Genomic DNA, 72,089 nt, shown 5'->3' with positions numbered 1-72,089 from the left:
ACACGCAGACTCAGCTATTGTGTTTGTTATTGTTATTAATATGATTATTGTTGTAGTTATTAAGGATGAGCGAGTACACCAATATCTGTATTTGTATCTGTATCTGTATCTGTTCAACCAACTAAATTATCGGTATCTGTATCTGTACTCGGAATGGGCGTGACATAACCCGGAAGTGGGCGTGGTTTAACCGGAAGTGGGTGTGGTTTACATCAATATATTATTTTTAGTCTGAAATTGATATGGAATGATCAGAAGTTGATATGTGTATTGTTTATTTGAAAACTATTTACAGAGCAGCCTCAGAATTGAGATTAAATATTTTTTATCACAATAGTAAAGAAACTATTACAGAACAGGTTCTTCAATAAAATCAGAACATTAATATTTAAGTGCATGGATTAATACATCTGAACTCATGCAGTAGGAACTAGGAAATATGAAATGCTAGAACCAGACACAACTTTATGTATATATTTTTTATTTTAATTTGATTTAATTGATTTTTTTCTTAACGTTGTTGGCATTTTGCCCCACACAAAGTTAAACAAAACAATGTTGATTAAGGTTTGTGTGTCTGAGAGAGATAGAGAGGGTGAGAGGGAGAGAGATGGAGTTAAAAAAAAATAAAAAACCCGACCGGAGCGGAGGTAGTGAGTGACTGATGCAGCACGTCAGCTGTCTTGTCAAATGCACCATGTAAGTTACGAAAAAAGTAACTTTAAATATTCAACCGAAAAAGAGGTGAGCTGAAGAAAACCTAGGGAAAACTGAAGAAACGTGAGCAACAGAGAAGCAATTACAGTGAGATCCGTTACTGTCTGGGTTTTTGCGTGGATGAGCCGGACGGACTGCAGTCCCGGCCGGCTAGAGTTTTGTGTGTAGGGAGGGGCGGGCGCTCTATGTGACTGGCCAATCACAGAGCGTGAAGACAGTCAGTTACCCAATGAGGATTTTCCTTCAGCACGATTACAGATATTTATGAGGTTTACTCGTTTCATGCTCGTATTCGTCAAAAATGCTTTATCCGTACCGGATACTCGTCTGAAACAAGTATCCGGCTCATCCCTAAAATAAACAATACACATATCAACTTCTGATCATTCCATATCAATTTCAGACTTAAAATAATATACTGATGTAAACCACACCCACTTCCGGTCATACCACGCCCACTTTCGGGTTATGCCACGCCCATTCCAAGTACAGATACAGATACAGATAATTTAGTTGGTTGAACAGATACAGATACAGATAGTGGTGTACTCGCTCATCCCCAGTAAGTAGAAATGTGCCCTGTGTAGTAAAAATCTGCTGTTCGTAGAGCATGTAGCTGTGTGTAGCTAGCCAGTAAACAACCAACTAAAACAAGCACAAGAATCTTCACCAAAGTTTTGCTTTTCTTAAATGGAGATCTCTATAAATGTTTCATCACCGTAATACATAATACAGTAACAGAAAAAAAAAACATTACTGACTAAGGGGCTCGACACACGGAAGGCGACAAATGACTGCAATCAGTGAAATTCGTCTCTGTGGCTTTTATTACCTGACACACGGGAGGCGACCCGCGGCAGCAGCCAGCGGCAAAGCTGTCTACGTGTTTTGTTCCATGGCGAAATCGAAACTTCCGTTATTTTGCTTGGCTGTGTCAGGTTGGAGGGAATTAAGGTTATTTAAGCGGTTCAAAGTTAATAAAGCGATAGATATGATGTTTCACAAGGTGCTGTTAAAGTTATGTGAAATCTTACTTGTGGTTTTACTATACAAAACTTAATAATAATCAACTTCTCCTCCATGTTTGCTCGGAGGTGTACGGAGCATCCTGTCCACTCATTGGTCAGTGAATGAAGCCTCCGTTGATTGGTCCTCGTCCAAGCGACAGCGATGAAAAGTTGAAAATATTTCAACTTTCAGGGATTGTGTTGCTGGGTCGTCTGTGCACGACACGTGCACAAGCGCAAAACTTCACACGCACATTTTTCGCTTTTCGCTTAGTAGGAGGGAGACCCACGATTATCTCTTTGTCGCGCATGCCTCATTGAAAATGAATGGAGGAGAGGCGATGTCGCCTCCCGTGTGTCAAGCCCATAATGCACACATCTTAGCATCCTGCTTAGCAATTAGCCTAGTTAAGCACGTGTACACTCATGCTACTTGCATTTGATCAAATAAGTGACTTGCAAAGACAAATGTTCTCCAAGGTACGATCGTAAAAAGAAAAAAATCTGCGTGTTCATGAACCATTTATTGTCTCGTTTCTGCCTAAATGTAAGATGTAAACACTGGGAGCAGACAAAATGGAAACTCCGTCTGAGATAGGTCTGAGTTGAGAACGCTCACTCTGTTACATTTCGCACAGACAATGTTACAAAGATTGTAACAGCGATGTCTCACTTTGATCCATTTTGAAAACCAAAACTTTTTCACCATTTATCATTAATTCACTTGTACAATTGACTCATTTATTTATCAAACTTTTTCTTATCATGTACTTAATAATTGGCCTAAAGATGTCAGAGAGCGTTTGTCAGAATTATCTCCAAGAAAATGTCATTCATCTTCTGTTGGAGACAAATTTAACATACATTATTTCTATTACAAACTTCAATTGAAGTAGTTGCAATTTTGCACAAATAATGTTTAAAACTTAAGCTTTCATGATAGGAGATATGTGATGTTAGCAACCTATATATATATATATATATGTATATAATTAGGGCGTGAGCGCAAATCGATGTCGGTTTCTATCGTTATTGGTAATTAAGAGTTAGACAATACTGGATATTGGTAAAAAAGCCAATATCGAGCATCCCTAAATTAGATAACACTAAAGAGGCATTAATACCAACAGTCGTGACTTAGCCAAACGTAAATTACAATGTCAGCTCAATCCACAGTGCTTGGCAGATTATATTTAGAGACAGTCAGCTGGATAAATGAATGGGCCACCCTCGGATGTGTTGTTTTGTGAAGCTGCCACATGCTCTGTTAGTCCCCACTGTTCAAATGTGTACATTAAAGATGGAACAAAAAGCGACAGCAAGGCCCAGCCTGTGGCATGAAATCAAGAACATCATCCTCGTGCCATGCTTCAGTTTACGTTGTTTAAGTCAGTAGTTTATGTGCCAATTTGATGTCATGCTTTGAGTGACTCGGACACAGAGCACTTATGTAAAACTAGAATATAGGACCTCATGCTGAGCGAATTTGTGAGGTCCCACTCAAGTCGTGCAATTGTGAGAGACACGAATGACTGAGTCACAGAATGCAACGCTTAGATGTGTCACTCAAAGCTAATTAGCATTGTTAAATAAAAATATTTTGTACATCTGCATTGTAGGTAACATTTATAAATCAAAGCCAGAACACTGCATTTCTAGATCTTTTCTTTCACCAAAATCTTGATTTTTTTTCTCCTTAATTTTGAAGACAGTCATATTTGAAAACGTTCTTGAGCTTGGCACTAGATTTCAGCCGTTTCTGTTTATGTCATTGTCTTTTGACTATCTTTCACCCTCTAATGAAAGCAGGAGGGCCTTGGGTAATTAGGGCTGTAAGGACCCCACTTGTAATTCGCATGTAAATTATGTCTTACCTCAGCAGAAAATTTATTACAGAAGACAATGTCAACTTTTACATGAGCATGGCCATTTGCATTTTTCAATTCCATTACAAGGGTGTGTGGTGCAATCATAAGCCATAATGCAGACCCCTTACTATCCCTCCAGTCTGCTGCAGCCAGCCTACCCATCACCACTGGGTAGAAGATAATCTGATGGGTTCCTCTTCAGTGGTCACTCAGCAGTTGCAGAGATACAGGAAGGAAAGAGGTAGAGGAAAGGGAAAAGAGAAGGGCATGCAGGGAGGTGAAGAGAGTTTGTTCTATTTGAAGCATAAAGTGGTCCACCCACTTGTTTGTGTGTGTGTGTGTGTGTGTGTGTGTGTGTGTGTGTGTGTGTGTGTGTGTGTGTGTGTGTGTGTGTGTGTGTGTGTGTGTGTGTGTGTGTGTGTGTGTGTGTGTGTGTGTGTGTGTGTGTGTGTGTGCGTGTGTGCTGCAAAGCCGCACCACTCTCCCGAGCGACAGAAACCTTGTTGTGATTTATGCAGCCTGAGATATGAGTGCTGGTTACGCAGTAGCAAGACATCGATCTGACAAAGCAAACCAAACAATAAAGAGGCGAGGAAGATCATGTGCCCAGTGGAGTGGAGAAATGGAGAGTGTACCTATAAGAGCTAATTATCTGAGCACATAATTCTTCAGGTTAAGACAGGAGAGCTGAAACTCAGCCAAGCCAGAGCTGTCTGAGAAAAGGCCCGGCTGCACAAAAGGAACAAGGTCCCAGATTCTGGTCAAGAAGAATTCAAAATATAAATGTTTATACGAGAGAATGAAAAAAAAGTGTGCAGCTAACTGTTGACTATGTCGTGTTAGATGGATTGTGGAGTAAAACAGGAACATGCTGGAAGCCGGGGAGACTGTTCAGTGGTTGGCAGTGGTACACAAGCTGATGGCCCCAAAACGCCACACCTGGTGTAGCTTCTCTGGAGAGAAAAACTAAAGAAGCACAGCAAATAAATAGGTGATCAAACACAGATTTACTGATATTTCTTTTTGTTAATATTTATATGTCAAATGTTAATTCACCTTTCTCTCTCTCTCTCTCTCTCTCTCTCTCTCTCTCTCTCTCTCTCTCTCTCTCTCTCTCTCTCTCTCTCTCTCTCTCTCTCTCTCTCTCTCTCTCTGTGTGTGTGTGTGTGTGTGTGTGTGTGTGTGTGTGTGTGTGTGTGTGTGTGTGTGTGTGTGCTTAGGACAACACGATTCACGTTTAGATCAAAAAATCAAATAATTGCATTTTCTGCATTGCTAGTATCAAACTAATACACTCTAAGAAAGAAAACTTTGAATTTACTTAAAAGTGTGGATCACTCATTTAATGAATACATTTGATGCTGATACATGAAAGCCTTGTAAGTCATACTCTGGGGTTTCAGGAACTAGACGTGCTCTGCAACGTTGATGTTATATCTCCACAAATAACACAAGCCTGGAAGAGTTCCGCTGTGTGGTGGATCTGCTAACGCTAACGGTTAGCTTCTAATAGCTAAGACGTTCTCTGCTGTTTCTGGAACACTAAAAAAACAAAAGCCTTCCCGGTTGCAAGTCAAGATAGGCGAGTCCATAAATGTTCGGTGACAGTGTGACATTTTCAAATTTTAGCATTTCATTGTCTATTTTCTATCAGAAGCTAAGGCAGGACATAGGTGTAGGAGACTATTTTATGTTAAACTCAGAGTGACCATTTATAATCAGAAATAATAATTAAACAGTTTTTTCAGTGAACCACACCTTTAACCAAGTAATGTCAACCGATTCCTCTAAACCTACTTGCCTAAGGGCGACGGTGGCACAGGAATTAAGAGCTCGCCCCATAATCAGAAGGTTGCAGGTTCGAGCCCCGCTCAGTTTGTCGCTGTCGTTGTGTCCTTGGACAAGACACTTAACCTACGTTGCCTGCTGGTGGTGGTCGGAGGGATCGGTGGCGCCAGTGCTCGGCAGCCTCGCCTCTGTCAGTGCGTCCCAGGGCAGCTGTGGCTACATCGTAGCTCATCCCCACCAGTGTGTGAATGTGTGTGTGAATGGGTGAATGACTGATTGTGTTGTAAAGCACAAGGGTTCCAGGACTCTAGAAGGCGCTATATCAAATACAGGCCATGTAAATGTGAAGAATAATATACACTGTTATAAGCTGATTTGTTAAATGTAAATGTAGGTTACTCTTTAGTGGAACCAGCAGCTGATGTAACTTGATTAGGTAAATTTAACATTTCATTTCTTTGAGTGTGGCCCTTATGGTTTCATCAGTAACACATTACAATCACAGGGCAAGTTAACAATTCACAGTTCGAATGGACTCTTCCAGGCTCGTGTCACTTGTCTATAGGCTGAGAATAACAATAATGATATTTACAATTATTATTTCCTATCTTGAAAACCCATTCTCTGCTTCTGTAAGCAGGAGTCCTTTAATTAGACACAAGCACACACATACACAAAGAGTGGAGGCAGTGGGCGCTTGTTGCCATTAATAACACCATATAAAAGCAAAGCTCCAACGCGTCTGACACTTTAAGTAGTTTGGGAAACAAGATGTAATGTGCGCCTGGTGCCAGGAGCAGACCGGGCCGTGGGCTTGTGGGAAAAAGGGGAGTGCGGTCTGTGAGTCAGTGCGAACAAAGTGTTTTGAATATGTAACTCATGGAGATATTATCATGTGAGTTATACCAATTCTAATAATGAGAGGGAAGATGTGGACCCAACAAGACAGAACCAGAAGACAGAAAGAGTGACAGAAGAACCAATCGAAGCTTCAATTGACTCATTATTTCAATACATTTGGTCCGGTCTCTAGTATAGATGAAAGGCTTGTGAGTCATTTCTGGTTTCTGGAAGTAGAAGTTAATCGGAGGGGTGGTGTGTGTGTGTGTGTGTGTGTGTGTGTGTGGGGGGGGGGGGGGGGGGGTTTGCAGAGTGACATGTTTTGGAGTCTTACTGGTGATTATTCATGATATTTGGAAGTCTTGCCTCTAACTGGCTAACAGCAATCCAACTCTTCCGCTGCCTTGGTTTGCTCTGCAAAGTTGAGGTTTTATCTCCACAAATAACACAAGCCTGAAGATGTTTTGCCATGCTGTGGAGTTGCTAATGCTAACAGTTAGCTTCTATTAACCACTGGGGTGATGGTGGCACAGGAGTGATCGCCCCGTAATCCGAAGGTTGCAGGTTCGAGTCCCGCTCAGTTTGTCGCTATCACTGTGTCCTTGGGCAAGACACTTAACCCCTCTTGCCTGCTGCTGGTGGTAAGAGGGACCGGTGGCGCCAGTGTTCGGCAGCCTCGCCTCTGTCAGTGCGCCCCAGGGTAGTACAGCGTAGCTCATCCCCACCAGGGTGTGAATGTGTGTGAATGGGTGAATGACTGATTGTCTTGTAAAGAGCCTTGGGGGGTTCCAGGACTCTAGAAGGTGCTATATCAAATACAGGCCATTTACCATCTACTAGCTGAGACGTGCTAATCTCTCTCCTGGTGGCAAAAATTAAAACAGCTCTGGTCACAAGCAGTGTGGGTAAGACCTTCCATCCATCCATCTTCTGAACCCGCTTGTCCACGTACGGTCGCGGGGGAGCTGGTGCCTATCTTCAGCGGTCAACGGGCAATCAGGCGGGATACACCCTGGACAGAGTGTCAGTCCATCGCAGGGCAACACAGAGACACACAGGACAAACAATCATGCACACACACACACTCACACCTAAGGACAATTTAGACAGACCAATCAACCTAACAGTCATGTTTTTGGATGGTGGGAGGAAGCCGGAGAACCCGAAGAGAACCCACGCATGCACAGGGAGAACATGCAGACTCCATGCAGAAAGAGCCCAGGCCAGAAAGCGAACCCAGGACCTTCTTGCTCCAAGGCAACAGCTCCAACCACTGCGTCACTGTGCAGCCTGTGGGTGAGTCCATGAATGCTAATTTACTGTGGGATAGTGAATCTGTCTTGAGTCGAAAAAAGGTAGAATACCTTCGCCATTTCAGTGGCAAGGTCCTTCCTCAAGTGAAGGAGTTTGAGTATCTTGGAGTCTTGTTCACGAGTGAGAGAAAAGATGGAGCGTGAGATTGAATGGCGGATTGGTGCTGCCTCTGCAATGATGCAGGCGTTGTACCGGTCTGTCATGGTGAAGAGAGAGCTGATACAGAAGGTGAAGCTCTTGATTTACCGGGGGATCTGCGCTCCTACCCTCACCTATGATCACGAGCTTTTGGTAGTGATCGAAAGAACAAGATCACGGATACAAGCGGCTAAAATGAGTTTTCTCTACAGATTCAAGGTCCAAGATAATTTGTTGTCATTGCACAGGTGTACAATGAAACTGACTTTGTGCTCACTAAAGACAACTCACATAAAAGGTAAAACATGAGTAAAATAAAATAATTATGCTTAAAATCGAAGTCACGCACACACTCTTTTTCCATCTCTCTCTTGCACACACACGCAAACACACCTTTCAGACACACAGCCAGTTTAAGGTGCAACAATATAAAAGTATAATGTAAACATGGTAATAAGACAAGTCTACACTACAAACTGAAATATAAAGTGAACACCTGAAAACAGTCACATAATGAGGTATCAGGGGTAACTAGCTTAATGTAAAGGTGCTGTAGGGCACTGACTGTCCAGCAGAATCACTGTTAGTGTGACCTCCTAGCAGAAACATTCAGTTCAGTGATGGATCTTGCATAAAAGCTGTTAACAGCCCGGTGGTGCAGATTTTGTTGCCCTGCATAGTTTACCAGAAGAGATGGTTAGGAGGGTGGGTCGAGTCCTTTAGGATTCTTGTGGTTTTCAAAGGCTGTGAGTGGTGAAGGTGTGAGGGTGTCTGAACTCTCCTTTAGAGATAAGATGAGAAGCTCAGGCATCCAGGAGGGGCTCAGAGTAGACCTGCTGCTCCTCCACATCGAGAGGAGCCAGTTGAGGTGGCTCGGACATCTGATCAGGGTGCCTCTTGGATGCCTCGCTGGTGAGATTTTCCAGGCAAGTCCAACCAGGAGGAGACCCAAAGGAAGACCCGAGACACGCTGGAGGGACTGTTTCTCGGCTGGCCAGGGAACACTTTGGGATTCTCCTGGAGGAACTGGACCAAGTGGCTATAGGCAGAGGGACGTCTGGGCCTCTTTGCTTTGGCTGCTGCCCCCACGACACAACCCCGGATAAGCGGAAGAGGATGGATGTAGCAAATTGTTCCTTCGTTTATTTTCTTTCGGCAGCTGATTTAGGAACTAAGGGTAGAAGACTGTTATCACATTAAGCCTGCATGTTAAACTGAGAGTGGTCGATCGTATTTAATAAATAACAAGTAAAACACGGTTTCTCGGTGAACTTGGTCTTTAAAGCTAAGGCATGTTCCTTGAGTAAGAAAGAAATTAGTACATAATCACATTTTCATTGTGTTATGTAGCAGCATTTAGTGTTTGGGGGGATTAGAGAATACAGCAGAAGATGAGGTTCCATTTAGTGGTACCCTTGGCACCCATCTAACCTTGGCATGCAGCTGGGCATGCTCTGCTGGCTCTGAACATGCTGAGGTTTGAATCCAGAAATGCCTTTTTGCAGCACAGGCCAGCATGCGAATGGTGGGAGGCCCCATTATCATCCCCAACTGTATCGCATCAGGACCCAACTGACAGATCGGATCTCCAGTAATCGTGCAGATCGATTCACCATTAACATCTAATCTAAGCTAGCATCATCAACTGTAAGAGAATAGAATTAAAATTCCATAACTAAGTGGATTTTTTAAATTTATTTTGAGATTATATTTGTATCAATTTGTAGAGTCGGTTCACTCGAGGTGAAATTGTGCCATTGTGTTCTTGTTTGTGTGTTTGTATGTTTAACACAAACCATAAATTCTAATTCTGGCAACACAGAATGGACGCGTTAACCAGGCATGGCAGTCTGGGATGGGGTCCAGCTGGAAGCACGAGTGGGTCGCTGCTTTACTGCAACTAGAACAAAGGTTCTACTGCCTAAGTGTTCTCTCGTTATCAAGAGGTTAAAGAAAAGGAGCAAAATCGAAAATTGAACAGTAAATCTTTAAACGTATGGTTTCTACCCCCACAGTGGTCATGATTATCTAATGATTTGTAGACTGGCTTTAAAACTTTTTATCTCACCTGTGCCAACAGTCAGCGATAAGATGCAGTGGGGGTCATATGTAATATGCTCATTGGAATGTAAGAGACTATAGAATTTCTAAACCTCCACTATTCATCTTCTCCTCCCTTCCAACGTCTCCATCAGCCCGGCTGGCTGGTTGTTTTGTCGGACGTGTGTCTAAGCTGTGTTGTCTGCAGGAGTGAGTGTCGAGGTGAAGGCTGGCTGAGTTCAGTAAAAGTGCATCAGATGTATGTTTGTGTATCTCTGTGTGCGGTGGGTCCCCGGGTGACCATTTCTCCATGGCAGACCCCCACCTTCCCCACGACCCTGTCTGGTCATGCGTAAAGGACTGCAAAATTATACAAGTCTAAAGCACGTCTTCTGTGTGTACAAACACCTCCTTGAATTTAAACGTGAATGGGATTTGGATGATAGTTTTCCTTAAATCCTATTCCTTATTCTGTTTGCAGCATGTTGCAGAAGTACAACACTAAGCTCTGGTCCTCCTGCACTCATCGGCCTTTACTGTGTACACTTTCATCAGAATGTCATTTTCCCCCTCTGCCCGAGAGCCCCAGCTGAAACTCTACTCCTCACCGTCCCGTTCTAGCATGCTTATGATGGATGGCCGCTCCTCAGCTCCTCTCAGCTTGTCCATCAAGCCCTGCGATTAAAACCCTCGGAATGACCAACATTTTTCCACCCCACCCCCGCCGTGCAACCCCTCGTTCCCCATGCCACTCTTCCACTCTCAGGCCACCACCACTGCAACCCTTTGCCCCCTCACCTTTTTCTTTCCCAGCCTCCCTTCCTCCAAACACACCTCTCCCACTCCAAGTTGCCCCCAGAACCCCGCGATCCATCTTGTGGAGAAAAAAAACATCATTTATTCTGTACTTCCCAGATAATTTACTTTTCTCTCTCTCTCTCTTTCGCCCCTCTTTTCTTTTTCTCCTTCTTTCTACAGGAATTCTCCATTTCCCTATAAAATGAAAATTCATCTGGAATTACATCTTATGTCATCATTATGTTTATTAAGCGTGGATGATGTATATGAGGAGCTGCGGCGTGCCGCTGAGTGCTTAATGATGCATAAGATTAAGCCGAGCCTCTCAGCTGTGGTGAGACTCCCCTCTGCTTCCCAGGCTGCAGACACACGCTGAGGGAACAGGCTCCAAACGGCCATCAGGTGAACAGGGGAAGAGGGAAAGCCTCTTTGTGTGTCAGCAGAGGAGGAGGAAAGCGGCGGAGTTGGTGAGGAAGAGTTGCTGATAGGGGAGGATCAGAAAGTTGGCAGCAGCTTCAGAGAAACAGAACAAAGTGATGCTTGTTACACTTCATTTGGCACATTCAAAGTCAATATCTGACTTTATGTCTGCACTTTGTTGCAACTAAAATCCTTCTTCTCCAATCATCACGACCTTGTTCTCCTGCCTTGGTGAAAATCTCTCTATTCATCTGATCTCGTCATTCTTTTACTTGTAGTTTTCAGAAAACAGCAGAGGCACCAGCCGTCTTTGACAAAAACATTATCCTTGTGGCGCTAAACAATCCAATAAACCTCTCCACAGGGAGGAACTTAACCTCTCCTCTCCTCTGACGCTTGCTTCCCGACCACGTGACGGCTGCCACAGTAAATTCCAATCATTAGTCTTCTCACTCCGCCATCACACAGGGAAGGGGGGGTTAAAAAAAAACTCTGTTAGTAATGGAGACCTCGTCAGAGACCTTCCTCTGAGAGCCCTGCCTTCCCAATTCCCACAGGAAAAATCCCCTGCAAAAAACTAATTCTACTTTTAATAATCTGTCATCAGGACCAGAGGCAGTCATAAATTATGTGGGGAGCATGTGCGGGAGAGGGCCACGAGAGGGAACTCAGGGGGAAAAAAATCAAAGCCTGAGTTTGACAAACTTTGCGGAAGATAAATAATAACTTACAAACAGGATTAGTTGTAAAGCCGCGGTTGAATGCCCCGCCAAGCTGTTTCCCAAGCAGTGTATGCAGGATGAAGAATTTACAGATACACCTATCGTTCGCTCAAACACCCAACAACAACAACACACAAATACACACCCATCCACGTTTTATATGCTCTCCCTCCCACAGCCGATCTCTGAAGTCCTGGAAGTGCTGATAGACTCCCTTTGCTTTTCTCTCACAGCAAACGATGTTTGTGTTTCGTAGTTTAACCCCGGCGGTTCCCAGGGACAGGTGCAGAGGGAGTGATTCTGGTGAGATTAAGAGACGGTAAGGTGTTAAAGAGCACGGTGTCAGGGGAAATGGTGTCTTCCTCCTCCTGCAAAGTAAATAAACATAAATAAACAGCCCCCCCCCCCCCCCCCCGCACCCCACCCACCCACCCATATTAGGCTGTTTTGAGACTGCATCACATGAAAACCCCTCACTGTGTGATTTTTTTTTTGGGGGGGGGTTAAGCTGTGAGGCACAAAGTTGTTCCCTTACTGTTTATGTTTATGTTTATTCATTTAGCAGACGCTTTTATCCAAAGCGACTTACAATTTATAAACTATAGGGCATGTTGTGATCTGTGGGGGAAACCGGAGTGCGCGGAGGAAACCCACGCATGCATGGGGAGAACACGCAACTCCACGCAGAAAGGCCGCAGCCGACTTTCGAACCTGCGACCTTCGTGCTGCGAGGCAACAGTGCTAACCGCTGCGCCACCATGCAACATGTCAACATTTGTTGGAACGATTGACATGCATTAAATCCCTCCCCCACCAACGAAGCCGTCGCCGTTAAGAGATGCAGACCAGTCAGGTGATGAGTCTCACCACAGCATAGCGCTAGAAGAGGGACTGGTAGGAATAACCCAGGCATGTTCCAACAGGTCTGACTTGAATCTTTATTGATTTAATCATCAACAGCAATATGCTTTCTTGCCCCTTACACAGCACGAGGTCACCTGATCAGCTTCAAACAGATCACTTCTAACGGCAAGACACGTTAGACACAAATAATACTGTATTTGCATCTGGTAAGTACACTGTAAAAATATGTTTACTTAACCAAGTTATGTCAAATGGTTCCACATCACTTAGTTGATTAAAAGGGACATTTTATGACTTCTATGGTCTATACCAGTAATCTCCAACTTCCTTCCTCGAGGCCCGGTATCCAGCATGTTGTAGTTTTTCCCTAATCCAACTCACTTGATCCACCTGTTCAGCAGCTCATCAAGCTCTGCAGAAGCCTGTTAATCACTTGCTGATTAAAATCAGATGTGTTGAAGCAGAGAAAACAATGAAACCTACTGGATATCGGCCCAGGGGAAGAGAGCTGCGGATCACTGGATCACAAAACATGTTCATGAAGTTCTTTACACTAAATCCTTCTCACATAAAGAACTATGTCAGTAGTTTTGTTCTTGACAGTGTCAGTACCTTCCAGAATAGGGTTGTCACGGTGTGAAAATTTAACCTCATGGTTATTGTGACCAAAATTATCATGGTTTTCGGTATTATTGAGGTATTGTTTTAAACGTGCTACATTTTCAGACAACTAAATAAACCCTGTATGTCAGGAAAATATTGTCCTCGGTTTGTGTCTAAATTTTGCCTAAAATGTGTTATTTTGTAATTGTGTTGTTTATTTGTTTACATTTTTTTCTCTTTAGCCTTTAAAATATCAATATTTGCCCATAACTTCTTATTTTTTGTCTGTTTGATGTCATCATTTTAAAAATATCAGATCAGATGATACTCAGTACTCAAGTAGACTTCTAATCAGATACTTTTTTTTTTACTCTTACTTGAGTAATAAACCCTATATCAGGAAGATATTGTCCTCGGTTTGTGTCCTTCCGGTGAGCTTTGCAGATCTGGGAAAATGTCTTAAATTCATAATTATTCTCGGAGAGAGATCAACTCTTATCTGCCCCTGGGAGCCCCGTAATGCATAGCGTCATTTCAACATGGGGGTGTCCACGACACGGTTTATATGCAGGTAGCGGCGCTGCGGCTGCTTTATATAGCGACTCGTTGCATTCTCCCTCAACCCAAATCCTCAGATCACGCATTTTAGCTAAAACGCTAACGCTAACTTGCCTTGCATTGACTGTAGAGTTGTGGGTGATGGCCACGCAGATGTGTCATGAGATTTGAAGCATTGCTGCCTTTCACAGACACTTTTTCTGCACGTCCTGCAAACAGGATAGCCGTCTTCTATCAACTGTCCCTCGGCATTCTTCAAATATCCAAAAAATGCCCGTACTTCCCACTTTGTCTTCTTTGAGGGATAACAAATGTTCTGAGCGCTGCTGTCTCCTCCTTTGGCCATTATTTCAGCTTTAGCTTCAAGAAAGTTTTGGTTGTAAACATCAAAGTGCGCATGTGCCGCCCGCAACTTCAGCAGAGGATACGGTGGCTGGTAAGGGTCACCGCGCCTACACCGCAGCCACGGTAATCCACCGAGATAATATAGTTTTTCAAAAACAAGACGGTTATTATTATTGTGAACTTTTTTACCGGGGTTTACCGCTACACTGGTTACCGTGACAACCCTATTCCAGAATGAGCCGTTTCAGGGCTCTGTCACTTCAAGAAAACACGCAGGAGTTGGCCACGCCCATCCACCCACTATTCAGGCTGCTATAACATGAGAAGCTCCAACATCTGGGAGGGGTTTGTAGTAGAGCCACTGCACCTCCAGCACCAGTTCTTTCTTGAACAGAGGTGGTTCTACTCCAATTTTCCCATTTGTGACATCACAAACAGGAACTTTTCATTTTTGTTTTAGGCACTTAATTTCTAAAACTAAACACTGACAGAAAACAGATGGATGGACATTTTTCTTGTTTGGAGTGTTTATAGAGTCAGTAAAGACCCCCATGATTTAAGCTTCTGGTTTTAGTCGAACCAGATGGCATTAAATAAATTCAACATTTCAATCAATCAATCAATCAATTAATCAGTCAATCAATCGATCCATTTAAAGTTTATTTATATAGCACCAAATCACGACAAGAGTCGTCTCAAGGCACTTCACATAGTAAAAAATCCAATTCAGGTCAGTTCATTAAGCCAATAAGAAAAAATGTTTCCTATATAAGGAACCCAGCAAATTGCATCAAGTCACTGACTAGTGTCAGTGACTTACAGCAATCCTCATACTAAGCAAGCATTTAGCGTCAGTGGAGAGGAAAACTCCCGTTTAACAGGAAGAAACCTCCAGAGGATCCTGGCTCAGTATAAGCAGCCATCCACCACGACTCACTGGAGAAGACAGAGCAGACACACGCATACACCAACACCATCACTAGCCCACCCACACACACACAAACACACATCCACTTACACAACATATATACCAAGTAATGTCTCTATGGTGACATTGTAATTTCTTAATAAATATTCTATTTGGTGACAGATAAACTTTATTGTATTTATCCTAGTGAATCTATAATTAAATGGGTAAACTAGCAGTAGCACATTCAATGTCAAAGAAAGTAAAAGTGTTATCAGGAGAGAGAGAATGTTTAAATGGTTAGCAACAGTGTTCAAGACGATGGCCCCCGCCATGAGGCTACCACAGCTCAGCAGATCATTGTAGCTTCTTCTGGGGGGAAAAACACTTAGAGAAAAAATAAACTTAACAGCTGAAATAGCAGGAAATAATAAAGTTAAAGAGCAAATTGTAGAAGAAAGTAGTCGAGTGTGGAAAGTGGTCAGTATGCCCTCAAGCAGTCTAAGCCTATAGCAGCATAACTACAGAGATAACTCTGGATAACCTAGCCTTTTAGATGGAGGCATGTTGGATGCAGGGCGAGGGAGAGTCGTCTTTACTGACCGTACACTCCACCTCCCTCTACTCCCCCACTTGTCCAGATCTAGGCTAACATCAGATTTTACCCATAGATCCTATCAAATAGAAATTTTTTAAGCCTAGTCTTAAAAGTAAACAAGGAGTCTGCCTCACGGACTAAAGCTGGGAGCTGGTTCCACAAGAGAGGAGCCTGATAGCTAAAAGATCTTCCTCACATCCTAATTTTAGATATTCTGGGAACCACCAGTAAACCTGCAGTCTGAGAGTGAAGTGCTCGGTTAGGAACATATGGAACAATCAGATCACTGATGTATGATGGAGCTTGATTATTAAGGGCTTTATATGTGAGAAGGAGGATCTTAAAATCTATTCTGAATTTAACAGGTAGCCAATGTACGGAAGCTAAGACAGGAGAGATATGATCTATCTTTCTAATTCTCGTCAGAACTCTAGCTGCAGCATTTTGGACAAGCTGAAGACTTTTAACTACATTCTGTGGACTTCCTGAGAGTAATGAATTACAGTAATCCAGTCTTGATGTAATAAATGCATGAACTAGTTTTTCAGCATCAGTCCTGCTTTATTTGTATAGCACGTTTCATACAAAAGAAAATGCAGTTCAAAGTGTTTAACAGATTAAAATGACCCAATATAACCCATATTCCCATCCCTTCCCCACAAATATAAAAACAATTGTGACATTTCATTTCGTACAGTACAACAAGCATGTTCAGGGCTGTGTTGCAACAGAATTAATGAATTTTATAAAAAACTTTCATCAAGTTGAATTTCCAATCTTGAAAGTTGAAACATCGTCGTTAACTTCAAACACCAACATTTCTGACACATGAATTAAAAGTGGTCAAAAGGGAAGCTTTTTTACTTTTTGCCTTAAAAATCAGTCAGCCACACGACACTGGCTTTATTTCAGACAACAGAAAAGATTTATTCTCACTGTCAGATACAGTACTGAGAACTTACATAAAAAAGCAGCTAAAGTGTGTTTGCTAGAAAAATAACAGCTAAACGACATGTATACAGTGCAGTGGAAGTCCCGCAAAGTCAAGTGCTCAATTTTTCCTCCGTTCTCCAGCGATACCAGAGAAGCTCAATCATACCAGGAGAGTAATACGAGTCAAGGACAGCTCACTCATTCTCAATTGCAGCTCAGTCTAACTGGGACCATGGGTATAAGAAAAACTGGGTTCTCAATTCAAATGGGAGAGCGAGTGGACCAGCCGGACTCTCGAGCACGTCTCAGGGCTGATAGATTACCTACTGCGGTAAGGACAAAGGGAATGAAGATGACTCCTCTGCCAAAGCTGGCTACAGATGAGACATGCACGGCTGAATGACCATGGTACACATCACCCATTTATCTATGTGTTCAAGATTTGCTCTGCCTTTGACAAAGGAGTCAGCACAGCACACTATTGACATATAGTCTCACCTTTATATCCTGGAATATGTTGTTACAACTTTCATCTGGAGTTAGATTTTGAACATGTTGCAGCATCAATCAACTGGATTGACCACTTAATGCTCCCTACATGCTGCCTTTTACTAAGCAAAACGTGCAAAAATGACATAAATCTAACTTTGTTTCAGTCAGGTATCTCTCAAAGGTAGAATCAGATGAAAAACATTTTTTGCTGTAACTTTATTAGTGCTAACAACATAAAACAGAAGCCTGTATAGAACATTGTCTTAAAAATATTCCCTTAGAGGTGTTTTATTTGACATTTAGAGATTTATGCCATGCATCAAAGCCTATTCTTCTTCTTCTGCACCGAGTACATGATATGCCATTGTCAGAGATTAACCTAGATGTTTTTGAGGCCAGGTTCACTTGTATCTGAGCCACAGTCGTATTTTACAATGCAGCTGAGGTGGCAGCAGCAGTAACTCACTCTTTTCCGTTCTCCTCTACCTCTGCATATTCCACTAAGCCCCTGCTGCTCCGCACTTAGAAGGTCACCTCTTTCATCAGCTATTGTACTTGCATTCCAAATCGCATGTACATGAAAAATCTGCCTCAGAGTTCTGGCGGCGGCGGATTAGATAGAATTTGCCGCGTGAACCTTATGCATGCTAACCTTTGCAGATGGCCCCACTATTGTGGAGAAATGGATTGCCTAATAAACCATATCATCCAACATATTTGCCGCTCGGCTGACCAAATAGGAGCCGTGTTTTTTTGAGTAAATTCCCTTTGTCAAATTTGTCAGTGCTCATGCTGCTGTTGTGGCTTTGAGTTAGAGGGAAAAGGAGGTGGGATCCTCATCGTATCAGGTTAAAATACCAACCAATCTGAGATCTTTCTGAAATTAGAAAGTTTTCGCACTTTTACAATCAGCTCAGCTCATTTGTCATTTCTTACCTTTCACCTGTTTATTTTTGCTCTCCATCCTAGACTTGCAGCTTTGCAGGTCAAGCAGTAACACTTTACAATAAAAGTCCCTTTATTTGCATTACTTAGTGCATTATTAAGCTTTAATAAACAAAATATCTCTTGATTGAGTGCCCTTGAGGTTAGGACAAAAGTCCAAGATGTGTGTGTCTGCTTAGTAATGCATTACATAATATGGTTAAGCAGTTGTTACTTTATTTAATAGTTTATTAATACTTAGTAATGCACTAAGTAATGTTAACAAAGAAACCCTTATTGTAAAGTGTTGCTGGTCAAGCTTGATTTAAAATTCACATTATGGACAAGCATAATTAACAGTGCATTGTTGGTATGCTTTTTCACTAAATATATGTTATGAGGATACGATGAATTTAAATGTAACACAAATGACAAATTAACGCCTAATTCTTAAACGATTTGCTTTCTGGCCAAACGTCTCTTTAATCTGCCGGAGTACACGGTGGTACAGAAACAATGCTACCTCTAAACCTTGTAAGGTTTTCTCCAGGAATCTAATTTCACAGTGGAGCCCTAATTCATCGCTCCCAGAAAAACCTCTTTCATCAAACTTTGCATATGAGCAGCCAAGTGATGCACAGGCTCTTAACGGCATGCTTTGCCTCCTTTGGTGAGTTGGCCAACCAATCCATCTTCGTGACTGTGCTCAGAGCCGAAGAGTGGGCAACCGATGCTCCCGTCACCGGGCTCCTGCGGGAGATGGATAGGGGCTCCATTGGCCACCTCCAGTCCGGTACCAGCCCAGTGGCACAATCTGGACCTCTGTGCTGAGTGCCACGTGGTGGGCCTGGTGGGGCTCTATGAGGGGGCTATGAAAGGCAGGATGGAGGATGCTGTGTCTCAGTCACTCATGTAGAATCCAGATCCTCTACTCCACAGGAGATGGAGCTGGACCTCCTGTTTGTGTTCCGCAGAACAGAGCGAGGGTGTCCAACTCATTGCCTGCTTGTGCTGTTGCTAATGCAGGCGTTACATCTCTGACAAAATGTCACACAGTAATGTGATCATCAGCAAAAGAGAAAGAAAACTTTCTGACACTTGTTTAGCATATTAAAGGCATAAATTGCAATCTGCTGAATAAATGTGCGACCTCCGTCTTACGATATGTCCTTCATTGACTGTTAGTCACTGAACTGTCTGACGGAACAACAAAATGCAATAAATGATAGCCCTGATTCTTCTTAATCTAATACATCTTTTAATGGTACATCCACCACTAAAAGAGCTTGTCCTTCAGCCGAAGGAGGAGTTTTGTTTCATCCCTTCATATCGTTCATCATGACTGGTTTTAAAACTGAAGTGAAAGCTTCTTTTATTAATCACAAAGAACTCAAGTCAAGGCTTTGCACTCCGTCGCTTGCATCCAATTTACAGCGGCGATAATTCATGCTATGCTAAACATTTCTTGTAAAATGTCACTTTGTGTTTGTAATTAATTTCAGCATTAATAAGCAAAAATTCTCTGAGTTATGGCATCAAACCCTTTAAAAGCTTAGTGACTAAATAATGCACCGGGGCGCCGACTGGAAAGATAGAGATGATAAAGGGAATGTGACTTTGGTGAGATATGCAGACTCTCTAAATGTGTTGGGTTGTTTAGAAACAAGCTATTTATGTTTCTCTCTATGAAAATGTTTATAACACCATATGAAATCCAGGTGTTTGCCTCTCAAAGCCAACATCGACACCATCATTTACTCATTCTGTTCCCAACCTCACTCGTGTCTGGGGTGGCCTGCTTCATGGGATTGTGAGCCATGCTTCCTATTTGGGAGCTGTGTGTTAGGTTACCTCCTATGTAGAGTATCACGTATCGCTCATCTAATGCAAGCTATGGGCCCTTGATCAAAAGGAGACTAAAGAGTGGGGGATCAGACAAAGTGTTTCTGTGCCTGCAGAGCTCAGACTAAAGGGTGAATACACCTGTCCAACACTACACAGGTGCATGCGTCCCTGCTGATAAATCAGGTCTGTCCCATTATTCTGTAATGTACTTCCTTATACTTTAAACACAAAGGTGTACTGATGTTTGGGTCAGGAAAGGAAGTGAAAAAGGCAGTAATGTGATTCTTTTTTTATTATGAAGTGCTTTTTTGCTATAACTTGACTATCAGCTCTCCTTCAATGTGCATCGATAGCAACATCCATAACCTGTCCTCTGATATTTCATTCCCATATGGGTGCTGTGAACCTAAGATGTAATCGATACACAGACACACAGGCCTCCTGTGTTATTACAAGAGGGACAATGTCTGCTCAGCTTCCCGTGCCGTTACACAGTTCAGGCTTCCAATTAACCTGAGCGGATCCCCATGCCAATCACACAGGACTTCTATCGACAAGCTGCATGAAAAGAATAATGTTGTTAGGATGATGTAGCTCATGGTAGGCGGGCTGCCCCCACCGCCACTACCTTACAAAACCCTCCTGCACTGACAGGGACGAGGGTTGCAGTCATTTATCACCTCCCCTCTGGTCACCAGTGGGCCAAGTGGGGCAGCACGCTCCTCACACCTTCGCTTCAGTAAACCACAATCTGAGTAGGTGTGATTTGGGTGGTAAAGCACGTGTCATGGATTTTATCAATATGTTTATCAATAACCCATTTCCCTGTAGTCGGAGAGAAAAAGGAGACAATGAACAACAAGTCAAACAGTTATAACTGTGGCATAATGCACAAGGCAAAATGCCCCGAACATCCAGTCACAGAGTTTATTTATACCAAGAGATAAGAAGTAAATGGGAGTGAGAGAAAGAGAGATTGTGTGTGTGTGTGTGTGTGTGTGTGTGTGTGTGTGTGCGCGCGCGTGCGTGCGTGTGTGTGTGCGCGTGCGTGCGTGCGTGCATGCGTGTGTGTGTGTGTGTGTGTGTGTGTGTGTGTCTGAATGAGTGAGCATGCAAATAGGCATAAAGCAATACATTTACATTCAGTTGATTGAGTCAATGGTCAAGAATTAATAAACATAAAATTTCCACAACAGCACGGAAAAGTGTCTGATTTTTACAAAGTGAGAAACACACTGATATTTTTAATTCAGTGTTGTTGAATATTTTTTAATTTGAATCTTGGAAAATGTTTACTTGGTTTGGCTCTCAAGTGTATTTTAAAACAGAAATCCTGAGTTTCCTCCCTTTCACTTATGTACATACAGCCTCATGCAATTTGAATGTAATGCCCCTGTGAATTAGCCAATAGCATTCGACATCCACTTATGTACAGTGCAGATGTCAATCACAGAGGTGCACGCACGATCTGTTCCTGTACTGATGCAGAGCTGGCAACAATTCTGATGGACAAGTAAGTCTTTAAAAAATAATGATTGGAAAAAAAATATATATATATATACACACAACTTTTCTTTTTTTAATCAGCACAATATGAGAATAATAATTGAAAAATACGTGTTTTAGCTCTGTTGCTCGGCAAGAGGTGCACCTTCAAGAATGAAAGCCGTTATTTCCAGCTTTAATCACAGAAGTAGGGAGAGGGGCTCAACCCTTCATTTCCATAGCGAAAGTGGCGTGCAGCCAAAGAGAGGTGGTTTACCCGCAAGCTCCCTTCCAACCGGGAGTGTTCAAGATGCAAAACAGAAGTGAAAGCATTCCCGCGAGGTCACCAAATGGGAGAATTGCAACACCAATGAGTGATTTAAGATGTTCACACAATAACAAGTAGGGAAAAAAACACGTTTATCAGAACAGGTCTAGTTTATTTTCTGTTCTGATAACATCAACTACAGAGGTTTTACAGGAAATGTTGTACGTTTTTTTTTTTTATTTAAGCAATTGGAAATCTATATGTACATTTTATTTTGAAAGTTTTCAGATGTTTTATAATACTTTTGTGTTTGACTTCCTGTCTGGCGTGATCTAAACTGCTGAGTTTGATGTGTTTTGGAAATGTAGAGTGTAAAAACAACTAGACTCTAAACATTATGGACCCTTCAGTTCGTGACACGTCCATAACGTTACACTTTGCATCAAAAGGAACCTGTCCACTGTCATGGAAGCTAAATGCTGTGAAGTAAGTTTTTCAGCTGTTTCGCGTCTGCTGGGAAATTGGGGTGAGGTGCAATACATTTGCTAGATGGTTCCATCTGGGGAAAACACTCCAGATATCTGCTTTAAGGTTTACTTTTTCACACAATTTCATCTTAAACAAATCATACCGCCTATAAAAGAGGACAAAAATAATTTTGGTCCAAACATACCTTTTTTTAATTGTCAGCAGTGGTTTCTTGTTCAATAAATCCTGTCTCAAAACAGATATGTGCAAACTCTCAGAGTGGGATCAATCCATTTACCCACCCCCCACCCCCATTTGTCTACTGAGAGACATCATACAAATTGAGACTGTATCTAAGTTACAATAGCAGCCAAGTGTGGCCTACCAGGAATTCAGGCGTGATTGAGAGTGTGTTTAGAAGCTCAGGGCCAAACTCTAAAAGCGTTGTTACGTTGACAAGGCCGACACACAGGAAGAATGTCTCCTTTCATTTATTCCTTCCATTCGTGGACATTGCTGCCACTGGCGACTTTCATATTGATCATTTTGGAAAAAAAATCAACTCAAGGAGCACAATCATTAAGACGAATGCAGTTCCACTCAATGCCAAATGCACACAGACTTGAAAGTATACCTCTCATTGTGTCACACTTTAGAAGATACAGTACACACAAATGCTGTGTTCACTTTAGGTCCATTCATTTTGACTTCTAGTGATGTGTTGTTTGAATTACACAAAACACAACAAGGATTCCAGGTAAATACTGCACAAAACATTAGAGTTTAGGATAGTCCTCTGTTGAAAACTTAGTAGTTATGGTAGGGATCATACAACAGGGAAAAGTTTGGTCCATCTGTGTGTTACCCTAAAAATATATTTCTTAGGTGGAAGCACACTAAACACTATTTTACAGTTTTATACATTGGATAGCTGGTTCTGGTGCAGCCTGAGACTTTTCCAGCAGGAGTATTATAATTATTCTGCCAGACCAACTGCTGAGACATTTTTGAGATGAGAGTTGTTTTAGGATGAGACCTTGCTCTGACTAGCTACTCTAAAGATTGTCCACTGTATGTTGTTCTAATGGCTTTCTAGTTGTGCTCTAAACTTTATACTGAAGATAATTCATTTCTCTAGTGATAGTGTGTGATTTTCACATCACTACAGTAAATTTTTACCTGTGGGTGGAGATTGGTAAAAACTGAACTCCAAGGTTGTTTTTTTCTTTCGGCACTTTTCCTTTTTATGTTCAAGTCAAAAAAGCCTGACGACCCTTTAGACACATTGTAACCCAAAAGGATGGGAATGTCCTCTTAAACAGTCAAGAGTGTATGGTGGAAAACAGAAAGAGGCCCTTTTCACATAGAGCATACCTGAAATATGCCTCGTTATCTCCCCAACAAAGAAGAAGGCTTCAAGGAAGAAGCCAATTTGTCGCGTCAAATATAACTTGTAAACTTGCACCGGTGCTTAGAGTTAACAAAAAACAAAATAAACAGATTTTCTGTTCCTAAATAACCAAAAAGTAGTGCTTCAATAAATAAATATATATATACATATATATATTTTTTTTATGTATTTTTTTATGTACCTACTGTGAGGTATGTCAGACCTCACAGTAGGTCTTGGATATTTCCGTTTGTATACTTTTCCCCTTTTCTTTGGTGAATAATAGCCTGCTGATAGACTATTTAGCGGTCTAGCTATTTCTGAGTACCCCTTAACAAACCTGCGATTATACCCAACAAAGCCTAAAAAGCACTTCAGCTCTTTTCGGTTTGAGGGATGAGGCCAGGCTCTTAAAGCTGAAATCTTCTCTGGATCGGTGTGAACATCCTGGGCATCGACCACATGACCGAGGTATTTCACAGAAGTCTTGAAAAAATGGCACTTGTCTGGAGACAGTTTTAACCCAAATTCCTTTAGACGGTTTAGGACCGTCATGAGCCTTGCTTCATGCTTTTCGAGAGTGTCTGAAAACACTATCAGGTCATCTAAAAATACAAGGACTTCAGTCAAGTTCAGATCTCCAACACACTTCTCCATCAATCTTTGAAACGTGCTTGGAGCATTTGTGACACCTTATGGCATCTGATTAAAATCAAAGAAGCCTAAAGCACAAACAAATGCAGTTTTTGACTTGTCTTCCCCAACCATCTCAACCTGGTAATACCCAGACTTCAGATCCATAACGGAAAACCACTTTGCGCCATCAAGTGCTGTGAAAGTCTCCTCGATGTTTGGGAGAGCATAGGCATCCTTTATTGTGTGCATATTTAATTTTCTGTAGTCTATAGACAGCCTAATTGAACCATCCTTTTTCCAAACAAAAACTTTTGGTGATGCAAAAGGGCTCTCTGACTATGATTATCCCCGCATCCAACAGCTCTTTTAGGTGTTGCTTGACAGCTTCTCTGTTATTAGGATGAATGGGCCTTGGCCTCTCTTTAAAAGGCGTTTCATCATTCAGCTTAATGTGATGTTTCACAGCTGTAGTGTGGCCATGTGACAAATCATCTGAAGCGAAAACTTCAGAGATGGACTTAAGTTTGGCGGTGATGCATTCTTTCCATTGTTCTGGAATTGGGGAGTTCTCAAGATTAAATGTGAGAGTTTTAGTGTCAGACTCCTGATAAGGGCTGAACTTCTCAAGCTCTGGCAGGGTGATTTGCTGGGCTGCACACAGCTGAGCAACAACAGACTTTGGTTGCAGTGTGACAGTATGACCGCTCAAGTTGGACACAACAATAGGGACCTCGGTGCATGCCTTGAAGGGAATTTCCAGCAATGCGGCTTCAAGAAACAAGCCGCTAGGTAACATGTGGTGTTCATGTGGTTCAAGAACAAAATGGTTAGCCTTGTTATTTGTCCTAAGCTTGACGTTGGCCATAACACAGCATTTTTGGTTGGCAAGGATGGTGACTGGCTTTTTTCCATGTAACCTCACAGAATGTGTGCACCGGTCACTCTCTTGTGTGTGGACTATATGTCGTAGGACCATCATAACATCCTCAGAACACCGGTGGGAATGGTCCAATGCACTTAGGTTTGGCATGTCATAAAGTTGAAACTGCACATTGGTCCCGATTAGCAGTGGGACTTCATTGTTGAAATTACACTCTGGAACAACAAGAGCTAAGGCAACAAGCTGTTCTTCCTGACCAGTGATGCTCAGAGGGAAAATGACACAAACCTCTATGTAGCCGAGATACGGAACATTCTGTCCTCTTGCTCCTTCAACTTCAAGGAGGGACTGAATTGGCTGGACAGGCAGGTGAGACATATAGCTTTTATGAAAAGGTTCTGAGATTGTTGTGACTTGTGAGCCAGTGTCCATAATGGACTCACACTCTACATTTTCAAGGAAAACAGAAACTGCACAACGAGGGCCTATAAGCACAAATGGCAGTGAAAAGTTTGTATCATGAGCTGGCTGTATTGTCAGTGACACTACTTTATTTTGTGCTGCAGCACTGTGAACTAGCATGCTGGGACTGAGGTCACCTGATATTCCTGCTCCTGGTGTCCCAGAGCAGGAGCTGTTAGGAGTTTAAAGCAAAAGGTTCAGCAGCCTGTTGAGCCTTAAAATCAGGGCCAGATTAACACTTTGTTGTACCCTGGGCAACAATATTCAAGGGCCCCATCATCACGACCCAAGGATCACCATAATATGGTCACATACAGAATATTTTACTGTAATATGCAGTAAATATACTCAATACTTGAATGCCTGACATTACGTAACCCGTTCAGGGTAACCTTTGACCCACCTCGTGTGGACTGACCCATGAGGAGAGGGTCTTAACTTGACGCCCTCTCTTCATTGGTCAGTCTGCATGAGACTGACTCTCAACCGCTCTTAACTGACGTTCAAAGTCATATGCAGCGAAGCATCTCTGTGCAGCACAAAAGCCCGGGTGGACAGTTTGTTTAATACAGGGTGATCATATTTCCATTTCCAAAAAAGAGGACAGGGGATCTGTGCCTATGATGTCACACTATGGCAACCCCACACAAACCACGTTGGGACCCATTTTTTGTAAGAACTAAATTAATATCAGATTCTGCCAATAAAAGGGCTCTAAAACAATTCATATGTAAATATTTAGCATATTTATTGCAAAATCTAATTTTTCTGCTTTAGTGCTGCAACAAGGTTGTGTTAATAATAAATTATTATACCTTTTGTTTTACTACAGCATCGGTACGCTTCCTGTGCACAGATTATTAAGGATGCTTGTTTCAGCTGTGAGATTAGACGATAGGATCAATGAAAAAATAAGTTGTCACACACTCCATGGAATATTAGAAAACCATGGATAATATTAGAACATATCAGTGATGTCTGAGGGGTTTTTACAAACACTGTATAACTAATAATCATAGACAGGGTGTGAGTTACACAGAGGCTTCCGGGGGTGTGTTCGTGTGTGTGTGTGGGGGGGGGGGGGGGGGGGGGGATCTGAATTGTATCAAATGTACAAATATGACATGTGTAGAACTTATTGTTTTATACAGGTAAAACGTGTAGTGGAGATAAATCTACCTACATTTTACTTTTCAACACTTTGTTTTGTTTTCTTGTTTTTATTGAACTATTTCCTGTCCTGTCTGTCTCTCATCTTCCTGCATCTCCTCTAAACTCTCCAGAAAATCTGCTGCCTGGATTCTTACTTTTTCACCTCATCAGTTACTTCTGAGCAGATCAAAGGGATCTCCTGACCGCAAAGCGGAGAGCGCGTTTCGATGCTGCGTCAGTGAGGTGAAATCACCTCAGCACAGGTGATGAGCTCCGCAGTAGCAGAGCGCTTCAGGCACAAATAAGACAGAAAGTAGAGAACATGTGCGGACATGAATGATCGTGTGTTAATTATAGTTTTTTGGTTGCGCCACTTTGAGAATGGACCGTGCGCTGGAAGCAGCAGCCTGGAGCACTGCACAACAATGATCATCGCTCTGCCCGCTCTCTGCTCAAGAGTCCATAAATGATGTAATATAGGTAGAAAACTTTTTTCCGGCTCCCGTGGATGTGTAGGATATCCAGCACCCCCATAATTCGATCCCTGCTCCTGGATGAAAAACCGGACATTTTCATCAATACAAGCCCCCCCCCCCCCCCCCCCCCCCCCCACACACACACACACACACACACACACACACACACACACACGAACACACCCCCGGACGCCCGGACAGAGAGTGAAAAGCGGACCTGTCCAGGAAAAAGAGGACGTATGATCACCCTAGTACAGCATTTTGCTTGTGCCCTTGCTGCCCTGGGCCTGGGCCCTTTAGAGTTGGTGGACCCCTGGGCAATTGCCCAGTTGCCCATATGGTTAATCCGGCCTTGCTTAAAATCATCTTGTTTTACTCTCAACTCTGCATTCTTCTTGCAAATAAGTGCAGGATTTGGTTCATTTGGACAGCGAACAGCAATGTGATTATCCTCACCGCACCTGAAACAGAACCAGGCTTTTGGTATGCCAGGGACTTTACTAAGGTGTTTCACACCACTGCTGCCTAAACCTAAGCATTGTTTATTTTCAGCATTTGTGCTGGTTCTGCAAACTGACTGGTTTTGAGTGAGTTGTTCAAGTTGTCTAGATAACTCATTTATTCTCTCCTCAAGCTTTGCAGTGTCACTTTGTGTGGATTTCTGGCTTGATAGGGGCTCGCTATCGGAGCTGAGTTTCTTAGGCCTTTGGTTTAACTTCTCCACCTGTTTAGTTAGTTCTTTCACCTGGCTTTCAAGTTTTGAAGGTTCATTTTTGTTTGCATAGATGCTAACCCATACTCATGGCTGTATGGAGGCATATCAAGAACAGAATGAGCATGCACACTTGCTTTTGCAGATCCTTCCTCAGTTCTCAACATAAGGAGCATCTCAGGGAATGATGGTGGATTGCTCTTCCTATGCTCTAGCTGAAGACCAATGATGAGGCTTTGGTCCCAACAGCCTCCACAGAACTGTCTGAGTAGCTGTTCAGTTGCGTTCTTAGCAGAAGCTCCCTCCCTAGAAATAGCCCTTGTAAGAAGGCTGTGAAGCCTGCTTAAGATAGCTGAGGATTTTTCACCTTGGTTCTGATTACATCTCAGAAATGCTGCATAAAGCTCCTCCCCATCTTCAACCACTCCAAAAGCAGAATCTAGTTGAGTTTTAGAAGTGCCAGGTGGTGAGCTAATTCCAAGCATCCTAGCAACATCAGCAGCAGGACTAAGTAGGCTTTCAGGTATTTTCCTTACTTTTTGTGCATCACTCAGGGAGGAGTCACTGAGCAAAAGATCAACCTGAGTGCGCCAAGTATCAGAATCAATCCCTCCATTAGGCCTGGGAGTACGGCCAGAGAAGGTGCGTATTCTGGTTTGTGTGGACATCAAACTGACTGATTCATTTCAGAAGACATGTTCAACGATTACTTTTTGAACTGAAGGTGGATTAATTATACTCTCATCAGTAGTGATGGGGTCTGACTGAGCATCAAAAGGTGCATTTCGGACTGTTAGCGGCTCGGTAGGTTCATTACCATTACTGCCCGATGTACTGCGGCTGGAAGGGTTATCATCTTGAGCAACAGGTAGCTGTGTGTCAGGGCTCTGAGGTGTGGCTTCATGAAATCCTTCTGTTGCACTCCGAAGGATGCTAAGGAAGTAGGGCTGCAGCTATCGAATATTTTTGTAATCGAGTACTCTATCGAATATTTTTTTCGATTAATCGAGTACTCTAATAAATTACCCTTTTGTGTTTGTAAACCATTATATCATATATTGATGAGCCAAGATGGCGCCGAGTATGGCTGCCTCGTCGCGAGCTCCACCAAGTTCCAACATTACACGCTCCATACTGTACATTAATGCCACTGTTTTGCACATACCAACCTCTGTATATTTTATATCTCTTATCTTATTGTTTACTTTATTCATTTGTATACTTAGATTAGCAATTTTTATATTTTACTTGTTTTTACATTACTGTATTTTTGCACAACTCTGTTGCTGTGAAGCTCGCACACAAGAATTTCACTCGCATGTACTGTACCAGTGTACCTGCACATGTGACGTGACAATAAAAGTGATTTGATATCAAATAGCATGTTATAATTATGAAAGACCTCTTAAAATGAGCAAGCAATTGCCAGTTATTCTTCAAGTTTTATTCAAAATTAGTTTGCAAAATTTCAGCACTTCAACTTTACTTCACAGTAAACAAATGCCTGTGCAAAAAATAAGTATACAACCTGAGCCGATTTTCCCCTCGTGCGAGAATCTGCTAGCCTGCAAGCCAGACAGAAACTAGGAGGATGAGGTTGACGCTGCGAGCGGCTGCGGCCCAAACAGAACCAGAACGCTCACGGCGCAAACAGCTCGCCGGCTGTTTCCCTATTAACACACGTCCGTTTGAATTTCTACACTTTTTTTTCTCACACTAACAAGGATTGCCAAAAGCATGTTTGCTGTGGTTTTGTCAAATTATACTGATCACAAAACATGTATTTACTTTCTTTCGTTTTCCTCCGCCACTCATAAATACCCGTGTCCTCCTGCAGAAACCCCGAGGGACAACAGACATCAATAACACAATAGAAAGTCCGACATATTGTGTAAAAACTGCTATTTTTAGCACATTTTAAGTCCGACGTGTTGCTACCAGACGTATGGTGTGAGCTGAAACTGAGCGCTACAAACGAAAAAGTCGCAGTGTCCGCAGAATATATAGAAATACAGGCTAAAATGCATTATCTTGTAGAGGCTCTGAGTCCGCTTGCAGAAGTGACATTTACAGGTGCTGCAGCACGGAGGATGTGGTGTTGTGGTAGGCTAAATCCATTTTACAGTGTTTATACTGGACTACGTTTTCCGTCTTACGACGTGAAAAATGGTCCCACAACTTTGACTTTTTCTGTCTTTTTCGCACTCCACCGGGGTTCACGTTGTTAAGAGAAAGTTAAGTTACATTCGCTACTCGCGTGTGCATTCAGTCCAGTGGGCATGTGCGTCACTTATTTCGGTCCGGGTGAAACATGACCCCGGGCGATTGCAAAGCCACGAATTAATTAAATATGAATTAAACGAATCCTCGAGGCAGAGAATTTGACTCGAGGATTTTTTGTACTCGAATTATTCGAGGTACTCGAGGAATCGTTTCATCTCTATAAGGAAGCCTGCTTTGCCACTACCGCCGACAGCTTCCAGATCTTCGAGGTATCAGGTGGCTATTTCTCTCCCAACTGCTTCCTGCACGACATCTCTTATGGTTCTGACTGTCCACATAACAGAGGGGTCAAGGGGGCTGGGAAAAGTGCCCAAGATTTGGGGAAGAATCCTCTATATGGATTTGCCATTCACATGTTCTATCAGGGCTCTACCCTCTGGCTGTTTTAGTTCATTAGGGATTCTTGCAACCTGAGAAACGTTTCCATTAACCTCAAAGAATCTTATTAGGTCTTCACTAGCGCAAGTATCTTCAATCCCCGTGACAAACAAAGAGCACTGGCCGTTAACATGAAAACGGTTGCAAAGATTCATGTTGCAGTTTGCTTCAAAACAACACAAAAAGAGCGCGCTGCAGGTTGGAGGATCAGGTGACTACTATTAACCAATCTCCTGGCTGGCTCGCCACAATTTTCTATGTAACTCGCAGCCCTTCACCGCACCTGGGTGTTCAAAAGATTAACCGTAGTGAATGTGGAAAACACTCACAAAAACAGTTCACACCCAGAATCAAATAGGTCCAAATGGCTGCGGGTAATCGCAAAAAATAAATCTACCTTTTCCTTGTTTATCTCTTATTTATCTATCATTAGCTATCAAGAGCTTTAGAACCTCCAACCCACAAGAAACACAGCCACACAGTTTTTTTTTGGGGGGGAGAATGTGTTTTTTGCACAATATGCATTGCACATATAACTTGTAAACTTGCACCGGTGCTTTGAGTTAACAAAAAAACAAAATAAACAGATTTTCAGTTCCTAAATAACCAAAAAGTAGTGCTTCAATATAGTTTTTTTTTCCAGATACACTGCAATGATACAGTGCTCCTTATCTGAGCAACAACCAAAAAAAGAATGAAAAGTTCCAGTTTCTTCGAAATCCTTGAAATCAATTCCTACCACACCCTTTGGAGAGTATGGCACACAGAACCCGCATCCAAATGTGAAGAGCTCATCCACGAGCAGTGATGACAGTCCAAGTGAACGAGGTGGTCCTGCAATGCCACAGATGGAGTCTCCTCTAGTGGAAGGTCAATCCAACAAAAAACAGCCCGAGGGTTTCTACCTCGCAACATGAGCCGAGGTTCGCCCGACAAGTGTTTTTTTTTTCCTCTCGGTGACGACCAAACACCTCTCTTTTTCTTCCTTCTCACATGAGCAGAAGCTTTAATTGACCAGTAGCAACGAGACCTCGTGCTCCTTTTCAACAGCGCAACAACATGTGTACGAGGTGAACTAGACCATTTGCAGCAATATGAAACACAGTTTTATGGCAGTGAGGCGTTCATGGAGCCTTAGAATTTGGGAACTTCTCCTGAGGTGTTTAAGGAGCCTCAGAGATTAGAACCTTAAAATAACTTGGGTTACAAAGGCATAACGAATTTTATTCATATGTTTTGCAACACAACTGTAAGCAACTGTTAGCGTGTACATCCAGTCCAATTGCACATTCATATTTCAATCTTAGTTTTGTATCGATTGAAAAAGGAGTAGAGCCATGCATGCTTTTTTAAAAGTCTGATTTTTTTCAAATTGATCTAAATTTTCTATTAAAATATCCAGCAGCTGCATTCCTGTGAAAATTTGCAACCTCTTGTCATCAGTAACTAAATAAAAAATGCAGTTGTGTGTAAAAAGCTTATAGCAAGAGACCAGCATCATCACCAACAAGCTCAATGCATTTCTTTGTGATACGACATTAGGTGAACAGAGAAAAGAACCAACCAGAAGTCAGTCCGCTTGAGCCAGATTCACAAGGCAGGATATTAAAATTGTTGGCTGATTTCCGAAATACCAGAGGCCACATGTGGTGATGTGACAGTTTACTGTGTGTGGTGTAAGGAAACACAGCAAAAACCACACACAAACCAATTTCACACAAGCATTCCCCTGTAAAATGGAAAATCTTGCAATATCAAACGTGACTTTGGAGCAACGTGCCTCCATCACTAATTGGCTATGCGTCACATTCAACAGGCAGCATGTTTGTTTGTCCATGAAACTCAGACCAAGACAATCTTACATGTTTGAAAGACCTGATGTGCGGTTGGCGCGGTCCCGACGTGCTTCCAAGGAGAATGCTCGTAACTTATCACACACGGTAAGATGATCTGATATGATTGTCTTTAGAGCCGTTACAGTCACCTCATCTTCAAGATTGCTGTGAGGGGAGGGTTGAGTCACAAATTTGGGTTAGATTTGACTTAATTTTGTTCTTTTATTTGCTTTTTATTGTTTTTAAAATAAAATGACACAGAGTTGTATAAATGGGACAGCATCACGTGAAGGTCATATTGAGTTACGTAGTTTTTTTTTCTGTTCATAATAAAGAATATTATTTACATTATATCTCTATTACACTGCTAACTTTAATATGAAAAATCTTAATCTGGAGTGGTTCTCATATTTGCCTGAGCATTCCTTCTCTGTGGCCGTCTCCAAGTTTCTGTGCTCCACCACCTTCCTCACCCATGGTGTCCCACAAGGTTAATCTCCTACCATCTTTATGCAGATGACATCCAACTGTACATCTCCTTTAATTCCCATGAGATGTCTAAGCTGCAGCTGTTACACACCTGCTTAGACTCTATCAAACCTGGATGGCTGAGAACTTTCTACAGCTGAACGAAGCTAAGACTGAGAACCTCATCTGTGTCCCAGACAAGCTGGTTCCCAAAGTCAGAGACTCTCTTGGTCAGCTTTCATCTCGCACTAAACCCTCTGTCAGGGATCTTGTGTGATCTTTGACCCAGCTCTCCGACTGGACCCAGCTCTCACCCTGGATTTTCATTTCCTCACACTTAGACTACTGCAAATCTCTTTTCACTTGTCTGAGCTAAACCTCCCAGAACCATCTGCAGGGTGGATCAGAATGCCTGTGCTCAGCTTCTAACCAAATCATCACCCCACTTCTCCTCCATCTTTGCTGACTGCTAGTCAACTTCGGGGTTAATGTCGAGATCCTGGTTCTGGTTCTGGTCTATAGGGCTTTACATGGACAAGCACCATCATACATTGGTGATCTTCTTAGTCTCTACACCCCTAGCAGGTCCCTGAGGTCCAGTGATCAAAGCCTACTGGTTGTGCAGCACCAGGCTAAAGACCAAAGGTGACAGATCATTTGCTGCTGTGGCCCCCAGACTCTGGAACTCTCTCCCCCTGAGCCTGAGATCAGTGGACTCAGTGGTCTCCTTTAAAAAGCAGCTGAAAACTCACTTGTTCAAGCTGGATTTGGCATGACCATCACCATCACCCTTTCCTTATTCTTCTATTTCTATCTATTCCACCTGATCTCCCTCTTTCCTACTCATTTTCTCTTTCCCTTTCCTTAATTTTTTCACAATTCTTATTTTTTCTCATTTTAAACATATATTTGAATAATTTTTTAAAATCATTTTTACATTTAAAATGTTTTTATTTTTGTGGAGCGCCTCCTGACTTTTACCTTGGGAGGCGCTATAAAAGAAGTTTTCTTTCTTTTTATAATCATAAACTCTACTCATAACTGTGATCAATCTTTCCTGTTCAGACCTGACTTGAGGACATCAGCTCAGATTTAATGTGGCCCTCATACCTTTAAAACTTTCCATTTGTTATGTTTGGTCATCCTGTTAGTCCCCATTTATTATCATTAGTGTGATAGAAGTCTCTTCCTTGCAGAAGAAGGGAAAAAACTTGCATGTTTTCACATGAGAGAGAAATCCACTCATGCATCAGATTAATGTTCCTCTCACAAAAAACAAAATAAAACACAGGAAAGGTAAGTCGAACATTGACTTTAGAGCAGTGACATACCTTTTATGCTGCCTGTTTATTTGCTTATGTCCTCAAAGGTTGACTAAGTTCTAACATTTCTTATGTTTGGAAATAAAGGCCTAATCTGGTTTAAATGCAATTTAGAAGCCTGTTATTGATGCATTAGTGGTCCTTATGTAGCTCGTCTCTATTTTTTGTAACAAGTTAAACAAAGATATAAATGCACAAGAAGTGAAACTAAGAATTTCATGCTTCAACTTTTCAGCAAACTTCGTTTTTAATGTGGTCACTTGTTAACAGATTGAACTGATTCCTTCAAGAATAAATGAGTTTTATCTCTCGGCAGCAGAAGCATCAACGAGTCTCACTTCAGTCTTTTAAGGTGGGATTCCACTAAACAAGCAGAAGTTAATCAGGTCGAGTAAGTTTGGAAACATTTCTGAATTATTTAAGTTCAGACTGAATTTATCTTTGCGAAGAGGGCGGATCTCAGCCTCGGGTTCATGTCCTGTGAGTGATAAGTAACACGGCTCCTGGGAAGCAGGACATGTGTGTGGCTGATTCTATTTGTATCCCTCTAAAAGTGATTAATGGATTTCTTAATATATTCACTACAGAAACAGAAGCCCTTCACGACTAACCTTGCATAAAAATGCAAATGAATAGAGACAAACTGCCGAAAAAACACAAAGGGCCGGGCTAAGCTGTAGAAGCCTTGAGCAGTGGGTGTGCATATTTCTTTTTGTTCACTGAAAACAACTTGAAATTGTAGATTAGCCCTCGATCTGTTGGAATAATTAATAATCTTCCAGGTTCACAGGGCCATTCTTAAAATAAGTAATTTTTTGTAATGATATTAAATACTCATATGAAACTTTTACTGTTTTGTTGTAAAAAATAACTAATTGATGTAACAAATAATTGTTATTCACTTTTTAAAAGGCTGAAATATTCTTTCTTCACAAAGAAAATATTGAAAAACAAATAAAAAGTCAAACATAAAGATTTAACACTTTGTTTAGAAGTAAGTGGTGATTGCTGAGGCAGTCTGTTTATCAGTCTTTCCCCTCCTTTATAATCATCATAAACAGTGTTGATTAATTATCTAGTCAAAATCACTGAGGATTATCTTTGCAGAATTCATCACTGTCATGAAAACTGTTGAATATTGCATTTGTACCAGGAGCATTTTAATTACAGAAGTCATATTAATTAGAGCTCAGAATGCAGAGGAAAGTAAAAACTTGAAAACCAACTTTTGTACTTGGATTGTGGCTGTTTTTAATACGTAGTTTGTGTCTTACAATTTTCAGTTGTGGGTTTTATCTTATTTTTAATCTGCTAGTACTCAAAAAACATTTCCTAGCTTCTGAAATTTGTCTTTATTTGTTTTGGTTGAACAGGCACTTCCCATCAGGGCCATAGATGAGAAGCCAACTCCATTTTTAGTATAAGACTACATTTTAAAGGTGTTGAACACGCTTTAAATCAATACATTTGCAGAGGTATCCAGTAGGAATGAATGCCTTTTATTGTTCTCGAGGGCAGACAAAACACAGGTGCACCCTTTAAAGGAACTAAAAGTTCCTTAAGTGGTGTAGCAGTAGCTCAGGTGGTGGCACGGGTTGCCTCATGATCGGAGGGTCATGGGTTCAATTCCAGCTCCCACCAGAGGTATTCTGCTGTTGTGTCCTTGGGCAAGACACTTCACCCAACTTGCCTGTGTTGGTGGTGGTCAGAGGGGCCGGTTGCGCCAAATGGCAGCCTCGCCTCTGTCAGACCGCTCCAGGGCGGCTGTGGCCACACTGTAGCTACCATCACTGCCAGTGTGTGAATGTAAGAGTTCATGCAAGCGTCTTTGAGTGTCCTAATAAAGCGCAAAATAAGTTCGATTATTATTATTATTATTATTATTATTATAAGTGAGCCACATCACAGCTGAGCTTCAGGCACTAGGTTGTCAGTCCTATTTTTTGGTATTTGGACATCTTGCTTCAGATTGGATAACAGCAACACAACTCTATCATTGACTTGCTGCATGGATGTTTTATCTCCACATATAACACATGCATGGAGGAGTTCTGCTGTGTGGTGGAGTTGCTTGTGCTAACGGTTAGCTTCTACTAGCCGAGGCCAGTGTTTGAAGTTGAAAAAGGCGTGCTGATACTCACATGGGCTGACAGTATTGCACATGTAGTGTGCCTCACGGTAGTGATACTCCATTTACATAAATTGCAACCCCTCATGAAGAGCAAGTCCGCTGTATCAGGAGGGACGGTGCTGAGGGGGACTGTTGATGGGTGGTGTTTGAGGACTGACAGAGATTCAGCGATGTCGACTAATAAATGACCGGAAAAACTACCGGTATGCACCGTACTCTAGAAAAAAGTCCCAGTATGCTGAGAGGTCAAAATGAAAGGTGGCCGGCCCACTTAAGGCAGTCCCTGCTGTCTCCTGGACACTAAACCAACATCAGCTGTCCCCATCGTGAGTCAAGATGGGTGAGTCCAAGAATGTTAAGTGTCAGTGTTATCTTAATCTGTCAGGCTTTTCCAATCCTAGTGTTTCAACGTCTATGTGTGTTTCAAGCTAATGCAGGAGATAGGTGTAGGAGACTATTTTTATGTCCAGCTTGCATGAAAAAAGAGTGACCAAATATTGTCAGAAATAGGGTTTAAAAGATTTTTTTTGGTGTGTTTTTTTTTGTTGTTGTTCAACACCTGTAAATCTAATTTTCATTGATCTATTGTCATTCTGATACTTTGGGTCAATATGGCAGCCATATCACATCCTAAAGAAAGTCTGCCCCCCCCCCCCCCCCCTACAAAAAAGGCACTGATTATGCTCTAAACCTGAGAAATGAAGAAGGTAGTCTATTATTTTCTTTTCTCTGCAGTGTAGACGTACATCCAACAAACAAACTGATTGTATCAATAAAAAAAAAACATTATCACTAACCACAGTTAGTTTATGGACTCAATTCCTTGAGATAAGCCATACTGCTTTATGATGTCCTGCAGCCATTTAAGTCCCATTAGTCATCTAACACTGGTGAACTTTATATTCACATTTGGCTCATCCCCGTGGGGAGCAGTGGGCTGCAGCTGTGGCTGCGCTCGAGAACAGTTTGTTGGTTTAACCCCCCAATCCAACCCTTAAAGCTGCGTGTCAAGCAGGGAGGCATTGAGTCCCTTTTTTAGTCTTTGGTATGACCAAACTGGAATTTGAACGCCAATCTCCCAGTCCCAAGCTGGACACTCTATCAATAGGCCACTGAGAAGGTTTTTTTGTTGTTGTTGTTGTTTACAATTCCAGTAAGAAACTTCATCAAAGCTGCAGCAGAGTTGAACTTTAGCTCCGTGTTGGGACAGAAATTATTCCAAGATTAAACTTTTCTCTTCAGGTGTTGAAGAAAATCTTCTAAAGTCAGAAATGAAGATTGATGTCTCGCATTGCTGTTAATAATATATTGATGATCCTGTCAGAACCTTACAAATCTGATTTCTTTCCCCCTTCATGTTGATACATTAGCCCAGATAACTGATGGAAATTCTGTAAACCCCTTAATTGTAAGCCATCTGCTCAGATGCTTCACTTTTAACAACTCCCATGGGAATGGTCGTGATAGGTTCAAATTACTGATTACTGAAACCTCACTAGATTTATTTTAAACAGCTATCATTAGATATCTGGCATTAAACGTGGGTTTAGGTTTTCACATTTAGTGTTTAAAATTTCCTGCTTTATGTTCAGTTTCTTAAAACTTACAACAAAATTGAGTCTTTCAGTTTATGCTTAAATATTAATAAAAATGTTTCTAAATCACAAAAGCTTGTTTTTGAGTGGATAACCCAGCAAATGGGTATGCAGTGTTCAACCACTATATCTATACTGCCTTATACTTGTACTTGTTTAAAGCTGTTGATGCCCTTCTGCAATTTTAGATGTTTAGGTGGGTAAATCTGTTTCTACAGAAAGGTGAGCTGTTCCCACACGTGCAGCCCTAAAAGCAGCACATTGTTAATAAATAGCACATCTAAAGCCTAATGTATGCCTCTCCATCTGTCATGTTCTGTGGTATTCTTTTGACCCACGACATGCAGAATCAGAGACGGGAAGAGGGAGGTAAGAAAATAAATAATTTATTTTAAACTGGAGAACTCAAAGCGCTGCTCAAACTGATGCAGGATGTGCCAGGATGTTCTAAAAGAGAGACAAAGGTTAATATCCGTGAGAGATGATGGGATGGATAACTGAAGGTTTAGGCTTACTGTCAGGAGGTGGCTAGAGGGCATACGAAGGAGCACAGGTTGGTTTATGAAGAAGGGTTGTAAAGGGGTCCTGATGAAGACGAGGTCCAGGGTTCCTGTGTGGTGAGCTTGAAAGGGTAGGCGGTAGGGGCGTAGTGGAGAGCGTACAGCCAGGGGTTGGAGCTGAATGAAGTGGAGCTGATGAAAAGTTCTTGGAAATGGCTGGAGGAGATGGTTCCTTGAAGGGATAAGAGGAAGGATTAATCTTGGTCCTAGTCTGGTAGAAAGCTGCTTCACAAAAACATTTCTTAGTCTAAGTTTAATCTTTAGCTTAACAATAGATTTTTATTCTGACTCGAACTACCCAGGTTGAGTAATCATCCGGCAAGAGTGTTGAGGAAGTCAGCTCCTTAAATACACCCTGGAGGATGATTGGAGATGAGCTGCAGCTGGCTGTTGCTCCTGCTCTCCAGACACGCCCACCTGCAGACTCTTAGACCTAAAAACATTGATTGTGAGAATAAAAACAGCCCGTGACAGTACCCCCCCGTCAAGGGACGCCTCCTGGCGTCCTGGCAGAGGCAGTGGCGGAGGCCTGGGAGGCCTCAAAGTCCCTAATCAGGGAAGGATCCTCAATAAAGGAGCGGGGTATCCAGGACCGCTCTTCAGGTCCATAGCCCTCCCAGTCAACCAGGTATTGGTATCCACGGCCGCGGCGACGCACATCCAGCAAGCGCCTAACCTGGTAGACGAGACCTCCACCGACAAGCCTGGCCGGAGGGGGAGGAGTAGGAGGGGGGCACAGCGGACTGGCAGACACAGGCTTAATGTGGGAGACGTGGAAGACGGGGTGTGTCTTCATGGATGCTGGGAGGTCGAGGCGGACCGATGAAGGGTTAATGATTGCTGAGATCTTGAATGGACCGATAAAACGAGGGGACAACTTCTTACAGGAGTTCTTGAGATTGATGTTGCATGTTGAGAGCCAAACTGATTGCCCAGGGGCATAGGAAGGGGCAGGCCGTCGATGGCGGTCAGCCAAGCGGCGATTGCGTTCCGCCGTTCTACGAAGAGCCGCTGAGGTGAGGGACCAGGTGCGTCGGGCTTGGCGTATGAACTGTGGCACAGAGGTGGAAGACAAGTTGTCCAAGGGAAACAGAGGTGGTTGAAACCCAAGGGAAGCCTCGAAGGGGGAGAGACCAGTGGAGGAAGAGGTATGGGCGTTGTGGGCATACTCAATCCACGCCAGCTGGGAGCTCCACCCAGAGGGGATGGATGAACACAGGCAACGTAACACCGCCTCCAGTTCCTGGTTCATCCGTTCATAGAGACCGTTGGTCTGGGGATGAAAACCTGAGGAGAGGGCGACACGAGCCCCCAGTTGGGCAGCAAACTCCTTCCAAACCCTGGAGACAAACTGGGGGCTTCGGTCGGAGAGGATCTCAGAGGGGGTTCCATGAAGGCGGAAGACATGTTTAACTAGGAGGGTAGCAGTTTCTGCAGAGGAAGGGAGAGTCTTAAGAGGGATGAGGTGACAGGCCTTAGAAAAGCGATCTATAACTGTAAGGATAACATTGAAACCACGGGATGGGGGAAGGCCGGTGACAAAATCCAGAGCAATATGTGACCATGGTCGTGAAGGGATAGGGAGAGGGTTGAGAAGGCCGTAAGGGGGCTGGTTGCTGCTCTTGTTACGGGCACAGACATGACATGCATTTATATAACTCTTGACGTCCTTAAATAGAGAAGGCCACCAGAAGAAACGTCTGATCAGGCTTACAGTTTTTCCAACCCCCGGGTGTAGGGAAAACTTGGCTGTGTGAGCCCACTGGATGACTGAGGCCCGTACTGTGGAGGGAACGAAAATCTGGTTAGGAGGTCCATTACCTGGATCAGGCTCGGTCTTCTGAGCCTCCAGGACTTTGTCCTTGATGTCCCAAGTGATGGATCCGATTATGCAGGAGGGAGGAAGAATGGTTGCTGGTTCGGGTTCGCGGTCAGAGGAGTACTGACGGGACTAGGCATCTGGCTTCACGTTCTTGGTTCCGGGTCTGAAAGAGATCATGAAATTTAAACGGGCAAAGAACATGGACCAGCGTGATTGTCTTGGATTAAGTCTCTTAGCCTCTTTCATATAGGAGAGGCTTTTGTGATCCGTCCAAACGATGAAGGGATGAGTCGCTCCCTCAAGCCAGTGCCTCCATTCCTCCAGTGCTAGTTTTATGGCAAGAAGCTCCCGGTCTCCCACATCATAGTTCCGTTCCGCTGGAGATAGTCGCCGAGAGAAAAAGGCGCAAGGGTGTAGTCTATGATCAGTGAGGGAGGTCTGCGATAGCACTGCCCCAACTCCTGAATCTGAGGCATCCACCTCCAAGGTGAACTGTAACTGAGGGTTGGGACGAGTGAGGATGGGAGCTTGAGTGAATCTTTCCTTAAGTTCCTGAAAAGCACATTCAGCTTCCTGAGTCCATACAAAGGGTTTCTTCACAGAGGTGAGTTGTGTGAGGGGGGTTGCTGTCTGACTGTAGTTCTTTATGAACCGGCGATAAAAATTTGCAAAACCAAGAAAGCGTTGCAATTGCTTACGTGATGAAGGAGTTGGCCAGTGAAGAACAGCCTGAACCTTGTCCGGATCGGTCTTCAGACGCCCACTCTCTAGAATGAAGCCCAGAAACTTTACAGAGTTCACATGAAATTCACATTTTTCTGCCTTGACATACAACCTGTTCTCCAATAGTCGCTGGAGGACGGCGCGGACGTGGTGAGAGTGTTCTTCAGGGGACTTGGAAAAAATCAAAATGTCATCCAGGTAGACAGTCACAAACTTGTTCAGAAAGTCGTTCAGTACTGCATTAACGAGTGACTGGAAAACAGCGGGAGCATTAGTCAGACCAAAAGGCATCACCAGGTATTCAAAGTGTCCCATGGGTGTCTTAAAAGCAGTTTTCCACTCATCTCCCTCGCGAACTCTGACTAGGTGGTAGGCGCTACGGAGATCTAACTTTGTAAAGATGGTTGCATCTTGAACAGGTTCAAAGGTTGAGGAAAGAAGAGGTAGGGGATATTTGTTTTTAATGGTTATTTGATTTAGACCTCGGTAATCAATGCAAGGACGTAGGGTCCCGTCCTTCTTTGACACAAAGAAGAACCCAGCTCCAAGGGGTGAAGTGGAGGGTCTGATAATACCCATAGCCAGGGACTCTGAGATATATTGCTCCATGCACTCCCTCTCCGGTCTGGATAGGTTGTACAAACGACTGGAGGGCAGAGTGGAACCAGGGAGTAGGTCTATACCGCAGTCGTAAGGACGATGTGGGGGCAGGGATGCAGCTCTGTCTTTGGAAAATACCTGGTGAAGGTCATGGTATTCCTTGGGTACTCCGGTCAGGTCTGGCAGGGCAACCGAGGAGGAGATGGGCTTAGGATCTGTGAGGGAGGCAGACTGTAGGCAGTGTGACAAGCAAAACGGGCTCCAAGACTCAATCTGTCCTGTCTTCCAATTTACATGAGGATTATGTAGGGACAACCAGGCATGACCAAGAACCACAGGTGACTGAGGGAAGGGAAAACATAAAATGATGTTACCTCATAATGGTTTCCTGAAACAAGGAATTTTACCGGGACAGTTTGGTGGGTGATAGTGGTCAAAGAGTTGCCGTCAAGGGAGGAGACCTTGATGGGGGTAGGAAGCAAGGATGTGGGGATCTTGAGTGAGTGCACCAAGGCCTGGTCCAACAGGTTTTGATCACAGCCTGAATCTAAGAGAGCAGAGGAAGCAGAAGAGTTGTGGTTATAAAATATGGTACAAGGCAATGAGCATCGAGGGTTAGCGTTATCTGAAAAACCGCCCACCAGTAACCTCAATCCTACCGGCGGGCAGTGTTGGGAGTAACGCCGTTTAAGTATAACGGCGTTTCTAACGGCGTTCTTTTATAGGTAACGGAATAATCTAATTAATTACTTTTCCCGCCGTTACAACGCCGTTACCGTTACTGGGGACGGAAGGTTGTGCGTTACTATGTGCTTGTCGAACGTTGAGCACATAGACTGTACATACTGGACAAACGGATTCCATTGCCTCCAATAACACGTTTGTTGTCTATAATGGGAGGTGGCCACCACCGCCATTTTGACCGTGTCACAGGTTCCGTCCAGCCCAGACAATTCCATAAAAGGGAAGAGAGGAGGCGCTGAGGGTGTGGCTGTAAGGCTGGGCTCGAGTGACGACACCCAGGCGAACTAGCTACGAGCTAACCTGAAGCTAACCCTGGCTAACCCAAAGCTAAACCGGAGGTGGGAGCCGAGCTAACGGATGTAGCCACCTAGCTTCAACCCAACCGGAGCTAACTGGAACACCCATCGACCTGAACCTTACACGGAGTTTAGGTGGAGGTTTTCTGCGCCTGTTCGTGAGAAGTACCTGTATTAAAAAAGTTTTAAATCGGTAAGTTTATAATTTATTTCCGTAATGAAAACATTTTGCTTTGAGCAAGTTTTCAGTACAGTTTTTTTCAGCGCTATCACTCCTGAGTCGCACCAGCCATTAAATGTATCATGAAGAAGAGAAAATATATTTAAGTCGTATTTTGGGGGGACATTTTATTATCTTTCTTACAAAATCTGAGACCAAGCGTTTCACATTGCAACACAAGCACCGGTAACCATAACAGAATGAACAACAGCCAGCAGAGGAGAGGATGGCAGTGTTTCAAACCCTCCCGGCCGGCGAGGAGAGCTCATTCCTGGGCTGGAGCCGGCCCTCAGCACCCCGCCACAGGCTCTAACAGATGCTGGCGGTGTTTGAAACCCTTCCAGCGGGACAGGGGAACTCATTCTTGGGCGGGTCGGAGTCGGCCCGCAGCAGCGCGGTGTAGCCTACATATTTTGTTATATAAGTCGCTCCGGAGTATAAGTAGCAGGACCAGCCAGAATATGTAAAAAAGTGCGAGTTATAGTCCGGAAAATATGGCAGTTATTAGTATTCGAGCTAAATTAGCAGCGTAAATACATTTCATATATTTCCAAAATGTGATACTTGTTTGTATCTTGTACAGCCAACTAGTCTTTATTCTGGACTCAGTACAATTTACCAAAAGTAAAGAGACATTCTACAGATGAAGTAAGCACAAGATAACTTACTGGAAGACACGGGATTATCATGAGAACCAGAACAAGAGAGCCTGATAACAGTCATGTGAAAATAACAGTTAAAAAGTATGTATGTATAATAGAAATAAAAATATATTAGAATTAGTGTAACTCACTGTGATCCAAACAATAAATCAGCCATAGCTGATTAGTAAATATGACATGAGGTCTGGGAGTTTTTAATTTTCATTTTTATTTTTTTGTTAGATCTGTTTAAATGTCACCATGGCAGCCAGTGTCTCCAACGTTGGCTACACAAAGCAGCAAGTGTAAGTTCCACATACCTGTCTCACCACTTCATGTATGGTTTTGTACTTTAAACAATTATGACAAACCTGTTATTTTTTCTCCATAGCCATTTGGATAATTGGAGACAGCTGAGTGAGGCGTGGTGCCCAGAGAGCTGCAGAGACAACCTTGGCCTCCCTGACGTCTGTGTCTCCTGGTTCGGTTGGGGCGGACCATCGACATACATACATGTGCCGACACTTTGCGCCCTGTTTTATAAAATGTAGTGTTAAAAAGAAATGTTTTTGCTCAATTACTGGAATTTCTTTGGTTAAGACAAAAGTGAGGAATAATCATTTACAAGTTATTTGTACAACAGGCCCATTTTAAATCCCAACAGTTTCTTAGCAGACAATAGAAATGTGTTCTTTACTAACTTTACTTGGTTTAAAAATCTTACTAAAATAGTGCCGTATTGCAAAACCCAGTCATACTTGTTATGTAAACATTAGCTTTGTAGATATTTTTTACAGATATATATTTGTGTGCAACAAATCCAAATAATTTGTCATTCTTTATTGAAAATCAACAAAATACAGTTATACAGAAGTGTGGGAAAATGATAATGTGAAAGTATTGCTATTTAAATGTAATCCTATTTATCTTTAAAAAGAAAAACTCTAAAAATGTCCTGTACAGCATCATGACAGAAGAATGGTGGTCTGTCTGTCAGAATGTGCTGAACAGATTTGCTCTTTGAAGAGGAGTGTCATGTTTGGAGGAAGGTACTTAACCCAAGACATGCAGAATACAACACTGACCAAAAACTGATGGAAAAAATGATTTATTTATAAGGAGGAACTTAAGGTGCACAGATAAGTCTGTGGTTGGAACTGCAACAACAGCTCAGCATCTGGAGGAGGGAGAACACAGGTGAGCTTAGGTTCTGGTTTCAAAATCCATTGTAGGCAGGCAGAGGTGTTCAGCAGACTTACTGTGGTGGGTGTATGTGTTGGCTGGAGGAGGGAGAGGTAGAGAGCCGGGGGAAGCGCAAGAGAGGGAGCAGAGGTGGAGAGAAGCGGGGCGTCCTGGTGGATGGGGCACTGGGTGAGATGAGAGGTGGGATATGGAGGCTGGTGATAAGGTCCGTGTGTTGAATATCCAAATCCTGGAGTAGAGGTCAGTATCCAATGAGGTCGACAGGAATCCTGAAGAATGGTAAATCCAATATAAGAGCAAAAACACTACGAAATAACATTAATCCTAGGAACACTAGAGGTAACACGAGTGGCTGGTTACTACCAAAACTGAGGCAATCTTCTGGCGTCAACTTGTGTCCTCCATCCACCTTAAATAGGAAAGCACCCCGCTGATTGCTGATCAGGAACGGCTGGGGTGGAGTCACCAGAACCATGAAGAACGTGTCTCCAGAGACAACCCGGGTCCTGGTACCAATCAGGAAGCGGACCTTATCACCCAGAGCTGCCAGGTCACGCTCAAAGCCTTCATGTTCACGCTGCAGAGCCTGAACGCTGGCCAGGTCGTGGCCGTAGTTGTCTGTGTTCAGGGCCTGGTTCTTCTCCTCGATCCACTCTTTGGTCTCATTAGCGTCTCTGAGAAGACATCAGAACTCCGTCTGAGTGTGGGTCCAAACTCTACTGACCCGTAAGCGGCGCATAAGTGTGCGGGGTACCTGTGGAAGCGCTGCACCTCATGGGCGCTGCCCAGCATGTTGCTCCGGTCTTCAGCCAGCTGTTGCAGCGAGCGCCAGTGGTTGTTCAGCTCCTGGAGAGAAACCAAACCCAGTGAGATGAAGGTGGACGCCAGCGGGCTGGACGCCGGACGAGGAAACCTGGAGACGGATCGCTCAGACAGGAAGGGAAGAGCTTCCTCTTACCTTGATGGAATTAAAGTTAGCCGTCGTCTGAACGCCCAACCGTACGGTCTGAGGTCAAAGGTCACAGGAAACACACACCAGTCAGCAGTCATACAGATGCATAAAGATAACTGTAGCCATGGCAACCAGCTGACATGTCCCCACTTTCACCAGCACCTGGTGCCTGCCGGGTCACCTGAATTCCTGTGTGATGTCAGCACGGTCGGCCGTGACTGCGGCCATCAGAGGTGACCTCTGATCAGCTGAATGAACTCACCTTCTAGGGTGACGCCGTCTTACCCCGGGTTTCCACGGGAGCCGTCAGCAGCACGTTACTGCAGCAGCACGTCTTGCTTGCGTAAGCTGCTGCTTGGCCCTTCCCACGAGACGCGAAGCAGCAGGGGAGCAGCTGTCACCGACCGAGCACGAAGTCACACGAGTGACTTCCTCAGTAAACACAACAACAAGCAGGAGAAAACTACAACATGGTTTGTGTTTTATGTTCTGTCCGTTTTATAATCGCCAATGCAGACCTGAAAAACAAAGGAGACCGCTAGCTAGGTGATAACTTCTCACGGGGACGCACAGTTAGTAACTGTTTTTAAAAGTAAAGCAACCGGAAGGCAGTACGTTCTTTATTCTGAAAATCTCGGTAGCTTCTCTCAATTTCCGCGTCCGATTTCCTGTCTTTCCTTCCCCAAAAATGTCGAACTTGACCCGTTTCAGAGGCGTCGCGCGTAGAAAATAGAACCGGCGCGTAAGGGCCGCGACATGCTGCTCCTGAGACGCGGCCGACTCGCGCTGCTGACGGCTCCAGTGGAAAAGGTTCTGTTGACCACAGCAGTTCCTATCAGCAGCTATGACGTGCTGCTGCAGTAACGTGCTGCTGACGACTCCTGTGGAAAGCCGGGGTCAGAGTCGGCTTCATACTGTAAACAAACAAATGAGTGGTAACAAAAACACCACGTCTGGTTCTGGTGGAGGCGGAGGACAACACGCACCTTTCCAGGAGCAGAACCCAGATGTTCTTGTTGCTACAAACAGAGACGAGCAGAGTTAACAAACCAGGAAGTGAGAGGGACCAGCTGCTGCAGACAGGTGACGCTCACCTGAGCCTGAACCATAGGAGCCTCCTCAGCCATCAGACCTTCTGACTCCAGTTCAGATGGCACCTTGTTGATGTCCCTCAGGCGGGACTCGTTGGCCTTCAGGTCCTGCAGGACAAAAGCACCTGCTGATTATCACCTGAGCTGATCTGACAGCTGCTGCTGGAAGATGGAGAGGAGGAAAAGTCCGACCTTCTGGAAGTCGTCAAACTTCTTCTGCAAGACCTCGACCTGCTCCAGGTCCGACCCGTCTCTCCATCCTCATTCAGCTAAAGACGCGAGTTCAAGTACAACAACCTAAAGTCACACAAACACAAAGCAGGTGTGGAGATGTTCGCTTGTCCCAACGTCCATGAAGCTCCCACAGTTTAGTCTTCACTTCTTCACCAGCAAAGTGACCTGGACCCAAACAAAGTGAGCCAGAACCTGCAGACACCTCAGAAACATGTCAGGACCAGACCTGCTCTACCCTCCTGCACCATGGTCTCTCCTTTCTGGGTGACAGCCTTGATGCGAGGTTCATGACCTGTGATCTCAGCCTGCAGAGCCTGGTGCTTCTTCAGCAGGTTCTGGACACCAATCAGGTCCTTCCCTGAGGACACATGTTAGAGTTCAGCATTATGCAGTAGACAGACCAGTTTAACCCAGGGGTTTCTTTCTTCTACAATCTGCTCTTTAACTGTATTATTTCCTGCTATTTCAGCTGTTAACTTTATTTTTTCTCTAAGTGTTTTTCTCCCCAGAAGAAGCTACAACGATGTTCTGCTGAGCTGTGGTGGCCTCATGGAGGGGGCCATCGTCTAGCACACTGCTGCTAACCACTTAATCATTCTCCCTCTCCTGATAGTAACATTTTACTTTCTTTGATGTTGGATGTACTACTGCTAGTTTACCCGTTTAATTATAGATTCACTAGGATAAATACAATAAAGTTTATCCCTCGCCAAATAGAATATTTACTAAGAAATCACAATGTAACGTGTGTGTGTGTGTGTGTGTGTGTGTGTGTGTGTGTGTGTGTGTGTGTGTGTGTGTGTAAAAGCCATGTGTAGTGTTTATTTATAAAGCATATGTTGTTGGATTTTATCCAGAATCGAGACTTTGAAAATATATAGTTTAATTACAGTTTGATTTATTTGACATCTGTATAATGTTTATTATTTTGTTTTTTCCCCCTAAATACCTAACGTTTGAGTTTAACATGAATATCAGTCATTCATCCCAATACATGAAGTTACACATTTTAAATTTTAATAGGGGAAGACTGCAGGAGGGAGCGGTAAAATACAGGGGGTCCCCTGCAAAAACTAACTTTACGAGTCTGATGAAACTTGCTGGTGTTCCCGCTGCTTCTTCGGTAAACAGCGCCAACAAAAACAAAGAAACTTGGGATCTTGTTGGCGTGGCGGTGGGATATAAGGGAAACTCTGTATGCCCGATAGACTTCTCAACGAGCTGCAGTATTTCTCCGGTCAGATCTGTCTCCGAGTTCCACGAGCGGTCAGCCCGCAGCAGCGAGGCGCCGCATCGGTCAGCCTGCCCGGCCTGACCGCTGGAGATTACCGGATGAAAGAATGGAGCACAGAAGTGTCCCCCCAAGCGGCGCGCCCCGTCATATTTCAACCCATTTTTATCTTAAATGCACTGGGTTTTACCCTATTACCCATCTAAATATGCCCTATTAATTATTTTTACCGTATTTTACATTTAAATTTCATGGTTAAACAGTACATGCTACATGTTAAACTGATAGTTAGCTAGCTACTTCGGTAAACTCAGCTAGTTTAAAGGCGGCAGTGACATAAAATACGAATATAGATTTTAACTTACCGAAAAAAAATGAAGTGGAGACTCCTTGGACGCTCTATTAGTGCAATTAATACCACTGCAAGTCATTTTGTCCAACAATTGCACCAATAATATCCAAAACAGAATTCACAAGCACAGAGACTCAAAATCCCGAAACAGTTTCCAGGAGGGACCGAGGCTGTACTGAGGCCTTTCCACGGAGCTAGCTCTGTGGTCACGTGGGTCTGAGGCGGCGGTCACGTGTGTCGGCTGCTCATTAATTATACAGAATTTTAGGCTTTCAATACACTTAAACAGAAGAGTGAGAAGAAAAATTCACCCCCCTCAGAGTTGTCATGAGTATAAACTAGATAATTTAGACAAAAAACATGTTCTGGTACCAGGCTGTAAACATGTTTATTTCTGCTGTGAAATCGGCATTTTTAACATGGGAGTCAATGAGGATTTGCTCGCTTCTGGCACCAGCCCCCAGCGGATGAGGGTGGAACTGCAATTTTTCTTACTTCCGGGATGGGACCATTTTTAGAGCGGCATTGTGGGGGCTTGGTTGAGCAACAGGCTTTCTGACCGCCACACTTAAGCTGCAGCCAGGGAGAGAGAGGTGTCGGCGTGCTAGGATGATGTCGACGCCAAAACAACCAAAACAAAGTGGAGACTCACCTCTCACATCAGGAAGAATCTGCGTGTTTCGAGCGTTATCCGTTCTTTCATAATCCGTTGTTGAATTGTGATCGGCAGAAGCTTTTCCGGTTCGCGCCTCACTTTTTTTACAGCAGCGGCCCACGTCTTTTATCAAAACGTCGTTTCTGTTACTGATAAGGAAATGTGTGCGTTAAGCAGCGCGGTGTGTAAAAGCTGTCATCAGCTGATCAGGGCTAGAGGTAGATGTTTTCATCCAAGAGCATCACGGCCCGTGAAGAACGAGGAAGACGTGATGAATATCTACGGCTGCAGACCCCCCGCAGATTCGCTGCTGCTGGTGGGAATCTGCAGCAGCGAATCTGCGGGTCTGCAGCCGTGCCCTTCTTAGCGTGACAGCGGGACGTCCCGAGGACCGCTCACCTGTTCACCGCTCAGACGTCCTGATCTTCTACCTTCCTAGATCATCCAGCTGTAACCTGTTTCTGATCATGTCTTTAGTCCCGCTGTAACACTGATGCATCAGTCTCAGACGACATGGAGGTCAGGTGATATCAGAACTACCTGTGTGTGTTTACCACCCAGCTTCAGCTCTTCTGTGGTTGGGTCTGACCCACGTTAGTACATTTAAGTCCTCCATCAGATTTGTGCCTCTTCTAGTGTCATTTTAAAGGATATTTATTTATTTATTTATTTAACCGTAACTAGATTACCAGCAACAGAAATGCTGCTAAAAACACACAATTATGTGAAGCTGGAAAAATTAGAATACTGTGCAAAATTACATTCATTTCTGTAATTTAACTAGACCGAGATACCATTTAAAGGCTCGGAAACCTTTACAGGTGTTTCTATTTGCAATTTTAAATTTTAGCTGATTGGGGTCTTGTTAAATATCACACAGTGACCTTTTAATAGTCTAGATTAGTGTAATGTTCCTATTAGTAGTTCCTCCTGTTAAGTGCTTATTTATTGAAATTATTCAGGTTTATAAAAAAACATTTGGACATACATTTTATTATGTTCCAGTCATTAGTCATTTATATTTCACTATTGTAGTAATTCTTGCATTCTTTAATGAAAAAAGTAACTAAGTAGTTACTTTTGTTGGTAATTAGTTACTTTTATGATGTTGTAACTCAGTTAGTAACTGAGTTACTTTTTTGACAAAGTAATCAGTAACTATAACTAATTACTTTTTTAAAGTAACGTTCCCAACACTGCCGGCGGGCTGGTGAGTTTAACTGGCTTGGGCAGTTGGAGACCAGGTGACCAGCCTGTCCACAATAGAAACATAAACCCCCTCTTAGATGTCGCTGCCATTCCTCCGGTGTCAGTCGAGTCCGTCCAAGTTGCATGGGCTCTTCGGGAGGAGGAGATGGTGGTTCCTGGGGGCGAGCTCGATAAGGGGGTGAAGAAGCCCGGCGTGGTGCTGAAGAAGCAAAAGAGACACTCCCACTACGTTCTCTTAGTCTTTTGTCTATGCGTATGGCCAGGGCAATAAGTTCCTCAAGGGTCGATGGTTCCTGACAGTAAGCCAATTGATCTTTAATGCGATCATTTAGTGCTTGGGCAAAGGCTCCCTTCAACATGTCACCACTCCCAGAGAAGATGGCTGCTAAAGTCCTGAATTCTATGGCAAAATCAGTTACTGATTGACGTCCTTGATGTAGGTTCCAAATTTTCTTAGCCAGCTCCGTTTGGGACTCAACGTCCCCAAAATTTAAGTTAAAGTCAGCCAAAAAGTCAGTTAACGGCCCTTGGAGAAAACTAGCTTGGCGACTCCTTGATTCGGCCCATTGCAAGGCTTTGCCCCGGAGTAGACCCACTATATACGATATCTTAGCGGAATCGTTAACAAAAGAATCTGGGGATCTTTCAAATGCCAGTCTACAATGTAGCAAAAATCCCCGGCTTTTGCCGTACTCACCGGAGAAAGTTTCGGGAGGTGGTGAGTCCGCGACCCGGAAACAAAACTGAGCTGCAGACCCCGGAAGTGCCTGTGGGGTGGAGACAGCGGGGCCCGGGGCAGAAGCCTCTGAGGAGGGGGGTCCCGGGGTGGTAAGTTGTGTGTGGACTTGGCGCAACATGGTATCCATCTGAAACAGTCGTTGATTAGCATTGGAGAGCTGTTCTAACAGAGATTGTATGGCTGATTCGTGGCTGGCGAGGGTTTCGGAGACGGTGGGAGAAACTGATCCTGCGACAGGGTCGGGATTCTGGCCGGATGATTCTGTCATGTTCTGTGGTATTCTTTTGACCCACGACATGCAGAATCAGAGACGGGAAGAGGGAGGTAAGAAAATAAATAATTTATTTTAAACTGGAGAACTCAAAGCGCTGCTCAAACTGATGCAGGATGTGCCAGGATGTTCTAAAAGAGAGACAAAGGTTAATATCCGTGAGAGATGATGGGATGGATAACTGAAGGTTTAGGCTTACTGTCAGGAGGTGGCTAGAGGGCATACGAAGGAGCACAGGTTGGTTTATGAAGAAGGGTTGTAAAGGGGTCCTGATGAAGACGAGGTCCAGGGTTCCTGTGTGGTGAGCTTGAAAGGGTAGGCGGTAGGGGCGTAGTGGAGAGCGTACAGCCAGGGGTTGGAGCTGAATGAAGTGGAGCTGATGAAAAGTTCTTGGAAATGGCTGGAGGAGATGGTTCCTTGAAGGGATAAGAGGAAGGATTAATCTTGGTCCTAGTCTGGTAGAAAGCTGCTTCACAAAAACATTTCTTAGTCTAAGTTTTAATCTTTAGCTTAACAATAGATTTTTATTCTGACTCGAACTACCCAGGTTGAGTAATCATCCGGCAAGAGTGTTGAGGAAGTCAGCTCCTTAAATACACCCTGGAGGATCATTGGAGATGAGCTGCAGCTGGCTGTTGCTCCTGCTCTCCAGACACGCCCACCTGCAGACTCTTAGACCTAAAAACATTGATTGTGAGAATAAAAACAGCCCGTGACACCATCGGCATCGGTGTGGAGACACGCAATGCCATTATGCGTCAGCGCAAGGGTTCTCCGACAGGCTCAGGGGTGATGGAGACATGCCCAAGATTTTAAACATCCGTCGGAAGTGACGGAGGCCACAATCGTCTGATTGTTCCGGACGCTGCTTCCTGTAAATTAGTCACCAGCACTGCTGTTGCCCCATTACACAGTAAAAATATATTTAGCAGCAGACCCAGAACTGATTGACAAACCTATCACAGAAAAAGTACGAAAATATGAACATTTATTTACCCAAATGAAGAAGTACAAAATACGGAGCAAACGTGGACGGAAATGATGGGAAACGTGGGTTTAGAAGTGGCGATCGCATGAAGAGGTGGAAGAGAATGAAGGACAAATTTGTCTGTGTTATAAAATCTCTGTAATATATAAACACATTAGTAAATATCGTAGACCGGATACATGAGTGTTCTGGTGGCACGATACCACAGAAAAGAGCTAAGCCCTCTATTGTCCTGGCAAGGAATTGTTTTGCATCACTCCATTGCCTGCAGAAGTTTGCATGTGAAAATCTTTCAGACACTCCGTGTGCGTCTCTCCATTGTGGAGCTCACTTAGAAGTATAAATCAGGCTTAAGACTCTGTCCACGCATTGCCAGGTATCCCAAAAAACAATTCTACAATTTGGTCTGTTATCCACAGAAAGGTGAAATATACACGGCACCAAAAATTATTCTTTCAAAAACGTCAACCAACGTGGAGATTTGTGAATTCTTTGCTGTCAGAATCAGCTCGTGGACATGAGTAACAGGGGTTGTACATTTTGCAACATAACACATTTCTTCAAGTCTCTTTCTAATTGTCATGAGTGTGCAGCTCCTCTAGATGCAAAAGAAGAAGTTAAAGCTCTTCATTTTGACATAATGTAAGACGTTTACTAAGTTTAAGTTTATAATAGTCTGTGATAGCCCCAGGGGTGGATGAGATCCGCCGAAGTTCCTCACGGATCTGGATGCTGTGTGGTTGTGTTTGTAGACGCAGCTCTGCTGTATCGCATTGACATCGGGGGCAGTTCCACCGGATTTGCAGACTGGGGTGGTGTCCCCCCCCCCCCCCCCCCATTTAAAGAGCGAGTAACATCTAAATTAACTTTTATTTTTTTTTTGCTGTTGACCAGTATAGATGAGTGTCTAATTATGCTGTGCGCATGTGAAATCATTGTCTTAGCAGTTTAACGCAACTTACTTTAAATGTAATATTTCAGCCCAAAACCATAATTATCAATTCAACTCAATTCAAAAATATTTTATTAATCCCAGAGGGGAATTATATCTCCATCTCCAGGTTAAACTCTGCTCCACATTGATTTAGAATCAGCCACAGCTGACTGCTGTAGCGCTGGCAGAGTGACGTTGTCAGTGCAGTACTACATGGCTGCACTGGACTCCTGCTGACTCTTGCTGCACCTCCACCTGGCTCAACCACTCACCTGATATCTTAGGATTTCTCCCGTAGGAGCTGGCTTGAGTGGCTGGGAAGAGGGAAATCTGGACCTCCCTGCTTGGGCTGCTGCCCCCACGACACAACTCCGAATAAACGAAACAGAATGGATGGACAGGATATATCTAATTCCAAACTCGCTGATAAGATTATTATGGGAGAACAAAACATTTAAAGTGCCACAAACTGTCAAAACGCCAAAAATATTCTAGAAGACCTTTGTGATGGATAGAAAGCAACCATATGTAAGAACCACACAGGTACATCAAACACCTTGTTACCCTCAAAATATGGAAAAAAAACACCAAACCTTGGTGCAACAGCCATTTTGATGTGATTATCATGCATTTGTCACATGTTGCTGACAAAAACACAATTGAGTTTGCAAATCGTCTGCATAGAATATTTTAGTATGACAGAATAATGGGGTGGGCATTTAATCTCAGTAATCATGACAGGGGTTGATGTGAAATGAGCTGCAGTTACTCTCCTTGGCCAGTTCATAGCGGTCAGTGGTCCACATCCAGGGGACTAGATTGGATTTATTGCTACTGGGCCAAAGGTAACAAATACATGCAATGTAAAGGTGAAGATGGATGCCATTATCACTGGATGGATTTTGTGCCCATCACGGAGGGCAATCACATGGAATAGATTGATACTGCAAGCAATATTTTTATATTAACCTTATACATCTTAACTGAACAATTCACCTACAAGAAATCAAAACAGGAAGCAGCCGAAGCAAACAGCGCTCCAGAGGCAACTTTAGTCAGAAACACGTGTTATTCAAGAGTTTACCTCATCGCCTAAATGATCAAAGAATCAGATGGGTGGAACTCTGACTGCTGTGGTTACTCATAAACCCTCAACATCACAAGAGGTTTCACTCAGCGCTGGCAGGAATATCTTCCTATCATCTGCAGGGTTGACCAGAGGTTCCTACAAGTCCTCTGAGAGACGAGATGAGGTTATGAGGGGTCATGTAGAACAGCTCAGTGTGACAACAAATCAGAGGTCACCCCTCGGGTCTTGGTCCCTTTAAACCAAACCAAACCAGGAGATTCAATTTAAACACAAACCTCTAATGTGGTGTTTTATTATCCTTTTTTTTCTTCCTCTAGCTAAAATAGATAATGCTACACTTTCTTCTAGTTAAAAAAGTCAAACTCATTTCTAAATTTAGATCCAGACTCTCTACTTAATGTAACCATTTATGAGACAAATACAGAAATACTACATATATGTTTTAAAGTGTTTGTAATAGATTTTTAAAGTTCATTTGTCTATACCCCGAAGGCTTAGATCTTTGACATTTGAAATAATTGTTGTCTGAAGGATCATCACCAGGGGAGGGTTGTGAATAGTGTAGGAGCGATTTGAGTAAATGACTGTGTCAGCCTGTTTATTTGTAACACGATCGCCTCGGGCGCCGCCTCAGGACAGCTATTAAAAGGTCTGGCCATAAAGAGATGGAAAGAAAAGCCCAGCGATCACCCAAAAGTTACCGCTTAATGTGACAACTTATCAGACAAACGCTCCCCCACAGAGAGGGGAACAAATGAGACAGCTAAAAAGAAAACAACACGATGGGCTGAAAGAAGACGAATCATAATTATCCAAAGTGGCTGCATCGTGTCAAATATCACACGTCTATTCAGAGTCTCAAGCATGGCCCAATATGTTTAAGCATGTTGCACAAAGCTGTCCAATAAATATTAGCCTGCAGGGAGAAAGGGGAAGGACGGGGGGTGTCCGGCGCTGTATTTAATCAGATGAGGCCTCACGCCTGTGGCAAGGCCTGAAAATGAGCTTACAATGAGGTAGGAGCTGCTAAGTAAACACAACCAGTCCCAGAGGGCCTGAAATTATAAGAGGAGACGTGTCACTTTTAAGATTTAAGTTCAGCAGGAAAACAATAAAATCTTTAGAGACGGGAATTGAGTGTCACTGTTGCTGAGTGTTTGTCTTAGGAATTAAAGCGCTGAACACCAAGGCCTTCTTTAGATTGTTACGAAGAAAACAATGACTTGAGAGCATTATCAGTAATGCTGAAAGCTAAAAAGGATTGCTAAACACACTCCTTACATCAAACATTTTCCTGTCTCAGCAGAAAATAGTCGACACTGTGGCTGTAGGCAGCTAGATGGGGTTGTTGCTGTGTCTTCATGACCTCTCCTCCTCCTCAAGTCCAGATCCCTCCTCCCCTGGACTGTGATTCCTAACACCCAGTCTATCCGTGTAGCTAGTGGGGAGTTTAATCTCCCCAGTTGTGAGGCAGTGTTAATTTTGACAGGAAATTTTAATTTTATTTTAGTCTTAGTCTTTTGGCAAACAATTAATTTTAGTCTTCATCCAATTTTAGTCATTAGATTTATTTTTGTTTTAGTCCCATTTTAGTCGATGAAAATAACAAGTAATTGTAGTCGATAAAAATAAACAATTTTAGTCAACAAAATACATATTTTTTTTCTAATGAAGTAATTTCCTACTTTTGTATAGAGCACGGAAAAACTCGTTGTGTAATTTAATACACAGGGTCCAAACTCTTAACCACCATTGATCAGATGTAGCACACACAGCTAAGAACATAGAATATTTGAATAAAAAAATAAACACTTCACATGTTTAAGACTTACGTGTTTAATAAAAAACAAAAAGCACACTGGGAATTACAAAGGTGCTCTTTTTAGCAATTGCACAACAAGCATTTTTCAAACTAGCATGGAGAAATACTCAAAAATAAAACTTCCTCCTTTGAGGGCATGCATTTTCCCAGAAACTTTTCACAATAAAATGGTTAACACCCCTAAATAAGTACAGTACAGGACCTGTAAGCTGTCAGTTAAGGGTGTCTTTTTGGTGTGTAACACATACAAAAGGCTAGAACGTACCGGTAAAACACCTGTGCGGGCTCGGGACTCGGAACAGATCCGTGCAAACCAGACATTGTGAAAATTATAAACAGCCAAAAGCATGCTTCACTTTACTTGTCTAGTCCTCGTTTATAGCGCACGTGCACTTCCTCATTGCGCAAAAACGAACATCGTGTGTGCACGGACTTCTGGCGTGTTTGATATTTTTCTCGTCCCTCGTGAGGGTATCGCACTCTGTGCGAGCTCACGATTGCACAGTTGAAGCGGCGCTGCGAGCGGCTGCGACCCAAAAAGTACCAGAACCGCTCACGGCGCATGCGCAATCATGCATCAACACCGCTCGCCCGCTATTTCTCTAATAACACACGTTGTTCGTTTTTATTTCTACACGTTTTTTTACTCACAAAGATTGTCAAGAAAGCATGTTCGTCGTGTTCATGTCAAAGTAAACTGATCACAAAACACAGATTTACTTTCTTTATTTCGTTTTCCTCATCCAACCCCCATAAATCCCTGTGTGTCCTCCTGCAGCACTCCTGAAGGACAACAGGCAAGACAAAAAAGTCTAACGTGTTGTGTAAAAACTGCTATTTTTAGGTCCGGCGTGTTGCTACCAGACGTACATCTCCGAGCAAGCATGGAGAAGTTTATTATTATGGCAGGCCTAGCGTCACCTCTAAACAAAGTGGACTCTGATTGGTTTTCTTCTCACCTAGTCCCGCCTGTTTAATTTGTTGATTGGTCCTTTTATTTGCGTCATGCGTCTTTCCTGTCTTCTGATTAGATATTCGTCATCGTGGATTTTCGTCTCGTCTTTCATTCGTTGACTAAAAGTTTCAATCAATTTAATTACCGTCTTCGTCTTTTTCCAAGCTTTTATTTAGAAATTTTGTTTCATTTTCGTCTGTAAATATACTTTCGTGACGAAAAAAAAGACAAAAATATTTTGTCAACAAAATTAACACTGTTGTGAAGAAGTGATTTTTTTTTTACTTATCTTGTCTGAACTTCAACCAATGCATTGAACCCAACAATGTTTTTGTGTCTGCAAAAGGAGCAAGATCCCTGTCTAGTCTTCCTGACGAATCGGCAGGAATGGAGGCAGGGTTGGATCAAATCCAAGTGTCTCATTTCAGGGTTGAAGAGATGGGTCACAAAAACAACTTATATTTCATAATAAATTGCATCTCAATAGTGCCAGTGGTCAAATCTTTTCCATAGAATATGTTAAACAGCCTGATACTGGCCCTTGAACATTTTGTATTTGTTTATCATTTATTCATTTATTTTTGTTTGTTTGTATAATTTCCATTCACCTCATTCATGCTCAAAACCAGGAAACAATAGAAACCAAAATCTTACTGAAAGGTACAGGCACAATGAGAGATTTAAAAAAAGAAAGAAAACTAAATGTGTCCCAAGTCTCCAAGACAACTTTGGACCCACAGAAGAATGCTTGTAATCTCCTATGACAGGGATGGACCCTGTGGCTCAGGCTGGCTGCGGAGTGGACAGTCCTCATTGTTGTTTAAAACCTCAAAGGAAAGATGGAAGAGGGGAGGAAGGGCAGGGGGTAAGAAAGAAAAAAGTTGCGGAAGTTGTTAAATACAGAAAAGCAATGAATGGATGTGTAATGTAAGATTGACAGGGAGGAGCTGGTCACGTTTTTAATTTATTTTCATGATAAAATTCTTCTTTGTGGTGGTAAAATACCTGTTAGTGGATAGGTATATTTCCAACTTTTTACATGCTTTTATTTTGGTGAAAAACATTCAGATAGTGGGAGAATAGAGGTGTGCCCTAAATGCACAGCAAGTGACAGTAAGTGTGTGTTTGTGTATGTGGCACTGAGAAAGGCCAAAGAGGATGGACCAAGGTTTTTGGGAGATTATGCTAAATCAAAGCCAGTAAGAGGAGGGGGCGGAGCAAGAGGGCAGACAAAGACTGAAGAGGATGCAAGTGCTGGCATCTAAACGGGCAAGAGATTTAAAAAAAAAGCTAAAAGCAAAGAGAGAGAAAAGCAGAGTTTCTCATCAACAGCAGACACTTTTTTCCTGTTTCCTCAAACAGATGCTGAGGCAGATGGTGGTGAATTAACAGAAGATGAGAGAAGAAGAAATGAAAAGCCTAAAATGGGCCCATGGAGAGAAGACATTAAAATTCTGTGTGTGTGTGTGTGTGTGTGTGTGTGTGTGTGTGTGTGTGCGTGCATGCGTGCGTGCGTACGTGTGTGTGTGTGTGTGTGTGTGTGCGTGCGTGTGTGTGCGTGCGTGTGTGTGTGCGTGTGTGGAGTATGCAGGTCCAGGAGAGAGACTGTTAAACAGTATCTCAGCTGGGAGGACTAAAGAGGATGGGTGGAGGATTCCCAGCCAGAGACAGAGCTCGCGATAATAATCACAGGCGTGAAATTACAATGCTGATATTTGTTGCACCCCAGGGTGTGGTGTGGTGGGGCTATCAGAGCTTTGAGAGCCCACATATCACGAGAGGCCTGCGCTGGCTGGCGGTCATCAATGATCAGGCGAGCGGCCCCACACCCCCACTGCCAAGCAAAGATCCAGAATATTCAGTTGAGTCAAAGTGTAAAAACAGAAAAACAAACATGAAAAAATCTTCATAGTTACTAAATCAGTTTATTCAGATTTTATTTTCTGTTATTGTTAAGTTCATAAATCTGGTATTTTATTATTACATAAAAATGTTCTTTTCTTTAAAAACACCCACAGTAAAACATTTTATTTCCTCGTGAATTTTTTAATGCTTTCAAGATGTGAACAATTTTATTATCAACGAAAATATTGAAACCAGTCAAAAAATATAGATGGAGCACAGAAGAGCCTTCCTGGTCTACACCTCCACAGATATACAGTATGTCCTCAATTTAAATCACCATAAAATTGTTAATGTGGAGTAAAAATATTAATTGTAGGAGATGCAGTCATAGTTCATCTTATTGAATGTTTAAACCACTAATTTCATTTAAACATTAAAAAAGCAAAAATAAATCAAAAACTTATTATTTATTAGCGCTACAGTTGTGTGTTACATCCAGTGGCATCTATGTAATTCCATGGGCCCATGTCTAAAGTAAATCTGTGACTTTCCACTGGACGCGTAACGTAAGACACATTATCCCTGCGAGCCGAGAAGAATTTCAGACACAAATCGGCAGAGAAAGCATTCCACATTGCTGGTCTCACAAGGCCACCAAATCACAAGAGAACTGCAAGATCACACGTGATTTCAGCAGTCCATGCGATAACAAGCGAGGATAAAAACGGCAGCATCTATCCAAAAATCTGTGGTTTATTTTCTGTTCTGTTTACCTCAGTCAGCTTCGGAGGTTTAATGAGTAACGACTATTTTTGTTTTCTACTAGTTAAGCAACTGGAAATCTGCACGTGACTTTTATTTTGAGTTTCCAGATGTTTGACACAGCTTTCTTTTTTGACTTCCTGTCTGGCTCGGTCTAAACTGCTGAGCTTGACAAGTTCTGGATGTGTCGCTGGAGTTTTTGACTATTAAAATTGCGCCCACATTTTCTAAGTTAAACAGATCTCTTTTAAAAAGGTAGTTTCTGCATCTTGCTTCAGCCCTCTGCCCCCTCCCCCTGCGCAGCGGCCGCGAACTCCCTGATGCGCCTGCAGCCTCTCAGAGTTGCTGCTGATCTAAACATTAAAATAATTATTTCATTTTCTGTTCCTCACTTCATATTACCTTCAATGGTGTCTGTTTGTTGCAACCACCAGGTACAAAAACTAACTTGGTTTTTTTGACTATTTTTCTGTCCTGTCTGTTTATTATCTTCCTGCATCTCCTCTCAATCCTAAAGAAAAACTGCTACCTGGGTTCATATATATTCACCTCATGAGTTACCTTTGAACTGCAGTTCTAAAAGATCTACCGACCGCAAACACAGCGGAGTGCTCGCTGCTCGCCGGCCGCACTGGTGAGGTGGTCACCGGAGGGCAAAACAGGTGATGTGCTCCGCTCCACAGCAGCGAAACGCATCAGGCACAAATAAAAGACAGAAACATAAAAGGAAATGAGCCAACACGAACGATCGCTTGTTAAATTGGTTTTTGAGGTGGCGACACCCGATTTGATAATGTTACTGTGGCCGTGTTCAGGACGCAGATGTCTGGAGCGCGTCAACGATCAGAGCTTTGCATGTGCAAGCTGGTTAAGGTTAGGATGGGGGTGAGGGGAAGGTTAAATTACAAGAGGGTAAAGGTCACGATTCGGTCAAATGTCCGTTTTACGGAGGGCGTCAGATACCGACAGCATCCAGTGTGTCGCCTCCCAACGTGCTGGGGCTCGTCACCTGCTGTCTTTTCCGAGGACTGCATCTTGTCGGTCATTATCACGTGACAGCGACTTGTCTATGAAAGGCATAAAAAGTCACTACAGAGCAGTGAAGTCGACTAGTTGATAAAACCCCTACTATAAGCTTCACAGAAGTTAGGGCTGGAATATACTTGCTGTTTAACAACGGCTGTGTCTCAATTCAGGGTCTGCATCCTTCGAAGGACCCAGCCCACCCGGCCGACGTGGGCTGCGTCCTCCGTCGGCCGGGTAGACCGGATGTTAACGGCTGTGAATTTGGACAGGCCTAGCCTTCATGAATTCCCTCGGCGAACGTTCCGTCGCCTAGCAACCGTGGAACCGCTGAGCAGGGAGAAGGAACTTTAAACGATGGAGCTCGACGTTTTATTTAGCTTTTTAATCATTTCCTTGACTGTTGGAGAGCTAATTCAGAGAAAATACTTTCGACAAGCTGAGCCTGAGCAAAGATGTGATAATAGTTTTTAATACTTTCTAAGGGTCTTAATTTGACCAAAACCGATTTATCACCTTTTAAGACTTTTCAAGACCCAGCAGATACCCTCTAGTAAACAATTCTCATTTGTAAACAAAAATAAAATTCAAGAGTTTAATGCAGAACTAATTTTATTAAGATATTTCTTTTATATGTACATGTTTAATCTTTCTTAACCATTTTTTCTAGCAAAGTAAAAAGCTGTCAAAGTTCTTCCTTCTCTCCTGTGCCCTCTGCTGCTCTGCCTCCCTCTGCAGCCTCAAGTCCTCCCTGATCAGATCCAGAAGCTGGTCATCGCTGTCACCTTCCCCTGGATGCCCATTTTCTCCAGATTAGTCTTAACAAACATGTAAGAAAAAAAACAGATAGAGAAAAGAGGACAACGGGTTATTCCTTTCATGTTTTCGCAGAAAAAAATAAACTCAAACGAGTTTTTAAAATATGAGATGTTATTGTGGACCCACCACCCGCAGGAGGAACATGAAGGGTCCGGTGCAATGCGAATCGGGTGGCAGACCAAGGCGGGAGCCTTGGCGGTCCAATCCCCGGACAAGAAAACTAGTTTTTGGGACATGGAACGTCACCTCGCTGGCGGGGAAGGAGCCGGAGCTTGTGGCAGAGGTTGAGCGGTACCGGCTAGATATAGTCGGACTCACCTAGACACATTGCATTGGCTCTGGAACCCGAGACCTGGAGAGGGGTTGGACACTCTACTTTGCTGGAGTTGCTCTGGGTGAGAGGCGGAGGGCTGGGGTTGGCTTTTTGTTAGCCCCGAGACTCTCTGCCTGTGTGTTGGGGTTTACCCCGAGGGACAAGAGGGTAGCTTCCTTGCGCCTTCGGGTCGGGGAACGGGTCCTGACTGTTGTTTGTGCTTATGGGCCAAATATCAGTTCAGAGTACCCACCCTTTTTGGAGTCCCTGGGACGAGTGCTAGATAGTGCTCCATCAGGGGACTCCATTGTCCTGCTGGGGGACTTCAATGCTCACGTGGGCAATGACAGCTTGACCTGGAGGGGTGTGATTGGGAGGAACGGCCCACCTAATCTGAACTCGAGCGGTGTTTTGTTATTGGACTTCTGTGCAAGCCGCAGTTTGGCCATAACGAACACCATGTTCGAACATAAGGATGCCCACCGGTACACTTGGTACCAGGGCAGCCTAGGTCACAGGTCGATGATAGATTTTGTAGTCGTATCATCTGACCTGCGGCCGTATGTTTTGGACACCCGAGTGAAGAGAGGGGCGGAGCTGTCAACTGATCACCACCTGGTGGTGAGTTGGATCAGATGGCAAGGGAACATGCCACGTAGACCTGGCAGACCCAAACGCATAGTGAGGGTCTGCTGGGAACGCCTGGCAGAAGAACCTGTCAAGACGGTCTTCAACTCCCACCTCCGGCAGAGCTTTGACCACGTCCCGAGAGCAGTGGGGGACATTGAGTCCGAGTGGGCCTTGTTCCACTCTGCGATTGTCGAGGCGGCTGTTGCTAGCTGTGGTCGTAAGGTGGCCGGTGCCAGTCGTGGTGGCAACCCCCGTACCCGCTGGTGGACACCAGAGGTTCGGGGAGCCGTCAGGCTGAAGAAGGAGGCCTACAGGGCGTGGCTGGTCTGTGGGTCTCCAGAGGCAGCAGACAGGTACCGGATAGCCAAGCGGGGTGCAGCAGTGGCAGTTGCCGAGGCAAAATCTCGGGCGTGGGAGGAGTTTGGTGAGGCCATGGAGAAAGACTATCGATCGGCTCCAAAGAGGTTCTGGCAAACTGTCCGGCGCCTCAGGAGAGGAAGGCAGCAACTCGCTCACACTGTTTACAGTGGGGATGGGGAGCTGCTGACGTCAACTGAGGCTATAGTCGGACGGTGGAAGGAATACTTTGAGGAGCTCCTCAATCCCACTGATGCGCATTCCGAGGAGGAACCAGAGCTGGGAGGCCTGGGGATGGACTGTCCGATCTCGGGGGCAGAAGTTGCTGAGGTAGTCAAACAACTACACAGCGGCGGAGCCCCGGGGGCGGATGAGGTTCGTCCTGGGTATCTCAAGGCTATGGATGTTGTAGGGCTGTCATGGTTGACACGTCTCTACAACATTGCGTGGTCATCGGGGGCAGTTCCTAGGGAGTGGCAGACCGGGTTGGTGGTCCCCATCTTTAAGAAGGGTGACCTGAGGGTGTGTTCCAACTATAGGGGGATCACACTCCTCAGCCTCCCTGGAAAGGTCTACGCCAAGGTACTGGAGAGGAGGGTCCGATCGATAGTTGAATCTCAGATAGAGGAGGAGCAATGTGGTTTTCGTCCTGGCCGTGGAACTGTGGACCAGCTCTATACCCTTGCAAGGGTGATGGAGGGGGCATGGGAGTTTGCCCAACCAATCCACATGTGCTTTGTGGATTTGGAGAAGGATTATGACCGTGTCCCCAGGGGCACCCTGTGGGGGACGCTCCAGGAGTATGGGGTGGGTGGCTTTCTGTTAAGGGCCATTCAGTCCCTTTACCAGAGGAGCGTGAGTTTGGTCCGCATAGCCGGTAGTAAGTCGGACCTGTTCCCAGTGAGGGTTGGACTCCGCCAGGGCTGCCCTTTGTCACCGGTTCTGTTCATCACTTTTATGGACAGAATTTCTAGACGCAGCCGTGGTGTGGAGTGTGTCGAGTTTGGTGGCAGGAGAATCTCGTCTCTGCTTTTTGCGGATGATGTGGTCCTCCTAGCTTCATCCAGCTCTGACCTTCAGCTCTTGCTGGGTAGGTTCGCGGCCGAATGTGAAGCGGCTGGGATGAGGATCAGCACCTCCAAATCTGAGACCATGGTTCTCGACCGGAAAAGGGTGGCTTGCCACCTCCGGGTCGGGGGAGAGGTCCTACCTCAATTGGAGGAGTTTAAGTATCTCGGGTTCTTGTTCACGAGTGAGGGTAGGAGGGATCGGGAGATCGACAGGCGGATTGGTTCGGCGTCTGCAGTGATGCGGACGCTGAGCCGATCTGTCGTGGGGAAGAGGGAGCTGAGCCAGAAAGCCAGGCTCTCGATTTACCGGTCGATCTACCTCCCAATCCTCACCTATGGTCATGAGCTTTGGGTAATGACCGAAAGAACGAGATCGCGGATACAAGCGGCCGAAATGAGTTTCCTCCGTAGGGTGGCCGGGCTCAGCCTTAGAGATAGGGTGAGGAGCTCGGACATTCGGGAGGGACTCGGAGTAGAACCGCTGCTCCTCCGGATCGAAAGGAGCCAGTTGAGGTGGTTTGGGCATCTGGTCAGGATGTCTCCTGGACGCCTCCCCGGGGAGGTGTTTCGGGCATGTCCTGCCGGCAGAAGGCCCCCGGGTCGACCCAGGACACGTTGGAGAGGTTACATCTCCAATCTGGTCCGGGAACGCCTTGGGGTCCTGCCGGAGGAGCTGGTGGACAAGGCCGGGGAGAGGACGGCCTGGAGCTCCCTAATTGGGATGCTGCCCCCGCGACCCGGACCCGGATAAGCGGAGGAAGACGAAGACGAAGACGAAGAGATGTTATTGTACCTCCATGCCACAGCCGCCGAATACTTTGCTCCGGTAATCATGTGGTCCATCTTCGCCCTGAGCTTAATAAATTCCCTGGTTTTCTCTTTTGTTCCTAAAATACAAACTTCTATTAAAATCTGGGGAAAAACGTAGTGGGAGAAGTACCGCACCGAGCGCGGCCGGACATTAGAGCCGAGACCGCAATACAAGCACTTTTACTGTAACATTTCTAACTAAAATAACGTTCATGTATCACAAAAAGTCCTTAACCTAACAGTTTTCAAGTTTATACTGACATTTATATGCGCAATCCTCTCCAACAGCTCCCGCTTCACTGTCCGCCTTTGTTTTTAAGTTTTTCTGCCGGCCGGCCCGCAAGGCATCTTGGGAAATGCTACCTATTGAAGGATACACCCGACCCATCCTTCATTCAGGCGAAAAGAAGGCCGCATTCGTCGACCGCATTTGAAGGAGTCTTCGAATTGGGACAGGCCTAGTCGCAGCGCTGTGACGTAACCGGCCAACGAATCCGGCCGACGTAGGATGCAGACCCTGAATTGAGACACAGCCAACATGTATGCATGTTTAAAATGGCCGCCACGCGTAACTTGCATTTTTTTTAAGGAAGTTATGCACGGCCGAACACTGCTATACACGTGCAATCATAGGTGGAGTTGACAAAACGAGCAAGACACTCACCATGGCCACTCCATCTCTGATTTAGAGTTCCTTCATACCTATCCACGATACCGCTGTTGTCTTTTTTTCTGCCTTGATCTCAACACTAACCAGTTACAGATCTCTTCTATTTGCACCATGTTTATTTAAGTTGTCGCCCACGAACTCGGCTCTTTTTCTGGTCTGAGTTCTCTACTGTGCCCCCTGGCGGAATCCTCCAGTACTACATGCAATGCAGCAGCAAGTATGTGGACAAAGCTGCTGCCTGCGCCAACACGAGGTTTAAAAGCAAGTATATCCTGGCCCTTACACAGGGCTGTTGTATTCAGAGGAAAGGACGGATTAGTCCCTTCACAATCAGCTGATGTGATTTGGTGGTAGAATTGCTGATTGATGCATACAAACCAGATAAATTCTCTTAAAGGTATAGTCTACACATCTGTCTTTGTTCAACATTTTTGCAGAAGAAGACATAAACCAAAACTTTACACGTTTAAACCAAAACTGTTCATCTGATCAGTGACAGCCTGTTTTTAAATACTCCGGATTTTGCCCAGCAGTGTAACCTCCATCACCAGCTTGTTACTATGGAGACATTTACAGCTGTATGTTTTTTTAAACATTTTGCCAACTTGTGATAATTACTAGTAGTTCATGTGTGACATTGAGTCAATCTGCTTTTTATGTCCGCTCATCTCGTTCACCACTGAAGTCAGGGGCAGAAAAGTAGCTGGATGTACTCCGGCATGAAAATTCTCCTGGCCAAGAGCCAAACCCCGACAAGATATGACACCACGTTTTTCTTGAATTCACTCAGTGAAAAAGGGGGAAAGAGGAGCTAATTTTCATGTCCATCATCCCTTGCTCCTGCCACCGCCTCTGTGAAAACCATGTCTGCCTTCCCTCCGTTTCTGGGGTGAAAGTGAAAAGTAGATGTGTTGTCAGGGTAAAACTGATAATGGCTGTGAGCCTCAGACTGATCCCAATTGCCCTGCTTTCAGCCCCCGCCACCCCCCCACACTCCCAGACGGTAAAGAGTTCACTGACAGATGGGACAGGGCACTGAGGGATGGGGTGCTGATCTGGCATAAAAAGACCACCAAATATGCTTTCTGTTTTCATCATAAAAATAGTTTCAAGCTTTTTATTTTACACACATCTTTACTTAATTTTTTTTTTACCAAGTCTGAGTACATTTAGTAAAAGAACTTGTCTAGCTTGAGTTTCAAACAAGTTTAAGTTGCATCCAAAACTACATTTCAGGACATTACCTCCTCTCTGCCCGCCATGTTTAATTCCTGCCATCTGTAAAGTAGCCAAGTGGCCGTAATGCTTAGTGGTCATTACTTTACAGGCAGTTCTCATTCACCTCTCAGCAGGAGAGATAACCCAACGGATCTGTCATCAGAGGGAGCAAAAGGTAAAGGTCATTATAATGTCATCACAGGTTATCCAGACCAAACAACCGAATATTGTCCTCCCGATAATAAACATAAAAGGAAGAGACGAGAGAGATGTGTTGACAGACAGGAAGTGAATGAGAACGCAACTCCACAAATAGCACCTTCTCAAAATAGCAAATTTACTCAATCTTTTCTAAATTATTTTTGCACTGGAATAGGTAATACACACGCTGGCTGTTAGATTTATGCCATGGAGAATAGGTAGGTGTGATGCTCTTTGTCTTCAGACAGGAAAGCAAGCTTACTTCTCAGCCAACGTCCCAGAAGGGCCTGGTGCAAAATTGCTGTTTTTACATTTCTGTATCATTTTTCCCAGAAGGAATATGGGTAACAAATGAAATATTCAGTCAGATTGTCTGATTTGTTCCTTTTATTATCTTCAGAAATCACGCCAGCAGTCAAAGAATGGCTTCCCTCTTGCAGTGGCCTCTTTCCACTTGGGGCCTGACAGCCCATCAAGTCTCCACACATAAACAGAGCAGCATTTTGGGGGTGTGCACTTATATTTTAGGACTTTCACTTGCTAGAATCACTGAGCAGAAATTAAAAATTTAATATATATTCATGCAAAGTCAAATAAACAACATCCGATTAGCAAAATACACTCCAAAAACAAACGACTCTGCAATTAGCCGCCCTTTCAGTGAGCAGGTTCCTTTCCACCAGCAGCAAAGTGTAACGGACATGTCCCAGAAGCAAAAGGACAATAACATTGTGTTTTGAGTCTATTTTTTACGTGCCTTGCTTCCAAAACATGTCAAACTTCCCAGTTTAGATTGTGCCAGACAGGAAATCAAACAGAAAACCAGAGTAAAACCTCTGGAAACATTCCAATTAAAGGTCACGTGCAGATGCATGTACAGCATTTCCTGTTAAACCTCCGTCACCAAGGTAAACAGAACAAAAAATAAGCCACGGACCTTTTTGGATAAGGGCAGTCGTCTTTGTCCTGCTTGTAACTTCTGAAATCACGTGTGGTTTTGCAGTTCTCCCGTGATTTTGTGACCTCATGATCAGCTGAGTGGAATGCTTTTGCTCCCATTTCATGTCAGAATCGCTCTCGTTTGTGAGAGAATTTGGGGGGGAAATGCCTCTATTTCATTTTTACGTCCTGTAGAAAGAAGGGAGAAGGTTGAATTAACTGAGTTATGTCAACTGATTCCACTAGTTGCTTAAGCCTCTGGAGGCAGGCGTTGCAGATTCGCAACGTTAAAACCTACCTACCGGGTTACTCCACATACGTGTTTCATGAGCATTTTTAAACTCAGAAGTACCCCTGAAGTACTTAGTTGTTCGTCCTTTTATCAAAACTTATTTTGAGCCTGAGAGGGTTAAATGTAAAGAGAAAAATACATTTACTTTCAACATAACTTATAACAATGTGTATTTCTTTTTACTTTTAACTCATTCACTGCCAGCCATTTTCTAATTGGTAAAGCCCTTCCCTGCCAGCTTTTCTCACCATTTTTACTGTTTTTTAAGAGTCACAGATCGTTGCCCGCTAGGATGATGTTGACGCCAAAACAACCTAAACAAATTGGTGACTCACCTCTTACATCAGGAAGAATCTGCGCGTTTCGAGAATTATCCGTTCTTTCATAATCGAATTGTGATCGGCAGAAGCTTTTCCGGTTTGCGCCTCACTTTCTTTACAGCAGCGGCCCAAAACGATCTCCTAACACATGGATTTTCTGCTTCCTGATCACGTGACATGTGACGTACGTGTATGAAGATCGGCTTTAGAGCTGAGATGTTTCTTCTCATGGTGCAGGGGCTTGTTCCGACGCCCACACAGTAAAAACATACAAATGACGACTTTAGTCGTCAATGGCAGTAAATGAGTTAAGCATTTTAGGTTCAATAGAACCAGTTGACATAACCTGTTTAAGTAAAGTCAACATTTTATTTCTTACAGTGTAGCTTGAACAACCTTAAATAAAATTTTGACATTATCCCTCACCAGGAGTGTGTGTGATCCCGCTGCAGTGAAAGCCGCCATGCCTTTGTGTCTTTTTGATGGTTAAGCAACAGAGACAGATGTCCAGTTACGACATCATGGTAACACAATAAGCCCCATCAGATATTGGTAATTGACCATTAATGATCTCCCTCTGATAGCTCACTGAGGAATACCCATGTGGGCTCTGGGGATGCTTGGGAGGGGGGCTCCAGGCATTTACATGCTCCCAAGGCTACAAGAGGCTTTTGAATGGCCAATCAATACAGCATTAGTCCATCGTGCCCTCTGAGAGACCCTGGAGGTGTCTGCTGTGCATTTTCAGGAGCTAAATGTGAGCTAATTTAGCTGTTTGTGCTCTCTAAGAAATTACTCGTTGACTTTACTTAACCAATTGATGTGAACTGGTTCCACTAAGCCTAGTTTCTTAAATATAAAGTCTAATACACTTTGTTATATGATGTTATAATAAAATTAAATGCATTTATTTATTTATTTATTTACATTTAAGCAACTAGGTTTGGTAGAACTAGTTGGTTAAGTAAACTCAACGTGTAATTTCTTAGAGTGTTAATGCCTTGTCTTTCAATATTCCACCTATGCTGCTGATTTCTGGGCAGCCATTGTCTTTCTGAAGGCACCACAGCACTTTAACCGCTCCTGTAAAAGCCAGGACAAGGGCGTCACAAATATCCTGTGACATTTACTTTACATATCCCATTAGATGGCGATGAAAAAACCCAGACCTGCTCCTCACTGAGCAGTTTTATTCTTAATTCTCTCATTTGTGTTATACGGCACAATGAAATGGATATCATTACATAGAATAGCACCATCATACAAATATCATGCTGTGTCCTTGAATGCAGCATAATAAATGGTTCATCACTGGCAACCAAATGGCAAGACAAATTTATAGCTTCTGATCTCATCATGAGAGCAAAGTACTCTGTAAAATTTCATAGTAACTTCCGGGGAAATAAATAAATTTGCCCCTTGACCTTGAGTTGAAAAAAAAAATCTCCTCCCGCTCATCCAGCTGAGATGATGGACCTCCATCCATCCCTCCCCCCTTCTTCTCTTTCTATCACCTCCATACATCTTACCTTTTTTGGCACTGTATCCATACATATATAGTGGGCTAAAGATAGGTTATCTCACCTCCACCAGCTGTAGATCCCCCGAGATTTGTGCACTGTCTCTCCTCATCTCTGCCGAGACACACACCCTCCCTCCCCAGAGGCGCCTCGCTGAGGGAGGAGAGCAAGGAGACAGCACATCTGGAGGGAGGGAGAGGGGAAACGGGAGTGAAAGAGATGGAGGCGGGACGGGGTTGGAAATGACAAGGAGAGAATATGCAGAAAGTCTCGGTTTAAATCAAGATAAAAGACAGAAATAGAGAATAATAGAAGAGCAAACCCCTGGATGCTGGCTCTCCCTAATGGAAACACATGGCTGAGGGCGAAGGTGTTGTCAGTAGTCTGCTTGTGCACTGTGACATTCGTGCCTGATAATCTGGCCTGCCATAAATTAGAATAACAAATACCCCACTGACAGAGATGCATGTCCTCCCTTGCTTACGCTGCTATAAAAAAACTCCTGCCCATGTCTCAGAACAGCACAAACTTCCATTTAAATTTACAACGCTCCAAAAGGAGAGGTGATGTGCATTCAGAAATTTTTAATGACCTATTAAGTTATGACTTCAATTTCCTTTTATGAACATTTACCTTGGGGAGCACTGCCATCCATGAAGAAAGCAAGAGGTTAAAAGAAGATAAATGCTGTCATTCATCTCTAACATTCAAGATCTCCGGAAAACGAGAAGTTGTTTTTGTTTGATATTTCACATAATCAGCTTGTTAGACTTGAAAAAAACTTGATTAGGCTACGTGGATATTACATTTTGTTTAAAGAGAACATATGTAAATCTCATCTTGTGAATCCTTGTGGGCTGCCATGCAGATCTCTGCTGGCTTTTTACACGCACCAATCGTGAAAAAGCTCATCCATCCGTTTTCCAGTCGGCGTTTGGTTTTTAGGATTTATGTGCCCAAAACAAGATGTTTCAAAAAGTCTTCATTTGTGACTTCACAAATGGAAAATTTGGCAAAAAACCTGGCAGTAGAGCAGCTTCTGCTGGAGGACAGCGGCTCTACTTCGAGGCCACACGGTATATCGGAGTTTCTCAGCTTGTAGCAGCCTGAGTGGGGGAGGGGTGGGCGTGGCCAGGTCAAGCTTGTTTTCTGAAGCCAGGTCCACACTGCAGACATCAGTGATGTGAAACGGCAACAGGATGGTTTTCTTGCGTGCTTCGCAGTGCATCAGTCCACACCGAGAGAGTCTCAGCTCCAGAGCATCTATGCCGTCTCCTTCACTGGACTCGCGAGATCACAAAATCCCTCAAGAGTTCAAAGGTCACTGTTTGTTTATGTCATCCGCCATTAAAGCAAAAAGAAGATGAATGAGATCACATTTTATATCCCTGTTTGAGGTCATATATAATGTTGTTCCTCTCCACTGCCAGGATTAAAGCCATCAAAGACACACCATTGCACTTCTCGAAAGGTGCTGGTAGTAACTAAGCCATCAGGTCACACATATAGATGTAATCTATATAGATACAAATTTTCATATCAGCAATAGACTTTTATTTGAACAATTACTAGCTTTATGTTACTTGTGGACACTGTCGCATCCCAGATTCAGCTTGCAGCAAAAATAGAACCCAACCTTATTTTTAGCTGCGCGGTGAGGTGAGGCGAGGCGGGGCGGGGCGGGGCACAGCCAGGTTTGGATAGACTATGGATTCTATTTGAAGCAGCAACATTCTGCTGTCGTTCTACATATGGGCCATTCCCATCTGTACCGGGTCGGCCCGGGCCGGGTAGCCCCAGTCGGCCCCAGCCTGGCCCGGTTGATTCCACACATCCTTGTCTTAAGCCCATGTGGGCTGATTCTACCCACCAATCAGAGGCTTGCTCTAATGGAAGGTGTGAATTTGCTGTCAGCAGTGGGTGTGTTGGCCCTGGTCGGCCTGAAGCAGACCCCCTCGAGAAGAGGGCTGAGAATGAGTCTTGGTTGGCCCGGAAAAATACCAGGCCACCCAGATATGTAAACAACCTACGCTACCCGGCCCGGGCCGACCCGGTACAGATGGGAATGGCCCAATTGATACCTCCGGTATGGACTCGGCTTTGAAGCGACAGAGTTCTGAAACGACTCATTCTGGAAGGTACTAAAAAACGCTAACAATAAAACTGCTGAAATCCCTTTATGTGATTTTTCGTGCAAATAACTTCATAAATATGTTTTTATCGACCATAGAACAATTATAACTTCACAAAATAGTCATAATATGTCCCCTCATAAAAATGTACAACTGAAGCTTATTTAAAGTCAT

At 43.7% G+C, this 72,089-nt stretch overlaps 1 protein-coding gene across 3 annotated transcripts; it reads right to left on the bottom strand.

The window, feature by feature from the left end:
• Positions 1-44,105: 44,105 nt before the first annotated feature.
• LOC139062107 (spectrin alpha chain, non-erythrocytic 1-like) lies at positions 44,106-49,306 on the bottom strand. 3 transcript variants are annotated; one of them, XM_070542524.1, is made up of 9 exons: positions 48,345-49,302; positions 46,707-47,106; positions 46,518-46,622; positions 46,410-46,442; positions 45,430-45,477; positions 45,226-45,317; positions 44,881-45,145; positions 44,528-44,740; positions 44,106-44,445 (listed from the first exon to the last, which is right to left on the bottom strand). In XM_070542524.1, the coding sequence occupies exons 3-9, from the start codon at positions 46,548-46,550 to the stop codon at positions 44,395-44,397; spliced, it is 735 nt and encodes a 244-aa protein (XP_070398625.1). In that variant the 5' UTR covers positions 46,551-46,622; positions 46,707-47,106; positions 48,345-49,302; the 3' UTR covers positions 44,106-44,394. The 3 variants fall into 3 exon arrangements, with proteins under 3 accessions (XP_070398625.1, XP_070398624.1, XP_070398623.1); XM_070542523.1 differs by having other exon boundaries at positions 44,835-45,145; positions 48,345-48,875; XM_070542522.1 differs by having other exon boundaries at positions 44,106-44,740; positions 48,345-49,306.
• Positions 49,307-72,089: the final 22,783 nt, after the last annotated feature.

The sequence above is a fragment of the Nothobranchius furzeri genome, chromosome 12, assembly GCF_043380555.1.
Source record: "Nothobranchius furzeri strain GRZ-AD chromosome 12, NfurGRZ-RIMD1, whole genome shotgun sequence".
Taxonomy (NCBI): domain Eukaryota; kingdom Metazoa; phylum Chordata; class Actinopteri; order Cyprinodontiformes; family Nothobranchiidae; genus Nothobranchius; species Nothobranchius furzeri.
The sequence above is the reverse complement of the archived record's forward strand: the minus strand, read 5'-3'. Positions and strand labels throughout refer to the sequence as shown.

Excerpts from the sequence above, each read along its gene's own strand:
- LOC139062107 (XM_070542522.1), bottom strand. The coding sequence starts at position 46,550 with ATGGCTGAGGAGGCTCCTATGGTTCAGGCTCAG. Across the intron at positions 46,443-46,517 it reads CTCCTATGGTTCAGGCTCAG|CAACAAGAACATCTGGGTTC; the intron begins GTGAGCGTCACC and ends CTCTGTTTGTAG. Across the intron at positions 44,741-44,880 it reads GGGGTGCTTTCCTATTTAAG|GATTCCTGTCGACCTCATTG; the intron begins GTGGATGGAGGA and ends ACCATTCTTCAG.